Genomic DNA, 72089 nt, shown 5'->3' with positions numbered 1-72089 from the left:
GCGGCTTTTTTCTTTGTTTGTTTTAAACCATAATTGCTTTAACTAAGTATGTAATTGATGGAGTACTCTAATCTTTGCAAGCAGTCTGAGTCTGATCCAAAACTCACTGAATTCAGTAGGAGTCTTTCCACAGACTTCAACAGCATTCGGATCAAGACCTTTATTGGACTGGCTCAAAACTCAGGTATACCAGTTTCAGAGTAGCAGCCGTGTTAGTCTGTATTCACAAAAAGAAAAGGAGGACTTGTGGCACCTTAGAGACTAACCAATTTATCTGAGCATAAGCTTTCGTGAGCGACAGCTCACTTCATCGGATGCATCGGATGCTGTAGCTCACGAAATCTTATGCTCAAATAAATTGGTTAGTCTCTAAGGTGCCACAAGTACTCCTGTTCTTTTTGAGGTATACCAGTGTAAGCGTAGGTGCTGGAACTAGGAGTGCTGGAGGTGTTTCCACACCTTCTGGCTTGAAGAGGTTTCTGTTCTATACAGGGTTTACAGTTTGGTTCAATGGCTCTCAGCACCCCCACTATACAAATGGTTCCTGCACCCCTGAGCGTAAGTCTGGAATAACTCATGCATCTGAAGAAGTGGCTTTTTACCCGCAAAAGCTTATGCCCAAATAAATCTGCTAGTCTTTAAGGTGCCAACAGACTCCTTGTTGTTTTTCTGGAATAACTGGAGTTCAATTGGTGTAAAATCAACATGAAATCAAAACAAAAAAGTTTATATTTTCTGAGGAAAAGTATGTTTGCAATGCTTTATATTGTAAATCTCAGATGTATCATGCGTAGTGTTAGTTCACCTAGAAGAGCGTAATACTGCTAACAGCTGACGGAGATACTCATTTAGTTCAAATAGTCGTGTTGACCCATGACCTATCCTGGAAAGGTATGAGAGAGGCTTAAATCATATATGGCATGTGTAAAATTGTTTAAATAAATAAGAGTGATTCCAATATAGCTCTAATCCAAGTAGGGGAACAGGCAATAGGAGTATTAACATTAAGGTAGGCTTGGTAATAAAATGAGGCCTTATGGTTCGTTAGCATAAGCAGCATGAAGGCTTAGTATAAGTGAGTGACTTAAGGTTATAAGATTTAACAGTAAGAGCTTTGGCATAAATGAGTTAACCACAAGGAACAAAATAATAAAATCCTAACAAAATTCTAGGGGTTTTTTGGCAACATGTATCAGTTAGGCTAACCGCGTTGATGCATTGGAAATATTGATTATTCCATTGATGTAACTAGCTATGTCCACTATTGGAAGTCCAATTATAATTACTCAGCACATGAGAGCCAGGACAGTATTAAATATGGCCACAAATATGATAATCTATAAACAAAGGGTTATAAAAATTGATACATTGGTGTTTACCAGTGGGGGTATCAGACTGATGTAATAGGAACAGCCAAAACCATCACCACCACTTATGGTAACCGCCACTAACTGATTTTGTCTATATCTGTTTTCATCAGTTCGTGATGCTGTATGCCAACTGTCTGGATTGCTTTACACTTTTTCATTCATGGTTCATTATTATGTATTGCTGGATGGATATGGCACTTGATTAAGGTTTTTAAGTCTCTGTAACCAACCAATCCAAAACTCAATAAATCTTCTTTAGAAGCCATCTGAATGATGAACCTGTTATTAGTGACTACTGCAAGAGTAATCTTTGCGTAGCCTAGAGGAGGGATTGGCAACCTTCGGCACATGGCCCATCGGGGTAATCCACTGGCAGGCTGTGCGACATTTTGTTTACATTGACCATCCGCAGGCACGACCCTCTGCAGGATCCAGTGGCCGTGGTCGCTATTCCCGGCCAATGGGAGCTACGGGAAGTGGTGCGGGCTGCAGGGACGTGCTGGCCACCACTTCCCACAGCTCCCATTGGCCGGAAATGGCAAACCACAGCCAGTGGGAGTTGTGGGGGGCCGTGCCTGCGGCTGGTCAATGTAAACAAAATGTCTCGTGGCCCCCCAGTGGAGTATCCTGATGGGCCGCATGCCGAAGATTGCTGACCCCTAGGCTAGAGTTTACTTCACTGCCCTTCTCCAGTGCCCCCCAAAACCCAACTCTCATAACAAAAAAGCACATGTAGATCCAGAATTCAGTAACTGAGGATTTTCAGCAAGGATTGCACAGAATCAAACTCCCCACAATCAAGTCCAAAACGAACAAAAGGCATGAACTTAATTCTTAAGTATGAACTTTATAGAATCTTACGATAAAGCAACATAGTAAATAAATACATAATTTCATTTTTACAATGGAACATGGCTACTTTATAAGCTGCATAAATTGTCTTCAGTTATGCATAAACATAAACAATGGAAATAAATTATATCTAAACAGGTCAGTCCCCACAGAAACAGTGAAAAGAAACTCAGAAGCTTAGGTTAAGTTCATCTAAGTCTCAGTTACACCAAAAATCTACACAGTCTGCTGCATGAGAAACACTGCAACAATATCTTCTCTCCTATTGCTTATAGAAACCTCGAAATGGAATCCGTGCACATTCTTTCTCTGCTGAAATCACTCAGTTAGCTAGTTAACCAACCACTCAGTTTAAGTATACAGATAAAAAGCTCTGTTACAAGAAAAAACACAACACTAAGAATAGCAAAATTCTTTCCCCATCATCACATTCAAATAAGAGAAAAGTTGGTGAATTATACTAATTGAGACAAGTTAACTAAAACAGTTTGGCTAAAATCAAGCATTCCAAATATACAATTAAAATGGAAGAAATTAGTTTTTCCTCCCAATTTCCCCTTTCTATAATTAACACTACCAGGGCTTCCCTGTTGGAAAGTTAATATAACTAACCTATTCCAAAATGTGTCAGTTAGGGAAACGAGCCTGCTTTCTGCTCCTGTGGTTCAGCTTCTCCCAACCCACACAGGGCACATGGTCTTTTGTAAAGCAGCTGCCCTGACTGCCCTCATGGAGTCTGATCCCAGCCACAGGGAACCTATTGCGTATATCCAAAACTACCACACCCAATTCCAGAAACTTCTGAGTGTTGAGTGCTAATTGTGTATCTTCCTAGTAACAATGACCCAGACAACTCATTTCATTCTTAACCTCCCCTTCCCCCGCCCACAGTTCTCTTAAAGAGGTATCTCCCTCTTAGGCATGTGGATCATACAAGTTTGCACTCTAACTTTATTCAAGGCTAATGAACAGATCTATCCTATACAACTGAAGGTCCCAGGTCCAAACCCCACTGGGCAGGGGCTCTGGAGCACCATATAAAGTGTGTGGGGGGGAATCACAGATTTTCCCCTGTTGCCTGACCTTTCTCTTCTCCTGTAAGCTGCTCTTTTACCACCACCAACCTGACTGCCTGGCCAGTAAGCCCCTATTCCTACCACCTCCAAATCTGAGGGAGTCGCATTGTGACCTTTCTGTGGGGTCACAGAAAGACTCATATTTGGGCTGTCCAGAAAGTGTTTTGGCCATGGCCCAGATGGCCCCTTGGCTCTGCGGCCTATCCCTTGTTTCATAAGCTGAGCCCCTCCGCAGGGCAACTTGTTTCAATTAATATTTATTGTCAAAGTGAAGTTACTTGACTTTTTCCTCTCAAAAATGTGATCAAAATCAATATATTCCTGCAAAACATTAGGATTTTGATTAAACTGAATTTTTCTTCAAAAACCTTCCAATGATTTTTTGGGGCCATCTCTACCGAGAGCTTCCTCTAGGTTTTACTCTCTCAGCTGAAGATTGGTATACTTTCTCTCATCAAGGGAACAAAGATTTTTTTTCTGAAAATTTCAGCAAAAAGGGTGCAACTATCTTCAAGCACAGAAGGGAAAAAAATGAAGCTATTCCTGCTGAAAGATATTTGGGACCTTTCTTTTGAACTGGTTTGGTACCTCAGTGAAAAGTGATGGAAACTCAATGTGGTAGGTACAATTTTGTATTGAAGTACTACATAGATTGATATTCTGAAAAGTGATTGTATAAAAATGGTACCTTCCTATTCCATAGATTTATTTTTCCTATACTGAGTCATCTTTATTTCTTTTCATAACAGCAATAAGTTTCTATGGCTTTCTATTCCTTTTAGTTCTACAGAGACAGCACAGCCAAGGTTGCTTCTTGACTAGAAACATTCATAGTAGCAATTCACCACAATGTAGCTCCGTTAATTTATAGCAAGGCCGGCCTCTGGCATTCTAACCATCGTGCCACCTAACATGAGAGTATGGGTGTGTTGTCAGTGTGGGGCATTGTGGGATGGCTTCTGAAAGACAGTAACAGATGATGTTAGCAACACACAGTCTATGTTAACTACATCAATACTGTAGTAACTACATCAGTATTGACGCTTCGCCTCTTGTGGAGGTAGAGTTATTAAGTTGGCATAGCCAGGCAGTTACGTCGGTGGTCCAGACAAGGTCTGAGAAAGCATGAACGTGTTCTGTTCTTTTGTGTGCATCATCCATAGAATTGTTTTCTTTAGTTCTCATCAGATACATGCCAATGGCACTATAGTTTCTCAGGTCTCATGCAGGGCACATTTTGCCTGTAGGACCATGTTACTGCTGTTTTATGAGAGAAAGAAAGGGTCCAGATTTGGTTACAGAGCTGGCAGTAAGGAAAATATATATTTTCCTGTTACCTAAACACATTTGATTTAGGATCATTTCGTGACAATAAACATGGGGCCACACAATGCAAACTTCACAGAGGCTTTTTTTCCAGAGTAGATCTGCTCTTTGGGAATTTGGATTCCTGAGTTCTTTTGCCAGCTCTGCCAGAGGTGACATGTGTTGAGTGATGTCACAGAGGGCAGAATTTGATTCATGGCTTTGAGCTGAACTGCGCTCTAGAGGAGGTGGTAGATGGTAGGGAATGGGACCTTTTCTAATTCTGGATTCATGCAGAAGTGACTGAGAGATGAGGCTGTGTTCCAGAGTTCAACAGGGCTTGTCTAGATGAACATTTAGTTAGGGCATGTCTACACTACAAAATTAAGTTAACCTAACTTACATCGGCATACAGCCGCAGCAGTAATTACGTTGCTTGTGCATGTCTACACATGCTCCTTGTGTCAGTGATGTGTGTCCTCACCAGAAGCACATATGTGGATTGTGTTGTCAGTGTGGAGCATTGTGGGATGGCTTCTGAAAGACAGTAACAGATGATGTAAGCAACACAGTCTATGTTAACTACATCAATACTGTGTTAATTACATCAATATTGACCCTCCGCCTCTTGTGGAAGTAGAGTTATTAAGTTGGCATAGCCAGGCAGTTACGTTGGTCAGAGCAAAATTTTACTGTAAGCACTTACATAGGTAGGTTGATGTAAGATGCCTTGCATCGACCTAACTCTGTAGTGTAGACCAGGCTTCAGTGGAAAACCTGCCCAAGTTTATCATGGATTAACTGTCCCGGTATACCCTGATGGCGTGCATGAACATTACATTAGGTATTCTGATCTAGTTCTCTTTGAAACGTGATTAGCTCAAAGTGTTCTAATGAACTGTTGATGAGTGCCAGTGGTGTGCACACCAACAGTTAGTCCACAGCAGACTTATGCAGGCTAGATTCACACCCCAGCTTGCTGCAAACCAATTGTTCACATAAACAAGCCCAGAGTCTCTACCCCATAAGGCTCAATAGCTAAGGAGAAACAAGAACATTTGATGGTCTCGAGAATGCAAAATTACTGACAGTCTGAAGTGATATCAGATTCTGCCACGCTTTGCTCATGTTGGTTAGTGTACAAGTAATCATAATGATTCAGTGGGGCTACTCAGGGTAATCTCAATCCATTTAGTTTATCCAAAAAAAAGATGGGTGATTTGATCGTGGTGTATAATTACTGTCTCAGGAGGGGATGAGGAGATGAGCACCTATTAAAGGTCTCTAATCTAGCAGAGAAAGGCAAAACAAGAACCAATGGATGGAAGTTAAAGACAGACATTCAAATTAGAAATAAGGCACATTTTTATAACAATGGTGATTAATGTTTGGAACAAACCACTGAAGAAAGTGACAGATTCTCTCTCTTGATGTCTTACAATCAAGATTGCATGTCTTTCTGGAAGACATGGTCTAGCATAAAGGAAGTTACTGGGCTCAATACAGGGGTAACTGATTGAAATTCCAAGGCCTATGGTATACAAGAAGTCAAAGTAGATGATCTAATGGTCCTTTATGGCCTTAAAAAAAAATCTATGAATCTCTGGAATAAGGTACTACTTGTCACACGTTCATTGTAACTGTACCTTTATTTTCCCCTCTGTGGTCCCTTAACATTTCATACTTCCTTATGTCACCTATGTTGGACACAGACCCGTGTCTCTCCCACTTCTGAGCAGTGTTTTAAGGATGCACCATTCCTCCTGCCGTCCACTGTGATACCTTCAGCAAGCCAGTCTGCCAAAAGATGAGCCCCTCTACACTGCTGTCTCTGAAGATAATAACAGTGTTTTCACCAGTGACCACAAAGCTCTCTCTCAGCAGAGTATGTTTATTTTAAGGACAAAAAAGCATAAAGAGAAAATATTAAAACAAAAGCAATAAAATTCCTGCGTAGTCACTAAACATACCAGGACTCATCCATCAGTCTTATGAGTCCTAGTAAATCTAAATCTTTCCAACCTTACAGCAAGTGTTGGGGTCTCCCCAGGATGCAAGAGCCTGTTTGTTGAATCAAAAGGAAGACCCCCAAGTCTCCCCAAACTCAGACTTTATATCACAAGATCTGTCTCTCTCCTTTGTCTCTCATCTCTGACTGCCCTAAACCAGTATTTGCAAACCATGCTAGTATTTCTCTCAACTGTTTACAGTCTCCAGGACTGTAATAATCACCCTAGATGTTTTCAGTTCCTAGAGAAGCTGTGGTTACCCTGTCCCTATGGAACTGCATCCAATCTTGGCCGACAATAATCCATGAAAGTCAAACTTCATACAGTATGTTCTCCAAAGACATTGCAAGTGGCTGCAATACCTATCATGCTATTCACCTTGAGTAAGGGTTGAAGAATCAGTGCCTTTAATGGGATTTGGGAGGCTGAATTTTCACACATGCATCTTGCAGCAGTAAGGCCTGTTCCAATTCCAAGACATGGTAGAGCTGATTACATGCCTACCTACAACAGAGAGGGCTATCTACATGGATATGCAAATATGAATCATCCTGAGCTAAGATTAATACTTTAATTAAATATTTCAATTAAGTCAGCCTATTTGCTCATTAATTTAATTATGCAGCATATCACAGGAATGTGATTTTCAGGCCATATATACCATTTAACAGGAAAGCCTGCAATTTTGTTTGACTCAAGAAATGTGTTTGAATTGTTTTAAGAACATGGCATGAAATACCAGCGAGAAGGGGACTGGGAAGAGAGAGAAAAGTAATGGTGTAACACCAGGGATGATTCTGACCTATTATGACTGTCTTAATACTGCCAAAGATTAGGAGCTGACAGTTTTTGATTGTTCGATAAATGCTTCTAAGGGAAGTAGTTTGTGCTAATATCTCAAACTATTTGAGCTATTCAAATCTGGGCTCTATACCTAGCTATGCCACTGACCTGCTGTGTGACCCAGGGCAGGGGAAGGGATAGCTCAGTGGTTTGAGCATTGGCCTGCACCCAGAGTTGGGAGTTCAACCCTTGAGGAGTCCATTTAGGGATCTGGACCAAAAATTGGGGATTGGTCCTGCTTAGACCAGGGGGTTGTAGTAGATACCTTCCTGAGGTCCCTTCCAACCCTGATATTCTAAGGCACTTCACCACAATGATGTCTGTTTCCATCCCACCCTTTGTCTGTCTTGTCTATTTTTTTTGGTAAATTCTTCTGGGCAGGGACCGCTTTTTACTCTACGTTTGTACAGAATCTAAAACAATGGGGCATAATCTCATTTGGAGCCTTTAGGTACTACCAGAATACAAATAATAACACTCTAAGATATACGGTAGTTGAATAAACCATGCCATCTATGAAGAGTTAAAAGCAATCTGGAGAGTCTCAGGAAACCACCAAGCCTAACTTGAAGTAGTTGGCTTCCTCATAGCGGTTTGATTTATGGACAAGCCCTACAGAATTTAATAGTAAGTGATAACTTTTTCATAGATTAATTGGAAACCATCTGTGAGGCAGTGTGTCAGTGCAATGGTATCCCCGCTGGCCAGGCATGGAGCAGCCTCTGGGCTGTCTAGTGGGCTGAGCCTAGTGGGGCTGTCAGTCTATGTCTGATGCCCAGGCATCTGAAAACCCTTTCTTTATTCCCAAGTCCAGCAGGGAATTGGTAGGGGAATCCAAACCTGCCCACTCCACTGAGTTCCAGCTCAGGGCCCTCAAGCTAGATAAGCAGCATCATGGTTCTTTGACTCTGAGAGTGCCGTAAGATCCTTCCTACCTTCCCCTGGATCTCTGCAGGCTCTCCAACCTCTCGGTCAGTTTTTCATCTTCTGGACTGTTGTCATTGGGTGACTCTTCAATTGCTTACTGCCAGGAGCTCCTTCCTCCAGCCTGCTTACTCCTCTGGTAGCCACCCCACCTCTCAGCTTCCCAACCCTTTTATCCTCCCAACTGCTCCAAGACTGCCAATCAGCAGTGGCTGGCAGTGTCTGTATTAACCCTTTGGATGCTGGGCTAGCGTGGGTCACAAACACGCCATGACACCATCCCACAGAGTTTAATAGAGAATCAGATCTATGCTATAGAATTCTGTACGATGCTTAAAACATTTACAGAATAGAAATTATTCTCTACTGAATGCTATAGATTTTAGAATAATTGCTATGGAACTACATTGCTTTCTTCCCTATTAAATTCTACAGGACTTTTCCATAAGGACTCTGGGAAGAGGATCCTATATATTTTCAAGGCATTAATAGCTTTACAGTTTTTTAGTTAGTTTTCTTTAGGTACAGAGAATACCAGATACCCTTTGATATAAGGCTAATGTATTCAAGGTCCATAAGAGCTAAATCATACCATAAAAAGCTCACAGACTTACCTCATAAACACACCTTGATAGATCTAAGAGAATATTACTGTACTCTCCTGAAGTTTTTAAAGATATTCCTGGCTTGTATTTGACATGACGTTGCCATGATTAGACATGATTTATCCACCCAAGGAGAGACAGGGGTTAATTTGTGAAATGATAAATGAGCAATTAATGAATCTGTTCAGACACATTTGCAAAACTGGAAGAATCACATTAAATCAAGCACACGGTTTCAGGAGAGCAGTTCAAAATATTATAAGCATAGAAACCACATATAGACCAGTGTGTATATACAGTATATGTATCTAAAAGCAGATGGGTCTGCACTAGCAAGTGTCATTGCAACACCAGCGATGGGGCAGGGGGAAGAGCTAAATCCGCTGTTTGACAAGCAGTTCTATTAATGCTAAGATATTAGACATTTTTCATTAGTTTATATAACTTCCTTTTCTCTGATAGTGAGACCATTAGCTCTAATTGGCAAATTAACAAGATCACCCTGTCGACTATTCCTATGTGGTATACGCTGTCTCTCAACCTGCTATGTCATCCTATTAAATTATTGCTTTGTGCCTAAAGTATGTTGGTCCTAATTCAGTTTGAATGTTGGGAATGATCTGCTGAGGAAGCATGGTCAAAAGGAATGAGCACAGCTGGGAGTTTGGAGCTCTTGAGTTCTTATCTTGGCTCTACCTCTGATTCACTAACTCCTTGGGAGTCACTTCACTTCTGTGCCTCCATTTCTCTGGTAATATGGAGATAACAGATCCTTTGCTAGCTCACGTGGGCACCATGAGAATTTGTCACAGTGGTCATACAGCACTTTGAACAGGCAAGGTGCTACATAAGTATTGAGCATTATTACTATTTGAATTACTCATTTTTTTTCTTTTTTTCATAATTTAGTCTCTATTTATTTTCTATGTTGAAACCCTGGTCAAAAGGAACAAGCACAGCTGATGGAGACCCTGGGGTTTTTCACCTTCCTCTGCAGCATGGAGCACAGGTCTCTTGCAGGTTTAAACTAATATAAATGGTGGATTCTCTGTAACTTGAAGTCCTTAAACCATGATATGAGGACTTCAGTAACTCAGCAAGAGGTTTTGGGTCTATTACAGGAGTGCATTGGAGAGATTCTGTGGCCTGCAATGTACAGGAGGTCAGACTAGATGATCATGATGGTCCGTTCTGACCATAGAGTCTATGAATCCTGAAGACATTGTTAGAACCGTCATCATCGTCGCTAATTCATGTTTATCCTTCTGTGTTCTAATGATTCCATAAATCACTATATTGACTTCCACTGATGTCAATGGAAAGGCTTCCATTTACATACATGGGTGTTGGATCAGGCCCTTGGAGTGTCACTCTGGTTGTCCTTTGAATTATGTCTTGTAAAAGTAATTTCATCCATCTTGTTTTTCACAAGCCCTGAAACCCAACCCAAACTGGACCATTTTGAAGTCTGAAAAATGTTCAGTTACCATTTTTCTCAAGTTTCTCATCTCATACTGGTTCAGGGCAAAAGTAGCACAATACCATGGCCAACTTTTTCTTGCGGTACTTCCAGGCCACCTAGAACCAATAAGTTATGGCAATTTTGCAAAGTCTGCTACACTGTCTCCAGACCAAAGAAAAGTTTTGATAAGCTTCATACCAGCAAGAAAACGTACCAATTGAGCCCATATAGGCAAAGGCAGAGAGGATGGCTTACACTTTAATCCTGCACATTCTTATGCATGTGAAAAGTCTCATTGATTCAGTGGGACTACTCATCTGTATAAAGTTAATCACGTGTGCTTTTCTAGGATTTAAAGCACCAGTAGTCTAAGCCATGGGTATGAACTACCTAGATTCTCTGGTAAATATTCCATTAGGGTTGCTTCAGCACGTCATGCTTTTGAGGCAGTTAAACTGAGTTCTCTTCTGTTTATTGAGTGTGGGTGTGTCACTGACTTCTGGTGTGGTCCTTTGGGTGGTCACTGCTGCCCCTGACAGTTCCTCCTTAGTTTGTCCCTTGTCAGGACAGTTCTTTGACTCCAATCTTTGGCTGAGACTAAAAGTGTGCCTTAATCTCTGAGCTGTGCTCAGGGAGGCCTCCTGGAGCACACATGTTGCCCCTTTGCTGTCCCAGGCCTTTCTGTCTCCCCCTCATTTGCTGAACTCTCTCTTTTATAGTAGGCCTTGTTTCTCCCATTGGGTACAACTGTGAGTGCCTGCCTCCATGACTGGAGCTCTGGCAGCTGTGTGTGGGTGTGGTTGAGCTGTTTGTCTGCAGACAACAGAGGCTCCCCTGCCCCGCCTGCCTAATGTCAGCATGGGGTTTGTAGACCCACTACAAGGTCTTTCAGAAGCAATTAAAAATCCTAAATGCTTGATATAGAAGTTAAATATCCCAGGAGACTTCCAAAAGTCAGTCGGGGGGGTTGTCCCAATGGCCTTTGTTAAACTTTCCTCTCTTGCATTGTGGCTGCTATGTGCCAGTTGTTTATCTGGCTCATGCCATCCTCCACGGAGATGACACAATTTTGGTGACTGTATATGGAGAGGTAAAGAGCTAGGAGTTGACAGGTTTCATGAAGTATGAACTAAATGATAATCATTCTGGCATAAACCTAGCATTTCCTCTTCCATTCTTACTCTAACCTAAAAATGGCGCCGATAAATCTCTATGATAGTTATAATGGTCATAATATAATTTAATTCTTAATAAAATTATTTAAATGGCTTTTGGTCTCACCTTGTTAGCAAGTAATACGCTTTGACATCCTTACCTGGATTTGTAGTGATTCCTCCACAGAATTCACATCCTATGAATTTTTCACTTGCTTCATGTGACACTTACTATATCATCTCCTTAGGAATAAACACAAACAAACAACAACGAAAACAAGAGTAAAAATAATTTAAGGCTGTAGCTGCCTGACTGCCTAATTTAAAGGGCCAGTTTCCTGAAAAGCAAGTTGGGGGAAAAGTTCCTATAATGGCTACGTTGCACAGAGGAGTGGTAGTAGGTAGTTACAGAGGATGGAGTTGCTGTTGAAAGAGCTGTTTCTCTATGCTGCTTCTATATCACGTTTCGTATGTGTTTCTTGATGGATATAGTTCTCTGTCTTTGCATGTCTCTGCTTTTGTAAATATCTTCAGTGTCACTCTCATAGTTGGCATTAGCACTTTATTTGTTCTTTAGGTGCTGCAGTTTGCCAGTTTATTTTTTAAGAATTTATCTTTACAGCCTTCTTGTGAAGGGGAAAATCCCCCCTCCTTTCTGTACTTTGGTTACTTGAAGTAACTGTTTCTGCATTGACAAAGGTTGAGCCGATTGTCTACTATTGCACTGTGGGAGGTTCACTGCTTTTATAATCCTTAGTATCACTGGTTTGTGAGCCCCTTCAAGCTTTATTTTGCCAGGGCAATTTCTATGGGATTGGTCCTTTCTGAGCCTCGATATTCTTGTTATCAGACCAGGCACTTTGCCATTAGCACCCCTTTTCCCACTGTCTTTTTTCACTTTGAAGAGAGAGTGAAACTGTGCTCTTCAGAAACACTACAGATTGTGCTTGCCCTAATAGGCCATCAGATCCAATTCAGATTACATAAAACGAAGAAATTATTTATTGTTAAGTACTGTGCACAAAATAAAAACACAGAGAATGAAACAGGCTTGATCTTTGTAGGAAAGGAACAGTATTTAAGTTATTCAGAGTGTGACTGTATTATTGAGTACAGAATATGGTCTTTGCTGACTCACTACTCAGATTTATGGGCCACATTAACCATTGGTGCAACTCCATTAACTTCAATGGCATCACACATGGCTTCGGGAACCCAAGCCTGCAATCGCTGTGCTTGCATGCGATGAAGTCAATGGAGCTCCATGCAGATGCAGGGATTCACTGGTGCAGAGCTTATTGCATGAGTGGGGGCAAATGGACAGAAGCAGATACTACTCCATTGGAAGTCTACAGCTATTTATTTCACTGTTGAAGCCAACTCATCAGCTTGTAAGGTAGTCACACACCCTCATTCTAGGTCTGAATTTGGCACAAGGTATTAACTGATACATGCTCTTACTTGGTAGAGTAACTATTATTTATATTGCTTTCGATCCACTGGCTACAAGCAAGACCAGGGCTCTGTTACTGATTCTGGCACTGTTGAAGTCAATGGGAGTTTTACCAGTGAGAGCAGCACCAGGCTCCTGGGGCTTGATCTCACTCCCAACAAATGCTATACTATGTACGCATGCGTTTGATCACTGGTGAAACTCTTGAATTTTTGTACTCACACTCTCTTCCATGCTCTGTGTAAAATCTGCGAGAGAGAGAAAAAAGCATCCCATTGTATGTTTGCGTGGATTATTTTCCAGGTGAAGTGTTGATTTTGTATGCTGTCTAAATAAAATCTACTGAGAAGTGACCCAAAGTGTGGTAAGGAGACAGACTTAGTAACCTTTCGTTCTGTGGGAAATTTTGATTCTAATTCAAATGAATTTTTGTTTAAATGTCCGACTGTCCGGCAGAACAAAAATCCCTGCTCCTGACAAGCTCTAGTTAGAAGCAATTCCAAATGCCCTTTTACGATTGAGACAGGGAACATTAACTGTAGGCTCTGCGACATGAACTGCCTGTCATAACCAGAATAGCTATATGTGTGACAGTAAGACTGTGTTTGACTGCCAAGCAACAGGTAGCAGTTCATGTTACCGGCACAGATGTGGTCCAGCTTGTCCAGGATCCCGTCTCCATCAGTGGCCAACACCACATGCTTTGGAGCAAGGTCTGAGAACCCCACCCGTTGGCAATCATGGAACAATCTGCTCAGAGGGGAAGTACTTTACACCAGTCTGCTAGTAGTTGGATTATGCCTTGAAGTATGACAGGCTGTACACCTGCCAACATATATTTTTTCTTTTTAAAAGTCCTACTAATGGAACTTTGAATATTCCTGATAGAATCAAGGATGCCCAAACCCCACAGGATCAGGCCCTAGGATATTGAAAATACCATTATTTCCTAGGACGTATAATGAAGTACTAGCAAAAAGAAATAAATAATTGTCGAATTGCCAGTTTTGTGGCACTCATGGGCAGCTTGAATAGCTATTTTAATAATCCTTCTCTCTGCAGCAACGTGACGGCAGACATGGAATATAAAAGTAGCATTAATGGCACTGTCCTTTCCTTTTAATCTCAAGAAAGAAGGGGGGGAGGAAATCATTGTCAGCATTATGCCAGCGTATTTGATACAAATTAGGATTTAAGTATCTCATCCTGTGTTCCTGCTTAACAATGCAGTGCAGTGGTTTGATTCACAGGCCAGGTCGTTTCTTTTCTCCCAGAAAGAAATAGACAACAGTGAAATTTTAAACATGGCATAATTTTAATTGAAAAGGAGATATAAATGGATTAAATTTAATGCAGGTGAGTTTACTGAAAAGACCAAAAGGGAAAAAGCACATCAAATAACTTTCAAAAGAACCAAGCAATGTCTCACTGGATTTTATGTTTCCAGATGTTTAAGGCCCCTGCTGTCCACTAACTACCTTTGAAAAATATCGTTCCAAATTTCTGCCAATCCACCTGCCTGCTATTGCTAGTTTTGATGTCTCCCTTAAGAAATTTTAGATAAAGAAGAGGTACGGTTCATATTAAGGTTATGAGCATCAAATTACCTTTCCATGGTCAGACCCAGATTGCCTTTACAACTTGGTCTGCTGTTCGTAGGAAGTGCCATTGCCCAGCTGCCTGACTGAAGCATATGGGCAATAGCTATTCATAAAAATGAAGAGCATTTTTATTATTGATCAGTTTCTCGGAGGGTAGCGAAAATTGTGCCGCATTCTATCGGTTTCGGCTCTTTGCTATGTGATATAAAATGTCACTGCTGCTTCTTTGCTTCATTCCTTCTTCCTCCCAGTGCTCCAAGTTAAGTGAACTTTACATGATATCACTTTAATGTAATATATGGCACACAGCAAAACCAAGCTGGGCCTTGAGTTTCCTTTTCTTTAACCTAACAAAGAATCCACGTCACATTTGTATGTATAAAATGTATATCAAAGAGAAAGCAGAGATCAGGCAGATGCCCCAATTAAAAATATGACAGAAATCTACAGTAATGGTCCCATGAGTCTCAAAAACTGCAGAAATACTGTTGCAAGATGTAGCGGTTGGGCCGATGACTGTGGAATGGGGTTGTTTACCTGGGGGGGGGGGGTCTCAGACACACAGATGTTAAGGGGTTATGACCATCCTTCCCATATAACTAAAGGAGATGGAGGGGTTTGGCAGAGGAGGCTGTGGGAACCACTGCTGTAAACTATGATAATAATTTTTTATAAGTGTACCTAGGTGGCTGCTGTAATTAATAGAAGACTCCCATGAAACCCCATTGAATTTAGTGCATAGAGGGCCAAATCCTTTAAGCAGCTGAGTACCTCCTTGCAAGTACTGAGCAAATAAGGCTGCCAACAAAATGACAATTCACCCTTGCACAGCTATATCCAGCTCTGAAATATCAAAATATAGGCTGTTTTTTTTCCAGGAAAAAAAATTCATTCCAAAGTACTACATTACATCTCAAGTTGTTTAATGTATTTGTTAATGATCTGGAAAGAAGGGTGAGCAGCGAAACAATAAAATCTGCAGATGATACAAAGTAATGCAGGTTAGTCGAATCCAGAGAGGACTCTGAAAAACCTCAGAAGGACCTAACTAAGCTAGGTGAAGAGACACAATGGCAAATGAAGTTCAGTGTCGATGAATGCAGTGAAAAGCACATTGGAGGGGGAAACGATTAGATGGCTCCTACTTCTGACAAGGTACTAAATTAATGGTATTGATTAGGGGTCTGGAACACATGACTTATGAGGAGAGGCTGAGGGAACTGGGATTGTTTAGTCTGCAGAAGAGAAGAATGAGGGGGGATTTGATAGCTGCTTTCAACTACCTGAGAGGTGGTTCCAAAGAGGATGGTTCTAGACTATTCTCAGTGGTAGAAGAGGACAGGACAAGGAGTAATGGTCTCAAGTTGCAGTGGGGGAGGTTTAGGTTGGATATTAGGAAAAACTTTTTCACTAGGAGGGTGGTGAAACACTGGAATGCGTTACCTAGGGAGGTGGTAGAATCTCCTTCCTTAGAAGTTTTTAAGGTCAGGCTTGACAAAGCCCTGGCTGGGATGATTTAGCTGGGGATTGGTCCTGCTTTGAGCAGGGGGTTGGACTAGATGACCTCCAGAGGTCCCTTCCAACCCTGATATTCTCTGATTCTATGATTCAGGAAAGGGATGTGGGTGTCACTGCACACAGCTCATTGAAGACCTCTGCTCGTTCTGCACCTATGTTCAAAAAAGGAGAACAAGATATCAAATGAATAAGGAACAGGGTGGAGAATAATATGGGAGAAAAATTATGTCATTCTATATTTCAATCAGTACTGATCACACGTTTCAAAAAGATGATGAGGATGGTGAGGGAAATAGAAAAAACTCTCATATGAAGAAAGATTGAAAAGATTGTGACTATTTACCTTAGAAAAGAAATGAGTAAGAGGGGACATGATAAAAGTATTAATGTATATGAATGGTATAAAATAGCAGATCAGGAGCTTCTGTTCTCCCTGTCTTATAGCACAAGAACAATCAATGGAATTTAACAGTGGCAAATTCAGAACTGATAAAAAGGAAATACTTTTTTCACACAACATGTAATTAGACTGTGAAACAAATTGCCCCAGGACATCATGGAGGTCAAGAATTTAGCAAAATCCAAAGAAGGATTAGACAGATTCCAAGGCCAGAAGGGACCACTGTGAACATCTAGTTTGACCTCCTGCGCAGGCCATAGAATGTCCTTGAAATTTTTTGTGTAGATAACAAGAATATCCAGCATTAAACTAGCTCATGCTTAGAAAAGAACATAAGAAGGGAGACAAAACCTCATGGTGCAGATCTTAAACCAGTCTCTAACTACTAAAGATCAGGCTGAGACCTTCATGGGGGGGCAGATTATTCCACATCTGCCTACTTTGTGGGTTTCTTGCAGCTTCCTCTGAGGCATCCAGGCTGGCCAGGGCTGGAGAGAGGACACTGAACTAGAAGGGCCTTGGGTCTGACCCAGTATGGCAATTCCTATGTTCCAAAAGTAGTGAAATAACAATAAACTCCTGAAGTTAAATGTTTTATAATAATTCTTATATTCCATGAAGGTGACCAGATTTAATACTCCAGTAGTGAAATTCAAGTTTTTGGAGTACTTTATTCTAGTGTCAATACAATGTTTTTGTATTTCTTTTTTTTGTGCATTCTGAATTTCAAGACCCTAAATTCAGAGAAACTGCCTCATGACAGCTTGTCACCGCTGAGCATTTTGAAACATTTCCTGATTCACAAAACAGTGATATCACTTTGATTGAATTTCATTTTTTGTAATGATGAATTCACGCAAATATTTTGTGATGGAACATAATTACCTAGGTGATACATATGGTATGTCTGTATTAGCACTATGCTTTGCTAGTACATCCGCTTCTCCTCACTGAGCTGAGTCACAAAGGTATTCTTGTACTCTCGGAGCAGACTCATTCAACAAATTCTTATGTATTCCCTCATGAGAATTAATTTTTAAATGTTGGACAATTATAGACGTTAACAGATTATAAAGCAAACACGCAGCTCTTTTCTTCATTCACCTTTTGTTTTCTTTTATGTTTCTCATTTATTTTCCACAATGTTTTCATAAACCCAGACTTTATAATGATGATATATATAAGAGCAGAGAGAGAAGGAGATTGGCCACTGCATCTAGAATCTGTGAAACTGATGCTGCCTTACTTCATTCCATCTGGACATGCCAATTATTCATGGTATGGGTGGCATTACCTGCAATGCATGGGATCCATGCCAGGTAACGTCTTAGAGCAGTTCATGAACGGTGAGCATGTCATGTACTATGTTCCAGGAATATGGAACTGTATATGGAATGACATGTACATTGAAACCATCTTCATGAGATATGGCACATGTGAGCCAGGAACTTCTTGACACCAATGGGCGGAGGTCACAGGGATTCACAGGATTTACAAGGGATCCCTAGGGTCAGATATATGCATATTAGTTCACCAAAGAATGGCAGGATGGTCTCTACCAAGAGCCTTTAGCCCACTCATCATCATAATTATTGTGAAATATATGCAAGGATAATAATTAAGTTATTACTTATATTGAAAAATTTGTTCTTATGGTCTTGAAGGGAAGGCAGGTCACCAGGAGATGACATACCTCAGACAAGAACCTTTCAGGCAGGAGATTAAAAAAAAAAACATTTATTTCCCTATCTGGTCACATGCATATTGTGAATTGTCCACTTCATAAGGTAGGCCTTTTTGCACACTGAGCCAGATGCTGATTGAGAAATCTACAAGAAAGGAGTGTACAGGAAAAAAAACAGCCCTCAGGCGGCATCCTGCTTACCAATCAGGACAGTGGATTGTTCTGATGTATCTCAGGGTGCAAACAGACCCCTGGGATGTTTCACCAAGGAGGTAAGCTGGTAGAGGGACTTCTCTCATGAATGGAAGATCACAGCCATGCCTGGCTGTAAAATGTTGGAAGGACTTGGGGTTAGTGTTGCTCTACAAGACATGAAAGTATATAGTTAAGTAAGCTTCCATTCTAGAGTGAGGGTCACAATTTTATTTGATATGTAGCCATTTGTTTCCAATACTTCTACTTGCTATCACTTGTAAGTCTTTAGTTTGTTAAATAAACTTATATTTGTTTATACTATAAACATACCTAAGTGCTGTGTGTGGAGCGAAGCAGTGATCTGAGGTGGAACTGGTGAGCTGGGGTGTATTGCTTCTTGGGAAGCAGGAAATATGTGAATACTGTGAGTGTCCAGTGGAACAGGGGCTGGATACTCCATGGAGATGCTTGGAGGGTTCAGGAGTTGGAGAGCATCTATTGCTAACCTGTAGAGACAGTGTGGGGCCTGTGTTGGCTGAGATGGAAGTGCTTGTGCTGTCCGTGCCTGATGGAGTCAGGGAGCTGACCTACAGCAGGCACAGACAAGGCTCCATCACACTAAGGGAAGATGGTAGTGAAGTGCCTCACAACCCTGGGTACCCCAGGGGAGCGTCACACAATGGCCATAGTTGCATCATTGAGAGTAACCTGAAACCAGAGATGCTCAGGACTTGGGTTCTTAGTTTCCATATGCACAGCTCACTGCTGGAAGACATTGCAAACATAAATGACATCAATGAGGCACAAATACAAGAACGCCACAAAGAAGAAGTCAAGAATTGCTGCAGATGCAAGGGAAGCTATTAGTAAGAACCTAGAGCTGTTCATTGAACTCTTAGACCCCACTGAGCACCCCAATGCAAAAGTAAACATTAACTCGTGGTAGAGTGGAACCACCATCCATCAGTGTAGACAACACACTTACAATTGGAATTTTCCAAATGCGAGAATCTGAACGAAGTTGAGACACAGGGTTCTGTGACACAACACCAAAGATAGTAGAGACACTTGCAGTGGCAAAAAATGTATAGATTAGTTCAACAAAGGTATTTGACACTGACCTTATCTATTTAAGAGTGATGGGCCTATAAGCAATGTTCAAAAGAGGTTGACATCAAGAATGTTTTGTCACATGAGTTGGCTCCTGGACCAATGTCAATGTTCACTGACTCTGGTGACAGGAGGATTGTCAAGGCTATGGCCTGGTCTTCAATACGGGGAGATTGATGCTGCTGCAATCGATGCAGTAGGGGTCGATTTAGCGGGTCTAGTGAAGACCTGCTAAATTGATGGCAGAGCGCTCTCCTGTCGACCCCGGTACTCCACCTCTCTGAGAAGAGTAAGGGAAGTGACTGGAGAGTGTCTTCCATCAATGCTGTGCAGTGAAGACACCAGGGTAAGTCTACCTAAGCTACATCAACTCCAGCTACGTCATTCATGTAGCTGGAGTAGCAAACATAGGTCCACTTACCCTGGTAGTAAAGACAATCCCTAAGTCTAACCTAAAAGAGTCAGCTTCTGACAGCAGTATCAACTAGACATACTTCACAAGAAGTCATGTGCATAGGCATTGATGTGTCCACAGTTTTTTGTGTAGTTCACTGACTAGCAAGTGATATCATCAAGGAAGTTGTGACCAGATTCAGAGTCTACACTGAACACAAGCTAGCAGCAGGTGATGTATACATGTATTGGACAGGTACAAAGACTCCACGCAAAGAGTGTTGCAAGCTCTCGCAGAGCTATACCAAAGCTTATCTCCTTACTACCAACAACTGAAGCCTTTATAGAAAAATGTAAAACCAGCACATCTTCAGGCATGTGTGTAGAAAAAGTGCTTTGGATCTAGAGGCACCACCACTTGATCCACGGCAGTATGAATGGATAGGCAATGGCAGTTCCAAGTCTCTGTTTCCCAAAACTGTACCAGACAATAAGAAAACCCCCCACCCCACAAAAGAGAAAACCTTTTGTAGTGGTAAACACCCATTTTTTCATGCTTTGTGTGTATAAAAAGATCTTCTATACTTTCCACAGTATGCATCTGATGAAGTGAGCTGTAGCTCACGAAAGCTTATGCTCAAATAAATTGGTTAGTCTCTAAGGTGCCACAAGTACTCCTTTTCTTTTTGCGAATACAGATTAACATGGCTGTTACTCTGAAACCTGTACCAGACAATTCACTCTTGCTTTTCCAGATATTTTGAAGTTAATCAAGTGATGTACGTTGTAAATCTAAGTGATGTGGCTGTAACTGTGCCAAACTGTCACCTACCATATTCTGTCCATGCCCAGGAGGTGTGGTGTGTTGCAATGACCTGACAAAATCAGCTTTAGTGTTTGCAGCTGAAAATGATGATGGCAGGTTAATGACCTGCATTATTTATATTAGGACACTCAGATGTAGTTTGAATGAGAAAGAACACTAGTAATAATTTCTAATGGTTCCAAAATGAAGTATTTGGTTAACATTATTATGGTAATGTTGTTGATTATTTATATGTAATTTGTTGAATATTTTTCACATTAAAAAGAGTGCCATGGTTTCAAATGAAAACTGAGGTCCATGCTATACCCCCAGCCTCCCTCCTCAGATACCCTTATTATTCCAATACATATTGTTATTGATTGATATAGCAAATATTAAAGACATGCTATACCCCCAGCCTCCCTCCTCAGGTACCCTTATTATTCCAATACATATTGTTATTGATTGATATAGCAAATATTAAAGACATGCATTTCATGTGTTAGAACTTTTCTCTGTTGATTTTATATGCCCCAAATCATGCACACTCTGAGTGATAATGGAGGCAGGGTGAGAGGAAATGTCGATATTTCAAAATGCTAAACAGGAATAGCGTGCCATAGGGGAGATTCTTAAAATATATGGTCTTGACCTACAGAATTCACCAAAAAAAGTTTGTACGGAATGTTGCAGGGTGTGCTGAAACAGGAGCTGATTCAGCACCCTGTCACTCTAATACCCATTAGTGTATATTAAATGGGACCTACCTGGAAGACAGGCATTTGACACAAAGGGTTTCAATTTACTGAATAGAGCTACAGCTGAAGAGCTAATTGAAGGGGAAGCAAACCCAGCAGGGACAGGGTGTTGAATGAGCTTCTGACTCAGTACAGCCTGTTACATGGACCCTCAAGTAAGGTTGACCAGAGTGGCTGCTGGACTATAAAGCCATAGGCCCAGATTTCCCAGTAGACTGTGGTTTCTTTTTGCAGTACAGAGCATCAGTGACTCTAACTCACTTTTGGTCTTCTGATATTACCAACCTCTTTCCTGTGGTCCCTGTTCCTTCTCCAGTGTTCTGCCTTTCTAATATCACATTTTCCCTCTTTCTGTATGCTATTTGTAAATGAAATATTAATGTCAGAGGATTTCTCCATTTTGTGAAGGTTTTATTGTTCATCATTCAAATTAATAAGCTGTGAAAGAGAGGCTGGGGAGACAGGAGAGAGAAAGAAAGTTTGAGGAAGAGGCTTTAAAGAAAATGGTAGCAATTTATTATTTTACTTTAGGTATTAGGGGCCTGATTTGCCTCTCACACCAGTTACACCTGATTTATACCTGGGCACAGGGTGAATTTTATAGTTTATTTTAACCATTGAAGGAAATCTTATGCACTCTGTGATCCTTGTTTACACATGCTCATAGTGTGAGGCAGACACGTAGACACCAAGAGATTTTATAGAAGCATATTCTCCCCTGAACCATACCTTCCACGATGAACGGTGTAGTATTCTAAAGGAAGCAGGGAGCCTCAGGTTCCAATGAAATTTTATTTAAAAAATGCATAAACAACATGATGGATGAAACTGTCTCTCTCTCTCCAGGGGTATGTCTACACTAAAAGCTTGCTGATGCAAGTTATACTGGCATAAAGCCACCACAGTTAGTATATCGCTTATGTGCATATATACTTGGGTCCTTGTGCCGGCCCTGCGTATTCTCACCCAGAATGCTTGTTTTGATGCACAATGTGGTGCACCATGGCTAGGTATCCCAGTGTGCAACTTGCCACCATCCAGCACGCTGTGTTTTGGGAAGCTCTGGCAATATTTGGTGGGGCAGCAACAAGTCATGCTGGGGTGACTGGGACTGTGGGACTCAAGTTCCCATTGTGCAACTTTCTCCACCCTATTATGCCATCTCTAGCCTATAATTTCTGCACCTATTTTGAAAAACCCGCATGGGACTTGTCACTGTCTTCCATCTCTGATAGAAGCATGAATCCTGCACAGTTCTGCACTGTTGTCATGCGTGTTGCAAGCACAGGACACCCAAGCTTCTGGTGTTTGTAGAGCTGCAAGAAGAGCACGAGGAACATGACAACTTCCTGGAGAGATGATTGCTATGGGACATGGTGGGAACCAATTCAAGATTGTTGGTGCCATTCACAGAGCAGCTGCAAATGGTGGAGTGCCACTTGTTGGCCTGTGAAACGAGCACTGCCTGGTGGGATCACATCATAATTCAGTCTTGGGACGATGAGCAGTGGCTGCAGAACTTTTGGATGCACAAGGCCGCACACCTGAATCTGTGTGCCAAGCTCACCCCAGCCCTCCAGCACAGGGATACCAAAATGACAGCTGCACTGAGACTGGAGAAGTGAGTGTTGATCGCACTGTGGAACCATGCAATGCTGGATTGCTACTGGTCAGTGGGAAATCATGTTGAAGTTGGAAAATCCACTGCAGGGGTGGTCATCATGCAAGTGTGCAGGCCCATTAATTGTGTTCTGTGATGCAGGACTGTGACTCTCAGAAATGTGCAGGACATAGTGGATGGATTTGCAGCAATGGGGTTCCTGAAATACAATGGAGCGATAGACTGCACACACATCCTTATTTTGATACCAGACCACCTTGCCACAGAGTGCATCAACAGAGAGGGCTATTTTCTATGGTTATGCAAGCATTAGTGGGACACCTGGGATGCTGCACCGACATCAATGTTGGCTGGTCAGAAAGGGTGCATGGCGCATGCATCTTTAAGAACACAGGACTGTTCAGAAAGCTACAGCCAGGTATTTTCTTTCCCAACAGATGGATTACCATTGGCAATGTTGAAATGCCAGCAGCAATGCTGGCGAACCCAGGCTACCACTCACTCCTCTGGCTCAGAAAGCCATATATTGACCAACTCAACAGCACCAAGGAAAAATTCAACTACCGACTCAGCTGGGGTAGCATGACAGTTGAATGTGATTCTGGTAGAGTGAAGGGCTGCTGGCATCATTCATACACGAAATTGGATCTCAGTGAGAAAAATATCCAAATGGCTATAGCTGCCTGCTGTGTCATCCATATTATTTGTGAAACAAAGGGGGTTAAGAGAAAAGGAGGACTTGTGGCACCTTGGAGACTAACAAATTTATTTGAGCATAAGCTTTCGTAAGGAAAGGGGGTTAAGTTGCCAGTGGGGAGGAGGTGCTGTTTGCTGAGTTTGAACAGCCAGACACAAAAGCTATCAGAAGATCTCAATGCGGAGCCATATGGCTCAGGGAGGCTTTGAAAGAGTACTTTGACAGCAAGCGACAGTACTGTGTTGTGGCATATTGTGCTTTACCTGGCCCTGCAGTTTGGGGGCCTGTTAGGAACTGTGTGGTGCTTGGTGCACATATATGACTATAACACTGTCAATGCACCTGTTAATTTTGTGGTACTTGCTGCACATTTACGTTTATTACAATATGTTTGTCACTAATCCTGTCACGGTGTACAGTAATAAGGGAGTGCTTTCACGACCATTAGGCATTCTGCAGCATATGTTGGGAACAAATAAAGATGGATTATTTTCCAAAGAATAGAGTTTTATTGAGTAACAAAAACACTTCTAAAAAATGCTGTGTAAGTTAAAAGCAAATACATAAAACCCTTAATAAATGTATGGAAGAGAGCTTAAAGAAGGGAATGGAACATTCATGTCCCTTTCGGCTACACAAATATCAATGATGGCCTTTACATGTCAGTCTGTGTGATGCTCTAGTTGTCCTTACTGTCCCCCAGCATGGATTGGTAGGGGTAGAGATGCCACAAATAATATTGAGGGGGGTGTAGGGAGGTGGAGTTCTCCATGGACTGAAAAGGGATGTGAGCCCATATCTGTTACACCTGTAGGTCCACAAGAGGCTGTAGCACCTGTGTTTGCTGTTAGAGAAGCTCCATTATCTCCTGGTGAATCTCCCTCTCTTTTTCCTGCTGGGGCTCCTTGGTCTTTCTCCTGACTACTCTTTCCTTGTCCATACACTCCGAAATATTCATCCTCCAGTGCCCCTATTCACAGTCTGATGCAGCACTGGCTTGCAGGATCTCATTGAACATGTCGTCCGGAGTCCTCTTCTTTCTCCTCCTTATCTGGCTTAAGCTTTCCAGAGGTGTGGAGGGAGAACCCCTCAAGTCTGCATCAGCAGCACCTATCAATAAAACACACAGAGGTACCCTTGTCAGTATAGTTACAATGGAAAGCAAAAGTTCACATCCAGAACTCCCTCCCTTGCTCTCCTAAAGTTTTGAACATGACACACTTATTGCCACTTCTACTTCAGAGGGCTTGTGTACGACACCATTCACAGCACCAGCCTTGGTGAGTATGGCCCCCCGGGGTGAGGGAAATGAGGAGGGAATTGCTCGGTTGCATGAAACTATGAGTATAGGGCAATGACACTGCATGCTGGTAGCATTTCCTACAGGCAGTGGTGATTCCAGCTGATATCTCACTCCTGAGGGTAACAGGCACAGAGATCACAGCTGCTGCTGGCATCCTGAAGCCATCCGGGCCCATATGCTGCTACCCTGTGTATTGCAGTGGTGCCTGCCAAAGTTATTACCAGCTGGCATCGGTAAGTGTCCTACTGTGGAGGAAGAAATAAGGCTGCCCGCCCTAGAAACATTTGGAAGAGGTTTGCAGAGTACCCCCATGAACATTTCATGGAGATCTCTCAGGAGGATTCAAGGGACATCCCTGTGTACATTGACAAACTTCTTCGAGTGCCCCCCCGCCACCTAACCTTATGAAATGAAAAGCAGATAAAAATTCTACCTCTTTTTGTTGTATCATTTCCTCTTTTAGAACAACTACATTAATGAAAGGTCAGCAGCTGTTTCCTGCTAAGTTGGGGGTGCCATCACTGAAATGGGAAATACATTTACAGCGACTCAAGGCTCCTTCCCCTGCATCGGGCTCCCCCAGGCTTGACTGCCAGAACTGACCGGACTGTGGTGGAGTCTCAAATAGGTCTTTTCTGGGCACATAGCTGGACACCCCCCCTCCCCCGCAGTCGTATGCCCCCCCATCATTCTCTGCTTTTTGCTCCACCTCTCATCCATACTGTTCACCCTAGAGGTCTATACCTTGGGTGCCTTGGTGGTATCAACAGTGAAATAATGAAATAGTGTTTCCTGATATCCAACCTAGACCTCCCTCACTGCAACTTGAGAACATTGCTTCTTGTTCTGTCATCTGCCACCGCTGAGAACAGCCTAGCTCCACCCTCTTTGGAACCCCCCTTCAGGTAGTTGAAGGCTGCTATCAAATCCCCCCTCACTCTTCTCTTCTGCAGACTAAATAACCCCAGCTCCCTTAGCCTCTCCTCATAAGTCATGTGCCCCAGCCCCCTAATCATTTTTGTTGCCCTCCGCTGGAGTCTCTCCAATTTGTCCAGGTCCCTTCTGTAGTGGAGGAACCAGTGGTGTGAAGGGTGTTGGTGATGTCTCCACCATGTATGCCATGCAGCTCTTTGTAAATGTGGCAGGTCTGCGGCTCAGCAACAGAATGACTCTTCGCCTCCCTGGCCTTCTGGTATGTCTGCCACAGCTCCTTAACTTTCTCATGGCGCTGCTGCTGACCCCTGTTGTATTTCTCCTGCATCCCACTGTGCAATCTGTTTGTTGATGTCGACGTTTCTGCAGCTGGTCCGCAGCTGTACTTCCACAGCCTCTTCTCACCACAGGCCCAGGAGCTCCGGTATCTCCTGTCTACTCCAGGCCAGAGAGCTTTCAGGAATATTTGGATCCTGGTTCTTGTGAAACCAGTCCACTCTGCAATGGACTGAATTTCTGGGGGGAGCCTACTTTATTAGATAGGAAAGGAAATGTAACCACTGGGAAGCATAGATCCACATTCATATTTTATGATTTTGTTTTGTGTTGTAACCAGTTGTTTCCATCCCTCCCTCTCACGCCTAGTTAAATCTATATTCTTTCTTAAATAAGCTTATGTTTGTTTGGTTGTAAGTGCTCACAAGCATTGTGTGGTTTACAGGAGTGTGAGTTTAAGGCAAAACTGTCAAATTGGGATATGCTGCACCTTTTGGGTGCCGACAACCTGGAATTTCTCTGAGCAGCCAGTGTCTGGGGCTGAATATTGCAGGGAAATGGTTCAAAGGAATTCAGGGAATGGAGTGTGCCTGTTGTTAACCTGAAAGATGAATTTAGGGCTGGCAGAGCCCAGAGTAGAGTGCTTGATTGGCTGTCAGGCTGGCGGTGTCACAGAGCTGACACCCAGCCCCCACAAGATGGACTCTCCCCTGCTGGAGGAAGGGGCTAACAAGGTGACAGAGAGTCCGAGGTGCCCCAAGAACCATCATGATACTTTCTGATGTTAATTTTTTCATATAAACGATTTTAGACTTATGAGGAAAGGACTAAGGCCAGAGTGTGAAAGGTATTCAGGTGTCTGAATGGATGGGAGTGAGGCGAGGAGCTGAGCCTAGATATTCTCAACCTGGCTAAGCACCACCAAGAGGTGAAAACAGTCTGTAAATATTTGAAAAGGAATTGAATGTGGTACAGGGTAGATTTCTTTACGTGTAACGGGATGAATTAAGAAAGAGGCAAATTTAGTGATTAGCAGGAAAAATCTGACAGTAAAATATATTCAGCTGTGGACTAGATTTCCAAGGGAAGTGGAGGAACCCGCATCACCAGGGACACTTTCAACTAGACTAGACATAGCACAGGAAAATATATTGTGGGGAACCATCCTGCACTTTGAAGAGTAATGGGCAGGATGATTCAATTGGTCTTTTTCACCTCGTAACTTCTACGATCCTTTGAGAAATGTTTTCCCCTAGATGCCATCCTAAATCAGTACCAGAATACTGTTATAGGATATACCAGTGCAGGTTTTTCTATCTTGTATGTATGAGTGCATACCTTTCTCTTATGATAACAGACTACTGCAGCATTGAGGGATTTTGTACGCTTCATTGGCAGACCTGAGAATACACGGGGCGGGAACTGAAAAGAGAGAAAACATATTGGAAGACAGAGGCTGCCGCTCATTACTTAGCAACACAGCTTGCCTGGGTGATGGGCCAGGATTGATGCAATTATCAGGAGCAGTGGTGCTGAGATTCACAGTCATGAAGAGGGATATTTGCATTAAGTAAGAGGAAAAATGCCTACAGCAGTAGGAAAAGACAGAGCCTGCCAGGGAGTTCATGGTTTTAGGAAATGGTGGAACTCAATGTTTATAACTCACTAGTCAAGCACAAGAGAGTGGACTGGAGGGTTTCTTCTGAGCAGATGGGAGGGTGCGGGCAGGGGTCATTTTGTTGATACACACAGGAGTAATAATGCAGGTGTGTGGTTAATGATAGAAAATAGCGGTCTGGGGATACAGTCACTAAATGTACAGCTGAACTGGGTGCATGAATACAAATGGGAAACCCAGACGAAGTGTTTTGTTCGTGAAGTGACAGTGTGAATACTAAGGTCTCTAGACTGAACTACAACTTTCTGTGGGGGGGGGTCTTTGTTATAACGGTCATCTGTTTACACTTGGGGCCCAAATTCTGCTCTGAGTGCACTAATATGCTAACAGAGGGCCTGCTCCAAAGCCTGCTGCAGTCAATGGAAAGACTTGCAATGGCTTCAGTGGGCTTTTGATCATAGACTCATAGAGACCTCAGAAAGTCATCTAGTCCAACCCTCTGCTCAAAGCAGGACCAACACCAACTAAATCATCCCAGCCAGGGCTTTGTCAAGCCAGGCCTTAAAAACCTCTAATGATGGAGATTCCACCACCTCCCTACGTAACTCATTCCAGTGATTCATCACCCTTCTAGTGAAATAGTGTTTCCTGATACCCAACCTAGACCTCCCTCACTGCAACTTGAGAACATTGCTTCTTGTTCTGTCATCTGCCACCACTGAGAACAGCCTAGCTCCAAACTCTTTGGAACCCCGCTTCAGGTAGTTGAAGGCTGCTATCAAATCCCCCCTCACTCTTCTCTTCTGCAGAGTAAATAACCCCAGTTCCCTTAGTCTCTCCTCATAAGTCATGTGCCCCAGCCCCCTAATCATTTTTGTTGCCCTCCGCTGGAGTCTCTCTAATTTGTCCAGGTCCCTTCTGTAGTGGGGGAACCAAAACTGGACACAGTACTCCAGGTGTGGCCTCACTAGTGCTGAATAGAGGGGAATAATCACTTCCCTCGATCTGCTGGTAATGCTCCTACTAATACAGCCCAATATGCTATTGGCCTTCTTGGCAACAAGGGCACACTGCTGACTCATATCCAGCTTCTCATCCACTGTAATCCCCAGGTCCTTTTCTGAAGAACTGCTGCTTAGCCAGTCAGTCCCCAGCCTGTAGCGGTGCCTGGGATTCTTCCTTCTGAAGTGCAGGATTCTGCACTTGAACCTCATCAGATTTCTTTTGGCCAATCCTCCAATTTGTGTAAGTCACTCTGGACCCTATCCCTACCCGCCAGCATATTTACCTCTCTTAGGTAGGCTCTTAGAGCAGGCTCTTAGAGCAGAATTTGGTCCACAAAGTTGTCCATATAAAATTCAAGAGTAGATCCTATGTAACAGAACTCCTCAAAAATAGGGTCAAGCTCATTTAATAATGGAGAGAACAGAGATATCTAGCAGTCCCATTGTAATCTTCTACAGGGCACATCCTGGTACAATTCAGTATCATCCTTCTTCCAGACCTAATACACTTCACCACTGTGGATTAAGCAATCTAACAGTAAGAGCTTGTCTACATGGGAACACTCAGGGAAATCCAAATTAACTAAAGGCATGCATTTAAAGTGGATTAGTTAAGTCTCATTAAACCTCTGTGGACATTGTTAGTTATTCGGAAGTAAAGTGCCTTAATTTGATTTTCTTTAATTCACTTCCAAAATTTTAATTCTGAATAATAGCATTCACATTGATATTTAATTCAGTTGAACTAATCCACTTTAAATTCACTTTAGTTAATTCACATGAACTTCTCTGGGGACATGTCTATACCACAGAGACTATAGCATCATAACTATGCTGGCATAATCCCATAGGATAGGCAAAGTTCACAGTGATGGAAGGTTTTTTTCCCATCATTGTAGGAACTGCATCTCCCTGAATGACAGTAGCTAGGTCGACAGAAGCTTTCTTTACTCCCCTGAGCACCATAGCAACATTGGCCAGTTTTAATTGTATGCCAGCCTGAGTGTTCCCATTTATATAAGCCTTAAGACAGTGGCATTTTCCTCTGCTCAGCTTTTGCTGACCTGAATCTTTGGATTTTTAATGAGCAAAATTGACGTCCCCAGACTAACACCGTGTTCCATATCTGCTGGCTATCTTAGAGCCTACTGGTTTATTTTTATTTCCCATTGAGTTCTCTTCTGTTATTACACTGAAAGCATGTGTGTGAATTACCATCCTATGCACCTTGCTGGAGAACACTCTAAAGGAACTTATGCATTGGCTCAGAGTTCCACTGAATACCCTCTTTTTATGTTGCTAGATAACTTATTGAGAAGAAACCCTTGAGTAAGACTTTTATAGCCCTCTTTTGGAGACCTGCCACTAATCAGCTCTAGCATTATAGTCTTTTGCCAGCAATCTCCCCGCTTCTTGTATTTGTCTTTCTAATTTGATCCTTACCAAAGAATAGAACACAAACAATGGAAAATCTTGAGAAATTGGGAAAAGGTTTAATTATCATTATTCACAGTGTAATTTCACAGCAATTGTATTAACTATGCTTAATTTTTTTAATGCTGCTAATCCATTGTAATAAAATGTTGATACTACATATGTGTGTGTGTAGAGGGGTGTTATGTTGTTGTTGTTTGTTTGATTTGTTGATGGAAAATGTGCTCCTGCAAATAATTGTTTAATTACTTCAGGGGTTTGTGTAGAGCCAAGCTGATGTGCCTCTCCATCTGTTTTTGTTAATTTATTGAATCAGTGCCATTGGACAGAACAATAAATAAAGAAATAAATAAAAATAGTCGTACACACTCAAGAAGTGGCTAAAGAAACATAATCAGCTCAGAACCTGAAAGTTCCCTGGAAGCTACAGCCTCCAATGGATCATAGTGAGGAAGGGTAGTTGTGTTGGTAAAGCACTACCTACACTAATCTATTTAGGGACTCTCAGGAAATTTAATCTGAATTATCTAAAGGAGTGCATTTAAAGTGGATTAGTTAAACTGCATTAAACCCCTGTGTGGACACTCTCATTCAGAATTAAAGTGGCCTGAAGTAAATCGAATTAAGCCATTTTGGTTCTGAACAAGAGTGTCCACACAGGGGTTTAATGCAATTTAACTAATCCACTTTAAATGCACACTGATCGTTAATTAGGACTAACTTTCCTGAGTCTTTGTGTACAAGCCCAAAGATTCAGGAGATACTGCAGGCTTCCTGTGTGACTTTGGGCAAGTCACGTAATTTCTCGATGCCTCAGTTCCTCATCTGTAATAATGCTGCTTCTCTCTTTTCCTTCATCTGTTTAGATTCATTCTTAGAGGCGAGGACTTTTACTTACTATATGTATAGGTACAACACCTAGCCCCAACTAGTTGGGGACCGATCTTGATTAGGATCTGCCTCTAGGTGCTTCTGTAATATAAATAATGGAGACCCTTTGCAATGTATGCAACACTTACATGTCACTGCTAGGGCCACTAGTTTAACCTCACATAATTATAAGTAGGTTCTGAAGGGTCTTTGCTACTTATGTAAAAGCTTCTCCTGGCTTCAGAAGATCCTCACTGTCTATCATGTTCTGTCTGTAAAAATTGTGATTACTGCACAAAGTATTTCCCAGCAGATTGGAGCTATGTTCTGTGGCACTTTGAGATATAATTAAAAGCAAATTGTTTACTTCAATTAAATATATAGACAAATAATGCAATCGGTACTTCAGCCCCTGTGTTTAGTTTGATGAGGAATTCTATTTATTTTAGGCTCTCCCCACATTTGTCAGGTTTCAAATGGCCACACATTTTTCTATCAATCAATATCTAACTGCATGAGAAATGGTGTCATGTTTGAAGCTGGAGGTTTTGGTAGTTGGGGAGGGTATAACTTTTGGCACCTGAGGAGTAATGGAAAACAGTTTGGGATTATGGGGTAAGCATATTAGCTGCATGTTTCTACTACAGTGAAATTGTTAACAGTGGTGATATTGATAAGGCCATCTTTAGATAGCAGAGTTAACATCCTATTTAGATGAATAGGGCTGTTTATCCATAAATCTCAAGGACCTTTACATGGGAAGTAAATATAATTATCTCCATTTTACAGATGGTGAAACTGAAACATGAAGAGGTTCAATGACTTCCTGTGGTCATTGGTCATCCAGAAATCCAGTGGCAGGGCTGAGGATAAAACCCAACTGCAGTGCTGGTCTGGTAATATAGCCACTATACTAACTACAATGTCTCCCATGAAGAACTGAGGGAAATGGTATGTTTAGTGTCCATACATGTCTTACTCTGTTTATTACCAGTGCATGCAATATTAGAAATGTTGCTTAATAGTTTGCTCAATTGGCCCTTGTGGAATACTACCATGGTTAATGATCCCAATCAAGATATTTAATAACGTGCCAATGACAGAGGTAGAGCAGCAAGCCAAAATCTACCTGCATTTCAAAACCATCTACTGCACATAAAAGGCTAGTTAACTGCATATAATGTTAGCGACTATAGGATTGATGGCAAATTCTCAATTGTATTAAAAATTGGCTTAGTAACTGAGGCCAGAAAGTTAAGCAAATGTATGCACGAGGGAGGCAGCAAACGGAGTGCCATAGGGACTTGTGCAAAGCCAAATCTTAATCACACTATATATTGATGAGATGACCTAGAGAGGAATATACATAAAGAAGGATGTGCAAATGTGAAGGTGACACAAGACTGGGAGGGCTCATCAGTACTAAAGAGGAAAGAATCTGGATTCAAAAGGGACCTTGAAAATGGGAATGTGGGTTGTGAAGTGGATAGAGCAACCTTGCGTGGTGGAAAAATAAATAGAAACTACTGAGAACTGGTGGCTCCAAAAATGATAAAATAAAATTATGGTTTTTAAAGACTAGATTGCAAGCTCTAAAATACCCATCTCAACAAAAACCAAAAAAAAACTGGATGATGGTGCATCATAGCTTAAAAACTGTTGTCATAAATATCTGGCAGCAGAGAGGAAAACAAACAGGACATTGAGATATATGGGGAGATGGAACATGAATTTGATGAGGTTGAGTGGGCTGAATGCTGGACCAGGAGGCAGAAACTTGAATTCTATTCTGGGCTGTGATGTTTATTCCCTTAGTATCCTTTGGCTACCTTCCTCAGTTTCCCCAGCTATGAAATGATAGTATTTTTCTCAAGCGGGTGTCTTGTGGGGCTTAATTAGTATTTGTAAGGAGCCTGAAAAGGAAAAATCCTAAATGCTGCTGTTAGCAAGTAGAGATTGAATTACAGAGCACTCTTAGTTTACCCTTTTGTCCTGTCTTTTTGTAACTGGCCTCCTCTGGGTCATCAGTGAGGTTTGAATAAGACACCTTTGGTGATAAAAGAATGTGCCTTTATTAATTGAACTAAAGAGCTAATTAGAGCTAAGTCCCCTAACTGGCAGCTATATAATTATTATTACTGATATTCTAGTAGCACGTAAAGGCCCCAATGTGCTAGGTGCTGTACATACACATAATAAAATACGGTCTTTGTTCCAATGATTAGACAACACGGAAAAGAAGTATTATTATCCTCTTTTAGAGCTGGAGAACTGAAGCACAGAGAGATTGACTTGGGCAAGGTTATATGGGAAGCCTGTGGCAAAGCTGTGTTTTAACTACAACCATCCTCCTGGAGTTTTAATAGGTTAATTAGGCTCTACATGGACAAATCATGAGAGGGAAACTATGCCCCATACTGCCCAAGTTTGAGTTACAGTTTCCCCTTTCCTCACACTATTGTTTCATCTGTGAATCAGCTGGAGGGAAGAATTTAATCAGAAAAATGTGAAAGATAATTGGGAAAGAAAACTTTACTAGCTGTTCAAAAAGCCACAATCAAGGAAGAAAAATAGTACAGGTTAAGGGAAGGTAAGGGACAAAAGGAGAAATCCATGAGCAGCAGAAGTAAGAAGAATAAAAAGGAGTTTTAAAAATATATTAGGAACAAAAAAGTATCCTAACAATTTATATTGGTCTGTTATTAGATGTAAATGGCAGAATGATCATTAATAAGGCAGAGAAGACAGAAGAATTCAATAAATATTTCTGTTCTCTATTTGGGGGAAAAAAAACAGACAATGTAATCATATCATATAATAACATTATTTCCACTAGTATCTCAAGAGATGTTAAACAGCAGCTATTAAAGTGAAACATTTATAAATCATCAGGTTCAGATAACTTATATCCAAGAGTGCAAAACAAGCTGGCTGAGGAGCTCTCTGGACAATTAATGTTGATTTTCAATTAATCTGGGAACACCAGGGAAATTCCAGAAGGCAGGAAGAAACTAATGTTGCATGAATATTAAAAATGTGTTAACGGGATGACCTGGGTAATTATAGGCCTGTCAGCCTGTCATCGATCCTAGGCAAGAGAATGGAGTCACTGATACAGGAATTGAAAGGACGGTAATAAAATTAATGCCAATCACTATAGGTTTATGGAAAATAGATCATGTCAAACTAACTTGATATCATTTTTGCTGAGATTATATGTTTGGTTAATAAAGGCAGCCATGTTGATGTAATATGCTAGACTTCTGTAAGGCTTTAGACTTGTTATTGGGTGTGCCTCTCCTGGAGTTCTTGACCTGGCACTATTTAACATTTTTATCAATGACCTGGAAGAAAATATTAAATCATCACTGATAAAGTTTGCAGATGTCACAACAACTGAGGGAGCGATAAATAATGAGGAGGACACGTCATTAATATAGAGCACTGTGAATGGCTTGGTAAACTGGGTGCAAGCAAACAATATGCATGTTATAATGGCTAAACGTGTACATCTAGGAACAAACAATGTAGGCCACACTTACAAGATGGGGGACTTTATTTTGGGAAGCAGTGGATCTGAAAAAGATTTGTGGTGTTGTGATGGCTAATCAGCTGAACATGAGCTCCTAGTGTAACACTTTGACCAAAAGGGCTAATGTGATCTTTGGATGCATAAAACAGGAGACTCTTGAGTAGAAGTAGAGAGATTGTTTTGCCTCTATATGTGGAACTGTGTCCAGTTCTGGCATCCACAATTCAAGAAGTATATTGAAAAACTGGAGAGGTTTAGAGAAGAGCCGCAAGAATGATTACGGATTAGAATCACAGACTCAAAGACCTCAATATATTTAATTTACCAAAGAGAAGGTTAAGGGGTGACTTGATTACAGTCTATAAGTATCTACATGAGGAACAAATATTTAATAATTGGCTCTTCAATCTAGCAGAGAAAGGTATAACATGATCCAAAGGTTGGAAGATGAAGCTAGACAAATTCAGACTGGAAATAAGACAAGTTTTAATAGTGAATGTAATTAACTATTGGAACACCTTATCAAGGGTTGTTTCTCCATTCGTAACAAATTTTTAAATCAAGATTCTGGCCTTGGAATATATTAATATACTTCAGATACACTTGGCAGACATTTTCAACAGAGAAGTTCGACAACCCCCCTTATTCACCTCATGTAGTTCTCAGACACAACAGCACACACACAAATATATCAGAGAGAGAAAGAACGCTTTTCAATGAAACTGTTCTAAGAATTTTAAGATGGAGAAAAAATGTATTTTTCCCTAGACTTGTTCATGGAAATTGCTAAACTGTTTTAGCAGAAATGTTTAAAACAAACAAACAAACAAACATTGTCCCACAGCAGGTCTAAGCACTGAGACCTGATTATCAGTGATTTCAGCTCTAGTGGTCACTTAACAAACCAAAAGACTCCCTATGGAGTCTAATCAGCTCTATTTCTAAACAGGAGAGAGGGGCGGGTCAAATAGTACCCATGACTCTTATGCAGAGTCCACACCACCAAGCAAAACACCTGTGCCCCACCCTCTCTCTCTATCTGCACTAGGATATGGCACCCAAACCTCCTACTTAGGGAGTGCAGTTCAATTGCGGGTGACCAGTGCTTAATTTGTAATGAAAGAGGTGCTGGGGCTCAAGCAAGTTTGTTACTTTCATAACTGATGTGGCAAGCCCAGAGGTCCCAGGCTATGAACTGCCAAGCCTAGAGGTGCCAGGGCTCAGCCCTGGCAAGCCCTAGCCCAAATTAAGCACTAAGGAAACCCCCTCATTCAGGCAGGCTCATACAATAAGGACAAGAACATGTGATGACCCCTCATTCAATACTAAAGTGATTTGTAACCCAGCACCAGCCAAAATTGATCACTTGGTCAGCACAGCTCTGTCTGCTGTAAATACAGGCTGGTCCTGAAGCCTTTCCACCCACCCCTGGCTTATCACTAGCTGTCAGGGGAGAGCTCAGTCAGACCTTGCTTACAAATAATATTTGAAATTATTAGGTAGGCCAATATAGCCAAAACAAATGCACCAACATGGTCATAAATAACAGCTGTATGAGGAAGCTAGTCTTTGTTCATATTTTTCAACCCCCTTATGATTTCTCAGGTACACGTATTTCCTCATATACTGTATATGCTTTCAAAGTGTGTATTAATGTTTCAATTTCAATTCAAATTTCCAACCAATCACTAAATTGGCAACACTGCATATAACTGTCGGGGGAGAGCGGTGTTGGGGAAATTCAGGGAGGGTGTAGGGAAATCCCTGCCTGGGAAGCTTGGAAAATCATGAACCTTCTATCTCCCCATAAATCTCAAGAAAAAATAGCTTAGGTGGGTTTCTTTGTTATTTTTGTTTTAAATAAAGAGAGAAATCAAACTGCATATGAAAAAGATTGAGGTCAAGTGTTCATTACCCAGATCTGTTCATGTAATTAGAAACAAATTACTCATTACCAAGGCAACTCATATATGACAGACACCTTACACAGCTAAAGTTAAAATGAGGGTGGTTTATGGTTATTACTATTATTTTATTTTATTATTATTTTTAAATGACAAAAGTTCAAACAAAGAGGTCTCTTTAAACATCATAAAATGCATTCCACTGCAAACACAAGTTACAGGACATTAATTATTCAGCTTCCTGTACTTCATTATTTTGACTGCTTTAAGCCAGCTTTATTTAGGCATTACTAATAGAGGGTGGCTGATACTGAATATGGTAAATCATGGCTATTTCAGTGAATTCAGCAAACTTAATTAATTCACATGTTATCTAAAGCTGGGAAACTTACTCATATTTATAATTGTTTTTGTGTTTAATCTTGCCCCCATAGCCCCTGTTCTACAACATCCTGTACATAGCCATGCAGTGGAAAAAAATTACCAAGTCATTTGTTTGGTATTAATGAAGTAATTCCTTTATCTTGACAACAACAACACCCCTCTCCCCTCCCCCCCCACGAAAACTAGCAAACAATCGAGAATAAAGTTGGACTATTTGAAGTCTAAATACTGTATTTTATTCTTAGAGGTAAGAATCTGCCTCAAACATCAAATTCTGCCCAGGTTCCTAACAATCTTGGTGGGACTATTTACATCAATAGGACAAAAAGGATTTGATCCCAAATCTCTGGATTTATTATATGTTTTCACATGCTGGCCTGAGAGAATTGCCAAGGCTCTGATCCTGCAAAGGCTCATGCTTATTAATAACATCATTGGTATCAACAGCAGTAGCGCACTTACCTCCGGAGGGTAACATGTGGGCTAACGGTCAGAATGCCAAATGCTGTGCTGACTAACACCCTGTGTAATTCTGTTGGAATCAGTAGCCCCGTGTGGTGTGTAAGACAACCCACGATCAGATTTCCTGGGGGAAAAAACTGACAGACCAGCAGCTGTGGATGAAAGGTTCACAGAGAGAGAACTGGGGTATTATATATACTGGGGTCTATGTCACTGCAGTACTGTGCCGATTGTGTCTACATTCTAATGTTTTAAATAATTATGTTGATGAAAAGAAACCGGCTGTTCTTGAACATGTTTTTCTAGTTTGCGTTTCCCTGCAAAGCAAACGCAATAGGTTTCATCAGATGCACAGATCTGACTTCGCCTTATAATCAAACATTTAGGGAGAAAAATGTTTTCATCTTTAAATAATAGGTCATAGGGATTGGTACAATCATTTCATGGCGAAAACAAATCTAACACGCTGTATAGAGCAAGCTTCGGGTGAACAGTCCAGAAGGTGAACAGTCCAGAAGGAGCCCTGTTGGATGGATTTTCACTGCATCAGCTGGAAATGTGTTAAAAACTGCATAATTAAAATCCTCCATCTTGTGAATATCACAATCACAGTCGGAGCACTTCTGGATGAAAGCCTCATCGTGACATGTCCCCTAGCTTTACTGTCCTGAGTTAAGCATGACCAAATACTTCATACAAAAACTACTAGCTCATATCTCCTTCTCCTTTGCTGTTAGCCCTAGCTTATCATGAGTTGTGCTTATTATTCATTGGTCTGTCTAGCATTGAAATCCACGTATTCTTGCAACATGGCCAGTTGTTTATCCTTTTAGCTTTTTCCAGATGTTACCAGTAAAACCCTTGCAATTTCAGTTACAGCTATTTAAACATCAGTAATAGCTTCAAAACATTGTAGTTATGTAATTGTCTATGCAAAGGTAATTTCCAAAATCATGGAGAAGTGGTGACAAAACAAAGTGAAAGTCCAAAGATATTTCAACTTATAGTGCTGAATGTCTTTCATCTGCAGATCTCAAATCATTTATATTGGTTCTTGTAAGCCTCATATCATGCTGGTGCAGTGCTGGAGGTAAGTTTTATTATACCCACTTTATACGTGGCTTAGCCAAGGTACAAATGTTGAGTGACTTTCCCAAAGTCGGTACTAGAGCAAGAATACAACCCATGAACCGTTACTTCCAATCCATTGGACTATACCACCTACAGAATGTGACCTCTCCAATGAAGTATTTCTTCACACAATGCACAGTCATTGGAACTCATTGCCAGGGGATGTTGTGAAGGCCAAAAGTATAACTGGGTTCAAAAAAGAATTAGCTAAGTGCATGGAGGATAGGTCCATCAACAGCTATTAGTCAAGATGGTCAGGGATGAAACCGCATGCTCTGGGTAACCCTACCCTCTGATTGCCAGAAGCTGGGACTGGACAACAGGGGATGGATCACTCAATAATTGCTCTGATCTGTTCATTCCTTCTGAAGCTCTGGCACTGGCCACGGTCAGAAGACAGGTTACTGGACTAGATGGACCATTGGTCTGACTCAGTATGGCCATTCTTTTGTTCCTATGTAATATATCACACTGTGTTAATGTACTCAGATGAGTATGTTAATGCGAACTAGGTACAATTCAGGAAGTTTTTGGAAAATGTAGGGGACAATTTTCCGGTGCAAGTGCTGGAGGAACCAACTAGGGGCAGAGCTCTTCTTGACCTGCTGCTCACAAACTGGGAAGAATTAGTAGGGGAAGCAAAAGTGGATGGGAACCTGGGAGGCAGTGACCATGAGATGGTCAAGTTCAGGATCCTGACACAAGGAAGAAAGGAAAGCAGCAGAATACGGACCCTGGACTTCAGAAAAGCAGACTTTGACTCCCTCAGGGAACTGATGGGCAAGATCCCCTGGGAGAATAACATGAGGGGGAAAGGAGTCCAGGAGAGCTGGCTGTATTTTAAAGAATCCTTATTGAGGTTACAGGGACCAACCATCCCGATGTGTAGAAGGAATAGTAAATACAGCAGGCGACCAGCTTGGCTTAACAGTGAAATCCTTGCTGATCTTAAATACAAAAAAGAAGCTTACAAGAAGTGGAAGATTGGACAAATGACCAGGGATGAGTATAAAAATATTCCTCAGGCATGCAGGAGTGAAATCAGGAAGGCCAAATCACACCTGGAGTTGCAGCTAGCAAGAGATGTTAAGAGTAACAAGAAGGGTTTCTTCAGGTATGTTAGCAACAAGAAGAAAGTCAAGGAAAGTGTGGGCCCCTTACTGAATGAGGGAGGCAACCTAGTGACAGAGGATGTGGAAAAAGCTAATGCACTCAATGCTTTTTTTGCCTCTGTCTTCACGAACAAGGTCAGCTCCCAGACTACTGCACTGGGCAGCACAGTATGGGGAGGAGATGACCAGCCCTCTGTGGAGAAAGAAGTGGTTCGGGACTATTTAGAAAAGCTGGATGTGCACAAGTCCATGGGGCCAGATGCGTTGCATCTGAGAGTGCTAAAGGAGTTGGCGGATGTAATTGCAGAGCCATTGGGCATTATCTTTGAAAACTCATGGCAATTGGGGGAAGTCACGGACGACTGGAAAAAGGCTAATGTAGTGCCCATCTTTAAAAAAGGGAAGAAGGAGGATCCGGGGAACTACAGGCCAGTCAGCCTCACCTCAGTCCCTGGAAAAATCATGGAGCAGGTCCTCAAAGAATCCATTCTGAAGCACTTAGAAGAGAGGAAAGTGATCAGGAACAGCCAGCATGGATTCACCAAGGGCAAGTCATGTCTGACTAATCTAATTGCCTTCTATGATGAGATAACTGGCTCTGTGGATGAAGGGAAAGCAGTGGACATGTTGTTCCTTGACTTTAGCAAAGCTTTTGACACTGTCTCCCACAGTATTCTTGCCAGCAAGTTAAAGAAGTATGGGCTGGATGAATGGTCTATAAGGTGGATAGAAAGCTGGCTAGATTGTCAGGCTCAGCGGGTAGTGATCAATGGCTCCATGTCTAGTTGGCAGCCGGTATCAAGTGGAGTGCCTCAAGGGTCGGTCCTGGGGCCGGTTTTGTTCAATATCTTCATAAATGATCTGGAGGATGGTGTGGATTGCACCCTCAGCAAGTTTGCAGATGACACTAAACTGGGAGGAGAGGTACGTACGCTGGAGGGTAGGGATAGGATACAGAAGGACCTAGACAAATTGGAGGATTGGGCCAAAAGAAATCCGATGAGGTTCAACAAGGACAAGTGCAGAGTCCTGCACTTAGGACGGAAGAATCCAATGCACCGCTAGAGACTAGGGACCGAAGGGCTCGGCAGCAGTTCTGCAGAAAAGGACTTAGGAGTTACAGTGGACGAGAAGCTAGATATGAGTCAACAGTGTGCCCTTGTTGCCAAGAAGGCCAACAGCATTTTGGGATGTATAAGTAGGGGCATTGCCAGCAGATCGAGGGACGTGATTGTTCCCCTCTATTCGACACTGGTGAGGCCTCATCTGGAGTACTGTGTCCAGTTTTGGGCCCCACACTGCAAGAAGGGTGTGGAAAAATTGGAAATTGCCAGCGGAGGGCAACAAAAATGATTAGGGGACTGGAACACATGAGTTATGAGGAGAGGCTGAGGGAACTGGGGATGTTTAGTCTATGGAAGAGAAGAATGAGGGGGGATTTGATAGCTGCTTTCAGCTACCTGAAAGGGGGTTCCAAAGAGGATGGATCTAGACTGTTCTCAGTGGTAGCAGGTGACAGAACAAGGAGTAATGGTCTCAAGTTGCAGTGGGGGAGATTTAGGTTGGATATTAGGAAAAACTTTTTCACTAGGAGTGTGGTGAAACACTGGAATGTGGTACCTATGTAGGTGGTGGAATCTCCTTCCTTAGAAATTTTTAAGGTCAGGCTTGACAAAGCCCTGGCTGGGATGATTTAATTGGGGATTGGTCCTGCTTTGAGCAGGGGGTTGGACTAGATGACCTCCTGAGGTCCCTTCCAACCCTGATATTCTATGATTCTATTTCTTTTAATTCGCACCAGGAAGATCTGTCTGGGGCAGTCAGAGCACAAGACTTTAACGTGCTCTACACTTCACAGCCCTATAGTCTGGGCTGCGACATGGTGTAGACAAGCCCTATCCCACAGAGTGTGTAGATTTTCCAAGGTCATTAACCAAGTCTAAATTAAAGGACAAAGTTATCATAACCCATTTCCTTACTGCTGTTTGATCTAGTGCACTTCCATCCCAGAAAGTGCATCCTGGAAAACTGTACAGAGCTGGAGCATGCTGTCATAACACTGGACAACAACATGGGTGAAATCCTCGTCCTGTTGAAGTCAATGGGACTTTTGCTATTGACTTCAACAGGGGCAGGTTTTCACTGCATGAGTCTACTGTTCCTTCCTTTTTCTTCTTCACTCAACTATTAAAAGACAAAAGGCCAGCAGCTGTTGCAGAGTTAATAAGAACTGACGAACTCGTAATAGGTGATTCCACCTGTCCCTGTCTTACTTAATCACAACCCAAACAATCTTCCACCCATCTGCAGTGTGGATAAGGCTGGAGGGAATGTGAAAGTGATTCTGAGCCTGGAGGTTGTAGGAGAAAGGAACGCTGGGTTTGGCTCAGCATTCAGCCCGTTATGGAGGAGGATTATAATAATTATTGCCAGTGAACACCCAGGACTGGTCACTGAGGAGCAGAGGTGAGGTGTAAGGACAGGCAAGGCTCAAACACATTCAGAACAGGGGCAAAGGCAGGAGTAAGGCAGGAGCCAGGAGCAGAGCAAGAATCAGGAACAGCGTTGGGTGCGAGAGGCAGGTACAAGCAGGGTCCAACACAGCCACAACAGGAAACCACCTCGTTGCTCAGACAAACTTCCTGTGCCTCCTCCTGGCTTCACTAGAGTATTGGACCAATCGGTGGGTGAGCCTCCAGTTAGAGCTCCTGTGGGTGAGGCCTTGGCTGCAGCTATAGTGCTAGCAGCTTCCCACCCCATATGGCTTCAATAGCTACTGGGTGGAGTTCAGGATATGGCAGCTGTCTAGTGACTCCCCAGCTTGGGAGCAAAACCTGGGACATCAAGCAGGGACAGGTGCTGCATGAATCCATCCCATAATACTCTGGGTAACCTTGTTACCCTATGATGGAAATAACAGCAATTCCCCGTCTCACAGGGGTGTGGTGAGGAGAAAGTAACTGGGAGGCTCCCATCATCTCATTTTACTGAGGTAAGCAGAGTCTGAATGAACTCTTCCTTGACATCTAGTGGTGAGCTGTGAGCTGATCTTGTTTGCATGGGCACACACACCCCCCCCCCGCCTAGGTGCTAAGCATGATGGGATTGCATGCTCAAATGGTCACGTTCGGCTGGTGTGGGATCCCCAGTCTCCTTGTTATTGGGGCAGGAGTGATAAAGGGTTGTTATCCTTGTTGTGTGAATCAAGGACAGCAGAACTGTACTTGGCATTTCCCAATTGAGGACCTCACCCTCAACTAACAGCACTTGCTAGGAAGGGGACATGGGTTCCAAAGCCCAGTGAGTTAGAATCATAGAATATCAGGGTTGGAAGGGATATCAGGAGGTCATCTGGTCCAACCCCCTGCTCAAAGCAGGACCAATCCCCAACTAAATCATCCCAGCCAGGGCTTCATCAAGCCTGACCTTTCAGAACCTCCTAGTGAAAAAGTTTTTCCTAATATCCAACCTAAACCTCCCCCACTGCAACTTGAGACCATTACTCCTTGTTCTGTCACCTGCTACCACTGAGAACAGTCTAGATCCATCCTCTTTAGAACCCCCTTTCAGGTAGTTGAAAGCAGCTATCAAATCCCCCTTCATTCTTCTCTTCCGCAGACTAAACAATCCCAGTTCCCTCAGCCTCTCCTCATAACTCATGTGTTCCAGTCCCCTAATCATTTTTATTGCCCTCCGCTGGATGTTTTCCAATTTTTCCACATCCTTCTTGTAGTGTGGGGCCCAAAACTGGACACAGTACTCCAGATGAGGCCTCACCAATGTCGAATAGAGGGGAACGATCATGTCCCTTGGTCTGCTGGCAATGCCCCTACATATACATCCCAAAATGCCATTGGCCTTTTTGGCAACAAGGGCACACTGGCGACTCATATCCAGCTTCTCATCCACTGTAACCCCTAAGTCCTTTTCTGCAGAACTGCTGCCTAGCCATTCGGTCCCTAGTCTGTAGCGGTGCATGGGATTCTTCCATCCTAAGTGCAGGACTCTGCACTTGTCCTTGTTGAACCTCATCAGATTTCTTTTGGCCCAATCCTCTAATTGTCTAGGGCCCTCTGTATCCTATCCCTACCCTCCAGCGTATCTACCTCTCCTCCCAGTTTAGCGTCATCTGCAAACTTGCTGAGGGTGCAATCCACACCATCCTCCAGATCATTTGTGAAGATATTGAAGAAAACCGGCCCCAGGACCGACCCTTGAGGCACTCCACTTGATACCGGCTGCCAACTAGACATGGAGCCATTGATCACTACCCGTTGAGCCCCACAATCTAGCCAGCTTTCTATCCACCTTATAGTCCATTCATCTAGCCCATACTTCTTTAACTTGCTGGCAAGAATACTGTGGGAGACCGTGTCAAAAGCTTTGCTAAAGTCAAGGAACAACACGTCCACCGCTTTCCCCTCATCCACAGAGCCAGTTATCTCGTCATAGCCAGAGTTGGGACAAGGCAAGGCAAGGATTTGTACTTGGTGGTGTGGGCCTTGCCTAAGGGTCCTCTGGCACCACTTGACCCTTCCTCTTGCCACTGTGTAATAACAGAGCTAATTTAGACACAATTTAGTGTCTTGTTACATGCTGCAGAGCTGAAATCACTGATACCTAGATCTAAGTATTAGTCCTGCTTTGGGACAGTGTATCTTGTGCAAGAACACTACCCAGTGTGCACCAGAAGTGAGGCACCCTCACTAACAGCTGAAATTGCTGAGAGCTGTGTGAAGTGGGGGGTCCTGAAGATAGTGTGGGAAGTGGGTGGCTGGTAGAGAGGTGTGGCCAGCAGGGTGACTGGTGGAGAGTGCCAGAGCAGAGCCCTGCAGAGATGGATGGTGACTGAGTGCCTGAGCAGTGGAGCAAGTAAGGTGCCTCCTTACCCCTCCATCCAGGGTGGGAGGTGAACTCTGTGCCTGCACTGTCCAAGGACAGCAACTGTGAGTGAGGTGTAGAGAAGGGACGGGCACATTAAAAGGACTTTTGGGTGGCTGGACTTAAGAGTCTGAGGGGAAAAGGACACTGCCCAACTTACTTGGTGGTGGGTCTTTTGCTCATGGTTTATGTTTATAAACTCTGTTTGCAGTGTTTCCCCAAATTAATGCCACATTATTTCCCTCCTTTTATTAAAAGTTTTTTGCTACACTCAGACTCTGTGCTTGAGAAAGGGGAAGTATTGCCTCTTAGAGGCGCCCAGGGGTGGTGTGTAATTGTCCCAGGTCACTGGGTGGGGGCTAGAGCCAGTTTTGTGTTGTATTGTTGGAAAGGAACCCCTAGATATTGAACCCGACCTTGTTGCTGTGAACTCTGACTGGCAGAAGGGTTACACTATAGTAAATCTAGGTCATCATCATCAAATAGAGCTATTTCCTTTAGGCAAAGTTGGCAAATATTTAAGGATGAGCATGTTAGATAAATAGGGTTTTACATGTGGTCAAGTAGGGTCCTTACTCCCCGGGATCACTGTGCTAAACAGCCACTAACTGGAGAATTTTGTAAGTTGCTGAGCATTACCTGAAACGTACCAACCTCACTTGTCACCCACAATGTTGAGATTACTTGTGTAGCACTCATAAAGGAATGTCAGGGTTAGATTTACCTGGGGCCTGTCCCTTTAAGGACTGAAGGTCAATTTGTGGGGCAAAGGGACTAGCTCTGTTGCAGCAGCAGACTTGTGTGTGCTCTAAAAGGACTGAGCAGCATGGGGGCTTCTGCAAGTTGTATTTGTTTCTTTGTTTGTTTTATACTAAGTTTAATAAAATTCCAGTTTTAAAACTATCACTGGTCTGGAAGTGTAACATTCAGAGGCTTTCAGGATCAGGTCCTTTGAGATTCATCACATATACCCCATGGCTGAATTCACCTCTGGCACATGCAGGATATGATCTGTCTATACTATATTCTTCTATAGCTCCCTGTTACTGTGACATCTGAGTGCCTCCCAATCTACAATCTATTCCTCCTCATCCCACCGTCTGAGGTAGGGAAGTGCTATTAGCCCCATTTTCTAGACGGGGAACAGAGGCCCAGAAAGATTGAGCTGCCCCATACTCACATAAAAATTCTTAGTGCAGCAGGAAATTGAACCTAGTCTTCTGAGTTCCAGGCTACCACCTAACCACTGGACCAGCCTTCCTCTCTAATTGATCCTGATGGAAATCAGTGGAGTTGCACCTGGTGATGCCAGTGGTGAATTTGATTATTCATGTATTCATAGAGTCTAATCTTGACCAGCAAAAATAATTTTCAACCAGCATACCACCTGTGGTGGGGGAATCCCTTTGGTTTCCCACCAGGACAAGATTTGGGGTTGCGTCTCTTCCCTGGTACTTGCAGAGTCCTCCCCCTGCTTCTGGTATATAAGAGTGTCTCCAAACCAACAAAGAAAAAAGGTTCTGTCCCTCTCCCTCACTGGGGACAGGGGGAATCAAAGTTTAAAAAAATGGTTTTCAGTCTCTTAGGCAGGCTTTAGTGTCCTTGACCAGGGTTAGGGTCCATCTTAGCCCTCTTCTTTTGGTAACCCTGCTCTGTATCTGGTCCCTACAGTCTCAGGGCAGGGTCCAGGACTGTCTTCTTCTTCGCTGATATGTTCCTATATAGCCAGTCTTGTCCTAGTTGCCATCCCTTCCTGTGAAAGTTTTCTCTTTTTAAACTTCCTCCTCCCAGGCAGTGCAAGCCTTGCAGGTGTCTCTGGTTACTGCTGGCTGAGCCCAAAGAGGTTACTGATCCCTGCTCTACGCCATGCACTCCTCTGACACTGAATTGCACAGAATCTTTTAAGAGTCAAAATCTATATTCTGGAAGCCATGGAAAGATGGGTGGTTTTATGGCCTTTGTGCTGTTCACTTCTGGATAGTCGATTATTACTTGGTTAGATGCCGCCACTATTTGGAAAATGTTTACTTGTTTTTCATTTGTTAGTTTATTTAAATATACAACATTTTGACAAAAAACAAAAGAAAAATCATTGTGTTAAAATTTTCAGTTGAAAATTTCAACTTTTAATCTGAAAACTGAAGATTTTCAGGTTTGGTTTTCTGAGAAAGTGAAAATGTTTAAAGGAAAGCAGACGCTTCCTGTGAAAAGTTTCAATATTCCACAGAAAAACAGTTGTGATGGAAAATCTCCAGCTAGCCCTAGTTGCCACTCTTACTTATGTTGAGTAGTATCTTTCTCCTCAAGCACAGGGCATAGATTCCAAACCTCAGTGAATACTCTCTCACCACAGATCGAAACAGCCGGATTGATCTTTCTTCCATAAAGAAAATACTTACTCTTTCTTGAAACCTCTTATCAATGTACTCGGCATACAAAAAAGAAACCAAGTGAAACAAATCTCTCAACTCTTATCATTGATTTAATTGGGAATAGAGTTAGGCCAATGTCAAAAGCTTTCGAAAAATCTCACCTTTCATATTCATTTTGTTTTGAACCAATAGGAATGAGATTGAATAAGATTTAAAAATCAAATAAGAAACTTCACTTTCCTCCAAACCTTTGCTCATTTCCTGAGTTCGTACTCCGTATTACATGTTACAAACAAGCTCATACCATCATTTGTCTACAGATCTTTGCTTTCCCTAAAGGTAAAAAAGTACGGGAAAATGCATAAAATATATCACCTGGGACTAAATATTTCCCAAAGTTTCCAAAACAGTACTATTTTGAGGATGTAGTTGCATTATCAATTATATTTAGATGCTTTCTGCCAATTTTGGTCAACATTAGACTATGTTTCTTTGAGTTATGGCTCTTTTTATGATTTTATGATTTTTTCAGATTTTGTTCCTGATAACATTTAAATGTTATGAGATATAGCTGATAACCAGATATGTTCCCTAACATGGTAGCAATGAATTTTTTTCTAGTTGATGGATTACCTTAGCTCATTAACAAGACCCCTTTTAAAACCTGGCAGGTAGGCTATGGCTAAAAATTGAGTTTATTTTCAGCTGTTATCAGAGCTCTCTCCAGTGGATTTATGCAACAGACAACAGGAGGCTTGCATATCTCTACGCCAGGGATTGGCAACCTTTGGCACGCAGCCCATCAGGGAAATCCGCTGGCAAGCCGGGACAGTTTGTTTACCTACAGCGTCCGCAGGTTCGGCTGATCACAGTTCCCACTGGCCACAGTTCTCCGTTCCAAGCCAACTAGGGCTGCGGGAAGCGGCGTGGGCTGAGGGATGTGCTAATTGAATCAACTCTCTTAATTCTTTCCAGAGTTTATTTCTTTAAGGGATTGGATTGTAAATGAACAGAATTAACTCCAAGAAAAAGTTAGACTTCAAAGGCAATTTGCATACCCTTGTGTATTTTTATGAAAAATAGTCTTTTTGCGATCATAAGCTGCAACATTTTGGTTAAAAAAAAAAACTAGCTGCAAGCACAAAATGTGATCATTTTGGGGAAAGGGGGCTGTCAACAACCCCCTCCAAACTTTTGAAGAAAAATTTCTACAACAATGAACACTTTTCCATTTGCATCAAAATTGTTCAGGGGAACAAAAACCATTTCCTGACCAGCTATAATAACAGGCAGTAAACATGTGGATCATTCACAGAGGGAATCACAAATGCACTTGGCCCAGTGTGTTACATTGTGCAAGTCCTACAGGACAAGACACTGCACACAAGAAAGGCTCACCAACCCAAGAGGAATGATGTGGCGTGGCTATAAAAAGAGCCCTGTGTATTTCACATTTACAAAATACCAGAAAACAAAATGAAAAAGAACCCACAAAACAACATAAAATGAAAAACTCACCCTGCAGTGGCAACTCCTGCTGCTCCTGCCCTATGGGCCTGGCTAGGCTTGGCTCCCTGCTCCAAGCATTGTGGCCTGGTATACAGAATGGCGGCACTTATCAGGTTTGTTTCCACTCACCTCCATCATGATGGCAGTTGGGAGGGCAGGTCAAGCAACAAATATCACTCCAGTGCTATTGCCTTTGCTAGAGAAGCTTGATTCTGGTAATTCAGGCAGCAGGCCTTGTTGGATCCAGAGATTTGAGCGATTCCGGGTGGCTTCTGGTATAACAGAGAAAGCACAAGAATCCCAGGTAAATGCCCTAATATTTGCCATGGGTGGTGCTGCTGATAAAATCCTTTGTGCCCTACCGCTCCTTGATGAGGAAAAGAAAGACCACACCAAAGTGAAAGAGGCTTTTGATACGCATTTCATAGCAGACAGAATATCATATATGAAAAGTCCTCAGTTTACCTCTGAAACACAGGGCTTGCACAGGACTTTGATTCTGAACATCCGACTAGTAGTCCACATTACCCCCAGAGCAATGGGGAGGTGAGGAGAACAGTGCAGACTTTATAAAGACCTCTGTAAAAATTAATTGACCCATATAGAGTGCTCGGTCAACCTTGCTTGTGTCTGGACTCTCTCCAGCAGAATTTTTGATGGGAAGATGACTTAGGAAACCTTTACTTGTGGCTCCAATACTGCTTAATGCTAAGTTGCCCTACCTGAAGGAATTTCAAAAATGGATTGCTGAAATAAAAATTCAGCCTCAACAAAATAGCATTGTTTGGCATGGAACAAAAGCACTCCCTGAACTGAGACCAAGGAACAAAGTTTGGCTCACAAACTCCTAGACGTTTGGAACTGTTTGGAACCAGGCATAAACTCAAGATCCTACCACGTGGAGACTCCAGAAGGACTTCTTGGGAGGAACTGGACTCATCTTCCTTATTTCCCAACACAACAAAGAGAGGATCCGGGACCTGCAGGAACTCTGTCAGGAAGTGAGCCCCTTCCCAGGGAACTCCACACACAAACTCAACAGAAATGAGAGCACGGTCTGGAAGATTGATCAGACTCCCTCAAAGAATTGACCCTTGGAATACTGCTCAGGACTATTTAAATGGAATCGATATGGGGGTCATAGTAGTAAACATAGTTTTAAGGAATTTGAAGTTTATTTTGAATGATGTAAATGTACATTGGTTTACAATTTAAGGTTTAATTTTTTATTATGAAGAAAGGGAGATGTGAAGTGGTTATGGAGACCCCCACAGTTAACAGATAGGACCAGGCTTTGTTGCAGCAGGGAGCTTAATAAACATGGGAACTTCCTGGTCAGGGAGTTCTCTAATTCCTGCTTAAGGCAGGGCTTTTTGTGTTTTCGTCCTCACACTACAGATAGGGGAGGTGGGTGGGAATGAATCACTCTTTTAGATTACTCATAAAAAGCAAGGTCCTGATCACTTGTGGTCATTACAATCCTATGGCACTTTCTAGATCACTTTCTAGATCACTTTCTGATCACTTGTGGTCATTACAATCCTATGGCGCTTTCTAGATCAGTAGTGGTGGTAACGAGATCTGGACAAATAGTTCACAACTAATAATGTATTTCAGCACTATAACCTCTTTTTATGATCACAGCATGGCTGAGAGGAGATTGCAGTTTTCTTGTATTAACTTGTCACTCAGCACATTACTTTTGCTTTCACTCTGTGGTGTGGTTGGGGTGAGCAGCTTCTGACACCCTAATGCTCACACTTACACCGTACTTCCTCAGATTGTTCTGTTGTGTGTTGTGAGTGCCACGTATGAAGTGAGAGAAGGCATCAGAATCCAACCCTTGGTGTCCTTCTCATTATTTTGGTCTAGAAGATTACAGAGCGCATGATGTGGTGTTATAAAAGGAGAGAGATTTCCTACGAGCGTTCCAGATGGTATTGGTTTTAATTTAATACACTGTTGAAGATTAATTGAAAAGGGGATTTATTTTAAACTTCCACTGAGTAACGTCATCATAAGCTACGTGAGCCTCCCTGATTAAGTCTAGTGACAAGCTATGTGCTGAAACCTGTCTTCCCTCTTAGAGGCACATTACACAGGCTAATGAGGCCAATAAGAGGAACACCACAATGGTCTGTCACCAATTCATATTCTGACTAGTGGCAGAGAGTTCACTGCCATTGTTTCTCTGGGATAACTGCTAGAGCTTAATGTTAGGATATAGATATTCAGGCCTGTCTGTAAAGGCCTAAACTTTAATTTAGGTGTATTCTTATCGCTTGGCTAGTTATAGAGGTATAAAAGAAAGAATCAAAATCACTGTCTGCCGGTGTAAGGGCCTTCTCTTACTGTGACAGACTGAGGCCCTGTTCTTAGGCTAAGGCCTTTGGCTAAGCAGCAGAGGCAGCCATAAGCTGGGAAGCGACCGGTCACATCCTCACATTCCAAACTAGTCACATTGAAATAAGGTGCTATTAGGCGGTTAGGAATACAATCCTGTCCTGATAATGCCTATCACCTCCAGAGAAAGGGAAGTGCCTAGAAAATGTAAAAGGAAACTTAGTTTGATAGCATCCTGTCTGGCAAGAACTCATTTATCAATAGCTGGGATGTGAAATCCTCATTTCTGTGTTTGTTCTATCACTGTAGTACCCATTTCCCTATTGTTTGTCTGTATAATCTCTGTCTGGTTCTGTGATTGTTTCTGTCTACTATATAATTAATGTTGCTGGGTGTAAGCTAATTAAGGTGGTGGGATATAATTGGTTAAATAATCATGTTACAATATGTTAGGATTGGTTAGTTAAATTTCAGGAAAATGATTAGTTAAGGTATAGCTGAGCAAAACTCAAGTTTTACTATATAGTCTGCAGTCAATCAGGAAGTAAGGGGGGGAATGGGAACAGGGAACGGGGGTGGGGAAATTGGAATCATGTTTTCCTATGGGGGGGGGAATGGGAACAGGGACACAGGTAAGGCTCTGTGGTGTAAGAGCTGGGGCGGGGGGGGGACATTAAGGAAGGAAACTGGAATCATGCTTACTGGAAGTTTACCCCAATAAACATTGAATTGTTTGTACCTTTGGACTTCAGGTATTGTTGCTCTCTGTTCATGCGAGAAGGACCAGGGAAGTAAGTGGGTGAAGGAATAAGCCCCCTAATACGTAACTATGGACTGCAGTTGCTGTTCTTTGTGATAATGGAAGAGTGAACAAGTATCAGAGCATATATAATATTGTATGTATCTGGTGTTTATCACCATTTTGTTTAGTTTCTACCTATGCATGTTAATCTCATTTTCTCAAGCTTATAGGCATGTTTTGTTTTCCAAGTGTATAGTTGCTAAACATTTAGTGATTCATACTGCTGGAATATAACTGTCATGAGGTTTTTCCACCCTTGATTGTACTTTATTATTAATTGGTTTGCACTTTTAACTGGGTTGAATTCTCTGTCTTATGTTATGCAGGAGGTCAGACTAAATGGTCCTAATGACCCTCTTGGGTGGGGAGTCGGCAGATACCGGACACAGTGTTGGTATATAATACTTTAAATGCTTTTTATTGATTACAAAAAAACCCTTATTAACTTTAGATTTACACCCCAAACATACTGTACCAGAGTCCAAAGGTCAGAATGGTTCCGATGGCCATTCAAGATTGTTAGAGAGCTTACTCCTTCACTCTCCCATTTCCCTGGTCCTTCCTGCATGAACAGAGAGCAACAATACCCGAAGTTCGAAGGTGCAAACAATTCGATGTTAATTGGGGTGAACTTCCAGCAAGCTTAAATGCAAATTCCTTTTTCCTTATTTTCGAATCCCAACTTACTTCCTGTTTGCCCCAAATTTATATAGTAATATTCTTAGCTATACCTTAACCAATCATTCTATTGAAATGTACCTAACCAATCCTAACATATTGTAACATGATTAGCTAACCAATTATATCCCACTGCCTTAATTAGTTTACACCCAGCAAAATTAATTATACAGCAGACAGAAACAGTCACAGAACCAGACAGAGACCATGCACATAAACAATAGCAAAGGGGAAACTATAATGGCAAAACAACACAGAAGTGAGGATTTCACAACTACATCTATAAAGACATAAGGGTTTCGCAGCTGTGTCTATTGATAAGTGAGTTCTTACCAGACAGAAACCTATCAAACTAAATTTCCTTTTACATCTTCTAGGCTCTTCCCTTTCCCTGGAGGTGATAGATCGGATCACCTTTACAACAGCCCCAGATTGCCTTATTTCAATGTGAGTAGTTTGGAATGTGAGGATGTGACCGTTCGCTTCCCAGCTTATGGCTGCCTCTGCTGCTTAGCCAAAGGCTTTAGCCTAAGAACAAGGCCTCAGACTGTCACAGTGAGAGAAGGCCCTTACACAGATTCTTTCTTTTATACCTCTACAAATAGCTAAATGATAAACATATACCTAAATTCTTAAAGTATAGGCCTTTACAGACAGGAATGAATATTTATATCCTAACAGAGATTAAATTAGATCATAAGATCATAAGATGCAGGGAGCTGGCGAAAACCACATCTATATCCACATGTGACTCTGGATCAATAAATGACTCAGATTTGCAGAAGTCCATTTAGTTGCGTCAGCCGTTCTTTGCCTTTGTTTCTAGGCCTTCTACCCACACAATTCCAAAGAGACAATCTTGGGTGGGCCACCATGATCCAAGGCATGCCATTTCCTCCAATTCTTATACATTTTTATATCAGTTCATCTGGTTGTTTCTTTTTCTGCTGATTTTCCATATTTTTCTGAGAACATAACAAGATTGTTTTTGCACAAATAGTTCTAATAGTCCTTGACCTTAAGTTCTTGCTATGGTTGCCAACTTGCAGTGTATGTATTCGTGTCAATCACGCGTCATTCATACCAGGCCTCAATGACCTATGACATATTACATGGATATATGAATCACAATATATCTCTCTCCCAACAATGGCATTATGCATGTTTTGAAGTATTGTCTCCATCAAGGAAAGTTTCCAGGGTTTTCAGAACTAGATGTTTCATGTCAGGATCTTAAGTCCATTGTTAGGTGCCCAAAAAAGAGGTCTGTTTTTCAGAAAAGCTGAGCTCCCTGCAGCTCCCCTTGATTTGGCTGTACAGTGCTTCTGGAATTCAGATAACTGACTGTCTCAGGGTTTCTTGCACCTTCATCTCAAGCATCTGGTAGTGGTCATTGTCAGGGACACGATTTTAGGACAGGGTGGGCCACTGATCTGTTCCAGTTTGGCAGTTCCTCTGTTCCTGTGTAGATAGAATGCAGTGAGCTGCAGTATATATAGGATGATGGAGTTAAGACCTTTACAAAAAGTACTGTAGGATTTTATTTACCTCAGGTAACCAGGACCTTAATATATTTCCTATCAAAAAGATAGATACCTTGCTTGCACATTGTCCTGCAATGACTCTGGGGAGGGCGGGTTACCTGGAGTGTCCCTTAGAGAGAGGGATTTCTGGAGCTGTATCCTTGCACTAGCAAGGAAAGAGGAGAAGTGTTTATTAAAATTGCTTTCCTTTTGATAGTTAATATGGAACATACATTTAAGAAAGATTCTCCAGCGCTCAATCAAGTACACTCTGGTGGACTGCAAAAGCTCCTTGACCTTGACCATAGCACCCTGTCACTCAACGTTGCCTGCTGGCCATCAAATAAGCAACGAATGAGTCAGGCAGTAGTCAGTGCATGTGCCATGGGAAGAAATAGTTCTAGAGCAGGTAAAACAAAGGGAAGGAGCATATTTACTATTCCACAAAATGTGATCATTTGCCCATGGTCTTCTCATCAATGACAAATGAAAGCAGTCCTATGGTACAGCTGTGGTATATTATTCTGAAGGGCTGTTATATATTTTTCTGATAAAACCATTACAGGTTATTTGCTAGTTTGGGGGGGAGCTTCCAATATAACATCTGTAGCGGAGCTGTTTCGGTCTGTAGACTCTCTAGATTATCCACGCATGATCAGAGAACTGAGTTTATCTCATAGTGAGAAATGCTGTAACTATCTAAGGTGCTCTGAATTGTCTTGTTACTGTCCAGTGAAATTAGGTTAGATCTGGACTGAGTTGTCTGTGTCTCTGTCTCAGTGGGATGATTGCTATATCTTCTCTGTGTATATTTTTCCTTGTTGAGGTTCTGAACTGGAAATAAACAACTCCCCCTTGCTCCATGTGTGACACCAGGACAGTTTGGAGGCACTCAAGCTAACAGGCCTCTGGTTTAAAAGGGAGGCATGCTGTGATGGGGACCCTGGAGTTGGGTACTCAATTGCCCACTTGCGCTCTGCACCAGAAAAGCAGTTAAGCATATGCTTAATTTATACACATTAATATTTTATTTCAAGTAATATTCTAGCCTTGTCAGTAATGTGAAACCATATCTTTCCAAATATTCCTTTTACACATCTGCCAAAGTGGTTAGAAATCAGTACCCTAGATCCCATTTATACTTTGGGTTAGAGGGAATCATTCAAATAATGATTTTCAGATGCCAATACAGAAGACTTTCTGAAAACTTTGCCATCCTTTTTGCCTATTCCTCCTAATTCTCTGATCTGCATTCACTGTACATTAGTCCCATGAAACATGTTGTTTTCCAATGAGTAAATTCTTCAGATCTTTCAGTAACCCTAGGGGATGCCGTTCCTTTCATTATTTTCATGATCCATTTGATTAAGTTCTTGACTGGCTTTATTTTCAGCAGGTTTTTTTTTTCTTTTCATTCCCTCCATTTGCCTCAGAAAATATTTTGATGGAATTACATTAGGAAATAAAATATTTTTTATTCAAAACACTGCCCACATTTTGTTCTGCTTTTCTATTAATTTCCAGCCTTACCGCAGTTTGAAATACTGCAAATGTGTAAATATTGATATTCTTAACACTCGTAGATGGTTCCACACCATAGAGGAAATAACATTTTTGATAGTGAAGGATGGTTAATGCTAGAGGTGGTAATAATGGCACTTCACATTTCTATAGCATTATTCATCCACAGATCTGAAAGTGTTTTGTATAGGTGTGTGAGCATTTGTAAAACAAGGCATAGAAAGCAAAAGTGATTTGGCAAAAATCATACCGGGAGTGACTAGCAGTTGAATATAATATCCGGGTTTCCTGATTTTCAGGTTTGTGCTTAATCCATTGCAGCTGCCTCCTCTAATGCACTTCTGTTCTGTATAATGTAGCTAAATATCTTGGGGCAGATCCGGAGCCTGGTGAAAATTGTCATAGTTCCACTGAGGTCAGTGTCCATTTGGATCAGTGTCTCAGTCTGGTGTATATGGCCCTATCGTTCTGTCATGTCACTTGTGTAATACACCTCTTTGTTTGGAAAATAAAGGCAAGTACTTTCTATTTCTAGTTCTGGGGCCAAAATCATCCCTGGTCAGACTTTTGATCTGAGGGAGTTTAGATCCTGATCCAGTTCCAAACTTTGTGCCTCTCCCCTATATCTATCATAGACTGAACAAAAAAACGTGGGTCTACACAACCCGTTGTCTTGGGGGAACTTCAGATCGAGTTATCTTAGACATATGTCCCAGTGACCGGGCAACAAAATGGCAGATGAAATTCAATGTTGAAAAATACAAAGTAATGCACATTGTAAAACATAATTCCAACTATACATATAAAATGATGGGGTCTAAATTAGCTGTTGCCACTCAAGAAAGAGATCTTGGAGTCATTGAGGATAGTTCTCTGAAAACATCCACTCAGTGTGCAGTGGCAGTCAAAAAAACTAACAGAATGTTGGAAACCATTAGGAAAGGGATAGATATTAAGACAGAAAATATCATATTCCATATATATAAATCCATGGTATACCCACATCTGCGTGCAGATCTGGTCACCCCATCTCAAAAAAGATGTATTGGAACTGCAAAATGTACAGAATATGGCAACAAAAATGATTAGGGGTATGGAACAGCTTCTATAGTAGGAGAGATTAATAAGACTGTGACTTTTCAGCTAGGAAAAGAGATGATTAAAGGGGGATATGATAGAGGTCTATAAAATCATGACTGGTGTGGAGAAAGTAAAAAAGGAAGTGTTATTTACTCCTTCTCCTAACACAAGAACTAGGAGTCACCAAATAAAAATTAATAGGCAGCAGATTTAAAACACACAAAAGGAAGTATTTTTTCACACCACGCATAGTCAACTTATGGAACTCCTTGCCAGAGGATATTGTGAAGGCCAAGACTATATTAGGGTTCAAAAAAGAACTAGATAAATTCATGCAGGATAGGTCCATCAATGGCTATATTGGCCAGGCTGAGCAGGGATGGTGTCCCTAGTCTCTGTTTGCCTGAAGCTGGGAATGGGCAACAGAGGATGGATAACTTGATGACTACCTGCTCTGTTCATGCTCCCTGAAGAACCTGACATTGGCCACTGTTGGACAACAGGATACTAGGCTAGATGGACCTTTGGTCTGACCCAGTATGGCCATTCTTATGTTCCTATGTTCTTATGTTCAGGATGGCTTCTGCAATGGATGATACAGAGGACAAATAGAAGGCTCACAAATGGTTTTAAGTGATGCTACCCAGTTACTATACATTACTGCCTACATCCCCTTTCAAATCCCATTTGAAGATTCATGAGTGCCTTCTCCACTCTACCACTGGAATGGGTTGAGTGGTGGTGAAAAGGTGGGAAAAGAGTGGGATAGAAAGAGCTAGCATCTTTCCCTAGGTCTTCTAGTGCATCTTGTCTTCTTTCTCTGTCTGTCTTTTATATTGTAAATCTCCTGGGCCAAGAGTTATCTAGGTGTTATGTACATGGCTGGACACATTGCTGGCAATTTAATGAATAATCGCTAAGGCACAATGCCTCCTAGGTCTAATTGTGGCAAGGGGCAACCAAGTAATAATAATCCTTACATAGATTTTTTCATGAATAGATCCCAAGTCTCTTATTAAAGATGGGTGGGCAAACTGAGGCACACCGAAGATAAATGACTTGCCCAGACCCAAACACAGACTTAGAAATAGCAGCAAGTCTTCCTGAATCTCAGTCAAATGCTCTTTCCTATCCCTCACTTACGGAGCATTGGCTACAAATCATAACAGAGCCATATGCTTTTCCTCAGTGGAACTCCCATTGAGGTCAGTCAGAGCATAGGCAGAGTAAAACTGAGTAAGGACCCCAAGATTTGGCCCTAACTGTTCAGTATGACAATTCGATTGTATGCAATTGTGGCACTTGCTTCTGCTAATAGAAGGTGGGGGGGTACAAATAGAGTGACCAGATAGCTAGTGTGAAAAATCAGGACAATTTTTTTTTTGGGGGGGGGAGGGCGGAGAGGGGAGATGGTTTCATATTTAATACAAAGCCCCTAATATCGGGGTGGTCCCAATAGTATCAGGATGTCTGGTCACCCTAGGCTCAAATGGTATTTGAATGGTACTAATGCTAGCTTGTTTGTGATCCGTGGCTAAATATAATCAATATTATGATTCAGTGATGCTGCTTCCATGCAGCAGACACTTCTGAAAATAGGAAATCTGATTTTAAAATAGCAGGTACAATATCCTACACTTTTATAGCTGGGGATGGTGTGTTGGGGAGTGGGTGGGATGAATTGCTGACACACTGGCTTACCTGCTATTGCATCTGTGTAACTTGTAAATGAATATCCGTTGTAATTAAGGCTACATTCATATGAATATGAGCTATTACACCATCAAACAAATGATTCTTGACCATTCTCTTTGAAAACAGCAACTGACTAATTCTCATAGCAGACATAGTAGTCATAATTTATAACAGCTAATGCATAATTATCTGTGAGCTGTGCCTTTTTTAAATCTTGGCTTTTGGTACAGTGAACCTTTTAAAAATAGTTCACTCTATGAGTTTCCACCTGACATGTTCCAATTTAAATTCAATTATTTGGGGTGAATGAGTTGCAAATTATTATGGGTTACAGCTGGACATACCCTGTAATCAAAGTAATATGAATCTTACAAGCATAGAGGCCGTTGCAACTGGACATCCATGTACAGATTAAGCTATTCTTATTGCCAGTTATTTAACACTTTGGGAGGTGGGGAGAGAACATATGAATTGGCATATTGTAACAGACTCAAGGTCCACCTAGCTGAGCATCCTGTCTCCAACTGTGATCAGCACCAGAGCTTCAGAGGAAGGTGTAAGAACCAGACAGTAGGCAGATGTGGGATAACTTGTTCCCAGTGAAGTTCTCCTCATAATCCCTGATAGCTGGAGGTTGGCTTTTACTGTTATTACAGATGTTCTTGGTCTCCATATAAAGAGTAGAGTACTACTATTGTCAATTATAGTGTCTTCGTCCATTAGTCTAGTGGAATTGTCTTGTGCGTAAGACAATGTGTAAGGCCGACAGACCTCAGTCACCGGCCAGCAGGAATGAACCAGGAACCTCTGGAGCTTAGTACATGAGCCTCTACCACATGAGCTAAAAGCCAACCAACTGTTAGATAAGGCTGTAGAACAGACTCATTTCATCTCTCTCTTTAAGTGGTCTTGGTGCCACTAGATGAGACAGAACACCACACCCAGAAGATGTGTGGGTTACAAATGCACCGGGACTCTGGAGTAAAGGTGGTTAGAAATTTTTTGACAACATATTTTTTCTACAGAAAATACGGATTCACTGAAACCGAAAACTTTCTTTGCAAAAGGCCTGGCTTTGACTAAACTTTCTCAGGTTCAGTATGGAATGTCTGGTGAGGCCGAGAACCAGCTCAAGAGTAGCCAATAGCTTGGTGGTTAGGGCACACCCAGATGCTGTGGTAGAGTGAGGTTCAAATCCCTCTGTATTCCAGACAAACACCCTAATCACCAGGCTGTAGAGTCAGCCTTTCTCTCAGCACTATTTAATATGGAAGTTATACAAAGTGGACCATCTCCAACAGAAGAGATTGAGAGAGCCCTATTTCAGAGGAGCCAATGGTTACAGCACTTGGGGGAGGTGGGGAAGACCCAGGTTTAAGCGCCTGCTCTGAATCGGACAGATCCCAGACTTGAACCTGATTTTCCAGCTGGCTTCTGGGGTGGTCTTTCTCCACCTTTCCACAAAAATTTGTGACAGGTGTCCGTTTTGTCTTGGTTCAGAGGGGGAACATTGTTGAAATCTCAATTATTTGCGGGATAGGAAAGCCATTTCCCATCGAGCTGTACTCAAGACATCTGTGTTCAATGCCTAGCACTCTTTACTATTCTGAGCCTCCCTCCCTGTTTGTGGTCTTTACTCCCTCTCTTATGTCTTGTCATGTGTTTAAACTGTAAGCTGTGTGCGGGAAGAACTATCATTTTATTGTGCATGTATGCTGCCAAGTACAGTGGGGCCCCGATCCCTTACTCGGGCTGTATGTGGAACAACAATACAAATAATAATTAATATTGATATTCTGTTCAATTCAGTTCCCAAGAACTGTATCAAGCAATTCCTCAGCTTTGCATCTGTCAAATGTGCAGTATTCTCTGCAGTCCCGTGCAAGGGGTTTATAAGTACTCTGCATCATAACCATATTTCATGTTTCTTTCAGGAGATGCAGCCTTCAAGACTCTGCAAAGCGATCTTATTTGGCAGAAACGCTATGCATGAAATTAAGCAAAGTGGCAGAGCATTCTGGTTCATGAAAGGGCATTTTGTTTGTGGACTATGACTCCTATAGAAACTGAAACTTCAGCAAATATGTTTTAATTCATTTATATTCTCTTCTGTTTCCAGGAGCATCCTGCAGATATAGAGATCAATATTTTATAACTCCAGACTTACCCCAAATGCAAAAGCATTACTGGAATGCTGTGCTTTGAAGCAACAAAACAAACCGAAAAACCCCCAACAGATAAAACAATGCTACCATAAAACTTTTAAAGGTCCAGATCCACAGGTGGTGTAAATCAGCCCTTTATATTTTAAAATGTAGGCTTTTTGTTTTTGCTTTTTTAACTACATTCTATCTGCAACATGCAGCAAGCTGAAAAGGTATCAGACAAACTAAGTAAGTGATAAAATGGAATAAAATGAAATTTCTAATTACAAGGTATGCAAACTGATTGCTTTTCCATAAGAAAGCGTACAGATTAACATTTCCAAAGGGAATGTCTTTAAAAGGATTAGAAATTCATACATACTGGTGGATTAACTTCCGTGAATAGAAAATGTCAGCTGCGTTCCTGGTCTGTAATACCATGTACACTGCACAACTCATCCTCTCTCTTAGTACAGAAAGAAACATGAAAGCATCAGTTGTAATGACAGCTTAAAAAGCAAACACAGCTTGGAGTGTAATGAATTTAAGGCACTGGAAAGGGGCTCACCCAAGCATGCTGTGTTTGTGTGTGTGTGTAAAGGAGAGATGAGAGATTAGGCTCCATAGGCAAAATCCTGAAGCTTTTGCTCAGGCAAAACTCCCACTGAAGTGAAACCTAAGGACTTACGTTGTGGTTTTACAATCTGCCCCCCAAAAAGGGCTAGTGAATCTGGAGGCTGCCCCTGGAGTCAGGGCCATCCCTAGAGGAGTGTGGGGCCCGGGACATAGGTACTGAGTTTCTAATCTACCAGGGGGTGCTCCCCCCTGGCTCTGCCATGCCCCATCCCCACTCCATCCTTTCCCCCAAGGCCCCACCCTGCTTCTTCCCACACCCGCCATGCCCCCACCACACCTCTTCTCACCCCTGCCCTGCCTCTTCTCTGCCAGTTCCGCCCCGTCCCCCTGAGTGTGCTGCGCCCTCTCTCCTCTCCCCTCCTCCCCAGGACCTCCTGACACCGCGAAACATCTGATCTGCGGCAGGCGGTAGGCACTGAGGGGGAGGGGCCCACTGGCAGGCAGGAGGCGGAGGTTCTGGTAGAGGGGCTCCTCCTTAAGCCCCCCGCCCGCCTACCCGCCTGCTGCTTGCCTTCCCGTGCACCTCCTCACCCAAAGCGTGAGACCCCCCCAAAGCTCGTGTCCTGGGGTTGTAACCCCTATTCGCTGTATCCAAGTGATGGCTCTGCCTGGAGTTCACCAGGGAAGGAATTCTACCTCAGAGAACCCCGTTACTCCAGTGGGCTGTTAATTTGCTCCTCGTCCACACTGACTCAATAGGGAGAGAGCAGGTGTGCAACACCCACTTTCCTGAGTGTGCCCAGATCCAAAGTCCAGGGAAGGCCTTCAGAGGCCTCACAGAGTTTGTGTGAGGAATAGGGGGGCTGTCAACTCTCCTCTATGACCCTGTGCAGCTGTGTGTAGTGTAAAAGATTGTAAAAGTCACATGACTATTGAAGTGAACTTATTGGGTGCATTCTTTTCCCCCCTCCTCTGACTGTTTCAAGTACAGGTCTCGCGGAGATGAATAGTGGCCCGGGGAACAATGAGGCTGGTGAATGATGTATGAAACTAAAATTCCCAGTGCACAAAAAGTACTAACTATGCTGTGTTATGGTAATTGCAGTGTATCACGGTGCTATAACATATTTAATTCAGCCACACAGCCAACCGGTTATGTAAGACAGTCGACAAAGAGATAAGTGCGGTGTTGATGCCACTTATGGTAAATTAGCAATTGCAGCACTATATTGGCATGTCTGCTTCTCTGGGGATATGGAGATTCAGTTCTGGGTTTGTTTGAAGGTTTTTTAGATGTCACATGACTAGTGCCTCCAACAGGTCACATACCTGAATCATTAGAAGCCCTCAGATATCTCTGTGCCAGGGGCTATTTAAGTGCATCATTCAAACAATAATCAGTGGACCAGCTCCTTCAAGTGCCTTCTCAGTCCTTAGTCAGGAAAAGTCCCATTGACTCCATGAAAGTATGGACTTAGAAAAGACTTCAGGATTTGGCTGATTAAGACTACTTTGCTTCTGGCCCTCTCAAGACTCTTTACACAAGACAGGCAGTTACTTCTCCCATTTTAGAGATGGAGAAATGGAGGCACAGAGAAGATAGGGACCAACTATGCTCTCACTTCCACCTCATCTGTGTCAGAGAGCTTTCAAGATAACTGAAGTTGTCCTAGTGGAATGGAAGTTGTCCCCTTTCAGGTGTGTAATTTTCTGGGAACAATGGGCTTCCCCCCTTTTTAAAAGATGGTTATCCCACACCTGGCATTCAGCCAAGAAATCTGTATTTGACTGGGGTAGGAATTTTTTTAAATAAATTTTGTGTGACTATAAATTTGTCCAATTATTATTAATTTGTTTACTTAGTGCTGACAAAGTGCTCAGTACTATGCAAAAAATGAAGACAATTGATTTAGTTGGGGTTGGTCCTGCTTTGAGCAGGAGGTTGGACTAGATGACCTCCTGAGGTCCCTTCCAACCCTGATATTCTATGATTCTATGATTCCATCAGTGAAGCTAATCCTGATTTACCCAGAAGTAACTGAGAGTGGAATTTGGCTCCAAGTGGCCTGACCAATGATGCACAGCAAGTTAGTGACAGACCTGGGAAGGTGAGGATGGAAAAGAGACTGGGGAGAATGTAGACGTCTCTCTTCACGCGGCCCAGCAAACCAGTGGAAGTGGTGATTAAGGGAAATGAGGACAATTGCAAAAGCACAGTGGGATTAAAGGGCTTGCTCTTGTCTGACTGCACTAATAGGTGCTGGTTGCTCCTAGTCTGAGACTGGACTACCAAAAGAGGACAGCAGTGCAGTCTACAGTAGCTCATTCTTAGCTGCCTAATGTTCTCAATTCCCATGGCCATCATGCAACAGGGAGGGGGGAGAGGGAAGATGTCTCCATGGTTCTTGAGCAGAGGTGAGATAGTGAGTAAAGGGGAAAAAATGAGTGCATTGATGGTGTGGGAAAGATGAGACTGAAGGGAAGCGAATCCATTCCAGGAATGACACCAAAATCTTAACGTCTGAGATCCACAGGGAGTTTTTCATGGCAAGAAACAGCCCTAAATATGCTCTTGTGTGTAAAACAAATGGTTGCTATTTCAAAAGATAATCAGTAATTGGTATTACTGTGCAGTGTTTTGCCAAAAACGCGCAGCCCACTTTGAGTGATGTGATAGACAAGATATATTGGTAAAATTTATCCTATAAGAGTACCTAAACTAAATTAAGATCCAGATGATCACTAGTGAAGAGAAACTTGTAAATATAGCTTGTAAAAGCCCAACCATCCCCATCAAAATGTGGGTGGAATGGCTGATTTCTGAACCTTTGCAGAGAAATAGATCTATCACATGGAAGGCGCGGATAGCACTCTATCTCTTGCCCTCTGTCGGCACTAGCAAGGAGCTGATAATTGCTACCCACAATATTTCCTAAAGTGATTTTAACTTTGGCAGCATGACTCATCAGCTCAAAGAATTGTTGCCTTTGGAGGCATTTGATCAAAAATGTGCTGATAACCCGAAATGGTAATCCCAATGGCCATTTATCATCAGGTACCAAGAAAGCTCCATGATGAATGGACAATGCTAAACTAGAAAGGGAAAATGAAAGACTAAAGATAACATATTACAACTCAGAAAACTAACATTCCAGCATGCTCACTAGCCTTTACTGAGCATGTTGGCTTTTAGGAATTACCAGTTATATTTTGCTGTTACATGGAATCCTATAGAAGATAAACAGCTAGTTAGAAAACCAATCTGGACACATTTTAAGCATTTATAATTCCAACTAACTATTGTTTCTATTAATGCCACATGTTAATATAATCTAGTGCTTTCTACTGGGGAATAGATCTTTGAGGTAAGAGCCTTATTACAGATTAGATGAGTTACACCTAAGAACACAATTGCCTTTGATCTTACAGCAGCTTGAATCACAAAAGTATTTTGTATTTTTTTCTTGTGAAATCCAAAGGCACATGAGTATTAAAATGTGATATGAAAGCTTCAGCCCTGCCCAAAATCATTGTTTTCACCATGTCTGACAATGCTATTCACATAAATCAAGTAAGAAATGTGCTATGATTATGTTAAAACTGAAAACCACAGCTCTAACAGCTATTATAACAAATGACTCCATGATGGAAAATATTTTATGGGTGCTTGCAGGACAGGGACGTATATGCAGTCAGCTACTAATGGGGAAAATTAAAACTGCATCCAGTGGTGAATATTGCACAGAACTAGCTCTGTAAACAGCCAGCTATAACAGTGCATTTGCTGGCTGTGCATGGTCTAACATGGTCTTTGATTTGATTTCCCACTAAATCTTTTCTAGTTCATAAGTCAGTTTGCTCAAGTTTTTATTTACAGACTGGAATATTTTCAGCAGTAATTGGAAAAGTACAAGGGCTTACTTGTCCACCAGTGTTCAGTCTTCTGTTTCTTTTTAGCAGCAAAGGCTATAGGATATTAAGTTGTCACAGAAAGTACAGTACATGCTCCAATAAAAATGAAGATTGATTTAGAGATTTGTTAAGAGTGCAGTATGTACCGTTATACCATATACAGTGAGTATTGCTGCATCTCTGCAGATACCGTGCCATTTGCAAAGATATTCCATGCAACATCTCAGTGCAGTACTGGGACCATGATATCTTGAATGCTGGGATATAGCTATATAAAATCAATGGGACTTAAAAAACATGCTTAAGTACTTTGTTTGTGGATTGGGAAGCATGGAGGAAGCCAGTTGGCTTCAATTCCTGTTGGAAAGAAAACCTTCAGATGATTGTCTGGATGGTGTACCATAGCAATAGCACATGTAGGTTCTGAAGTGAGTCTCATCAAACCCCTGTACCCTCCCATATATTCACAGATGTGACCATTGTGATCATCTAGTACAACCTCTTGTATAACAAGGCCATAGAATTTCCCCCAAATAATTTCTGATTGAACTAGAGCTTATCTTTAAAAGAAAACCAAACTTGATTTAAAAATCACAAGTGATGGAGAATCTACCACAAGCCTTGCAGAGTGGTTAAGTGACTTGTCCAAGGGTGGAGCTAGGAATTGAACCTCATCTCACAGAAATGTAGGGCTGGAAGGGAGCTTAAAAAATCATTAACTTCAGGCCCCTGAATTGTGGCAGTACCAAGTAGATCTAGACCATCCCTGACAGGTGTTTGTCCATCCTGGTCTTAAAAAACCTCTAGTGAGGGAGATTCCACTACCTCTCTTGAAAGCCTATTCCAGGGTTTAAAAACCTTATAGTTAAAACATTCTTCCTAATATCTAACCTAAATCTCTCATGCTGCAGATTAAGCCCTTTACATCTTATATTGCATTCAGTGGATAGGGAGAACAATTAACCATAGTCCTCTTTATAACAGCCCTTATCATATCAGGTCACTCTTCAGTCTTCTTTACTCAACACCAAACATGCCCAATGTTTTTAACCTTTCCTCATAGATCAGGTTTATCAGTTTTGTTACGTAGCATTTTCCACTAAGCCACATGAAATGAATACGGTGCTGGTGAGCAAGGGGAGGAGAGACTGGGTGTGTACAGATGATCTTTGACACCTCAAGCTGTTACTGAGGATCTCCGCCCCAAAAAAACCCCATAGCCATTTCTGAAATTTCTATAACATGCACCAACCAATTAAAAGTAAAACAGCAAACAAGAAAGCAATCTAATTAAAGCAACCAAGAGAGGCAAAAAAGGAATATAGCCTCAGTGAGAAGAGTTCAAAGACTGCAAATGTAAAAAAAAAAAAAAGGTACAAACTATACAGCTAAACACACCTATTAAGAATTTAATTAAAGTTGATGGAGCATGGTGTGATGGTGCACCCCATAAGGCTTTATGGAAATATGCTTATGAATATATATGACATAACTGGAATATGTTTTATGCTGCATATGCCATGTAACATATCTTTGTAAAGATTATAATCTACTGAATCTATTAATCCTATTTGTATGCATGTATCATTTTTGTATTTGAAGTTAAGAATGTTGGCTGTGTACTTGCTTGATTTTTAAGTAGCTTTAGTAAAGCATTTGGTCAGCTTCTTTAGAAAGGAATTTGCAAGTTAACTGCCCAATCAAGAAGCACTTAACGCACAATGGATCTTGGAAGGCTCCAATCCACATAAGAAGTCTACATGAGGACGTTCAAGGTAGCATGTGGACAATGGCTGCTGTCTGCAAAAACTGAGTCATGCATGGACGTGTGACTTGCCCATGTGACTCCAAAATTCCATCTTGGAGCTGGACTTTGCATAGGATAGAGGAGGGGGTCTCCACCCACAAAAGAAAGTCTATTTAATCCCTGGGAGACCCCCTCCATTTGGGCTTCAGCTGGCTCAAGAGATAGCCTCTCCACCCCCCAAGGATACCTGAAAGAAACTGGAACAAAGGACAGTAACTACAGGGGCTGTGGGTGATTGCTGGACCCAGACTAGAAGGAAACTAGTCTGTAAAAGGAAGCTTACTGGAATCCCTCTGAGGGTGAGGTTTTTATCTGTATTCAGTTTTCTTACTGTATTAGACATAGACTTGCGTGTTCTATTTTATTTTGCTTATTAATTCACTTTGTTCTGTCTGTTACTACTTGAACCACTTAAATCCTACTTTCTGTATTTAATAAAATCACTTTTTACTTATTAATTAACCCAGAGTATGTATTAATAGCTGGGGTGGCAAACAGCTGTGCATATCTCTCTGTCAGTGTTATAGAGGGCAAACAATTGATGAGCTTACTATGTATAAGCTTTATACAGGGTAAAACTGATTTATTTGGGGTTTGGACCCCATTGGGAGTTGAGCATCTGAGTGTTAAAATAGGAACACTTCTAAAGCTGCTTTCTGTTTAAGCCTACAGCTGTTAGGGGATGTGGTTCAGACCTGGGTCTGGATTTGCAGCAGGCTAGAGGGTCTGGCTTAAAGCAGGCATGGCACTGCAGTCCCGAGCTGAGTTGTGACCTGGAGTTCTTTCAACCCAAAGCTCTTGGTAACTTTTACTCTGTGTGAGGTGGTGTCAGGAAATAAATCAGGGGAGACACGGCCGTCCGACCGATAGATGGCTGGCACAAACAGGACAACAGAAGAGTGCTTTCACTTAAAGCTAAACTTTAAATAGTCTCAAGCACTTATACACACGTCCACAACAGGTTAGTAAAACACCCCCAACCCCTGATAATTACCAAAGCTGAGAGTGGCTCTCGAGTGATACAGCAGCAGGCTTCCGGTGGCCAAATCTTCCATCTGCTGGTGGGGACTGCAAGATGTATCCAGAGGGAGAGTCCAAAAAGAGTCCAACTACCTCAAACTTTTCCCCCTTATTTATACATTAGTAATAGAATGACATGTCCCTTAAAGAAAACTTGTTAAGTAAGCAGTTTCAATAGTCAAGCAAGAGGTTCCTTCTGATTATTGATTAACAGGTGTGGGTTTTTCCAGAGTTTGCAGCCTTGAGGCCCCCAATAGACATTCCTGGGGCACATCCTGCTCTTCTAAAATGCATGTATCAGCCACTTTAACACAATTCTTATCAGGAAGGACGCGGGGACAAGCTGCCCTCTCTGTGGCATCCAACCCCCCTACCCCACCTTGGTTAAACTGGGACTGCTGAATGGCCAATTTACAGCCTGCTGACTTGGCTGCTTTTAGCAATAAGCCATAGAGGTTTAAGGCACTTTACTGGTTTGCCAAAGTCTCCCCATACAGAGTGGGCAGGGAAAGCAGGGGCAGAAGAAGTCTTGACACATCAGTTGGCAGCCCCAAGAGGTTACCAAAAGCAACTACACCATCTGCTCAAGAAACTCCCTGAAAAAGCACAAGAACAAATCTGCACAAACACACTCCTAGAACCCCGACCAGGGGTTTTCTATCTGCTACCAAAGATTCATAAACCTGGCATCATCTCAGGCATTGGCACCCTGACAGCAGGATTGTCTAGCTATGTAGACTCCATCCTCAGGCCCTATGCTACCAGCACTCCTAGCTATCTTCGAGACACCACTGACTTCCTGAGGAAACTACAATCCATTGGTGATCTTCTAGAAAACACCAACCTGGCCACTATGGATGTAGAAGCCCTCTACACCAACATTCCACACAAAGATGGACTACAAGCCGTCATGAACAATATCCCCAATAATGTCATGGCAAACGTGCTGGCTGAACTTTGTGACTTTGTCCTCACCCATAACTATTTCACATTTGGGGACAATGTATACCTTCAAGTCAGCAGCACTGCTATGGGTACCCGCATGGCCCCACAGTATGCCAACATTTTTATGGCTGACTTGGAACAATGCTCCCTCAGCTCTCGTCCCCTAATGCCCCTATTCTACTTGCGCTACATTGATGACATCTTCATCATCTGAACCCCTGGAGAAGAAGCCCTTGAGGAATTCCACCATGATTTCAACAATTTCTGTCCCACCATCAACCTCAGCCTGGACCAGTCCACACAAGAGATCCACTTCCTGGACACTACAGTGCTAATAAGCGATGGTCACATAAACACCACCCTATATCGGAAGCCTACTAAGCACTATAGTTGTTTACATGCCACCAGCTTTCATCCAGACCACAACACATGATCCATTTTCTACAGCCAAGCTCTAAGATACAACCACATTTGCTCCAACCACTCAGACAGAGACAAACACCTACAAGATCTCTATCAAGCGTTCTTACAACTGCAATACCCACCTGCTGAAGTGAAGAAACAGATTGACAGAGCCAGAAGAGTACCCAGAAGTCACCTACTACAGGACAGGCCCAACAAAGAAAGTAACAGAACTCCAGTAGCCGTCACCTTCAGCCCCCAACTAAAACCTCTCCAGCGCATCATCAAGGATCTACAACCTATCCTGAAGGATGATCCCTCACTCTCACAGATCTTGGGAGACAGGCCAGTCCTTGCTTACAGACATCCCCTCAACCTGAAGCAAATACTCACCAGCAACCACACACCACACAACAAAAACACTAACCCAAGAACCTATCCTTGCAACAAAGCCCATTGCCAACTCTGCCCACATATCTTTTCAGGGGACACCATCATAGGACCTATTCACATTAGTCACACTATTAGAGGTTTGTTCACCTGCACATCTACCAATGTGATATATGCCACCATGTGCCAGCAATGCCCCTCTGCCATGTACATTGGCCAAACTGGACAGTCTCTATATAAAAGAATAAATGGACACAAATCAGACGTCAAGAATTATAACATTCAAAAACCAGTTGGAGAACACTTCAGTCTCCCTGATCACTCGATTACAGTGATCACTCGATCACTCGATTAAAAGTCGCAATACTACAACAAAAAAACTTCAAAAACAGACTCCAATGAGAAACTGCTGAATTGTAATTAATTTGCAAACTGGACACCATTAAATTAGGCTTGAATAAAGACGGGGAGTGAATGGGTCATTCCACAAAGTAAAACTATTTCCCCATGCTAATTTTTCCCCTACTGTTACTCACACCTTCTTGTCAACTGTTGGAAATGGGCCACCCTGATTATCACTACAAAAGGTTTTTTTTTCTCCTGCTGATAATAGCTCACCTTAACTGACCACTCTCATTATAGTGGGTATGGCAACACCCATTTTTTCATGTTCTCTGTGTATCTTCCTACTGTATTTTCCACTGCATGCATCTGATGAAGTGGGTTTTAGCCCACGAAAGCTTATGCTCAAATAAACTTTTTAGTCTCTAAGGTGCCACAAGTACTTCTTGATCTTTTTGCTGGTACAGACTAACATGGCTATCACTCTGAAAGGGGGTTTCTGTGATCCAACCCGTCACACATGGACTGTAAAAGTTAAGGAAAATTAGGACTGCAAGAAATATTAAACTTAAAATAAGCACTTGAGATTGATGCAGAAGAATAGCTAGATGAGCCCTGTATTCAGTGACTGTAACATAACTGGGTGAAGTCCTGCATCCATAGAAGGGCCAAACCCCAGAACTTCTATAGGTGTGCAAGATTGAAGTGGGCTGTACAGAAAGACTCCATAGGTCTAGGCAGGAGATTCTTTCACTCTGGGTAAGTCCACACTAGAAGTTTCATTTGTGTTTTAATATGTATTAATTAAAACAACAGTAAATTCCAGCGTGAACATGTAACCAGTAGCATGGCACTCTGTCACCCTCTAGTGGTGGTTGAGACACAGATAGAGGTTTCTACAGCCTTTGCTAATAGATCTGAGTCTTTTAGCTCAGGCAGGACAAGCTCGTGCATTTAGATTCAGAGATGCCAGGGTCACTCCCCACTGCCACTGACCCACCCTGGGGCACGGCATTACGAGTGATGTCCCACAGTACCATACTAAGTGGGTTAAAACAGGACATGAACATTTCTTCTAGCTGTGTCTAACACTATCAGAGGGCTAAATGCTGCTGGGAAGAAAAGCTTGTGTCCCAGAAGAGCTGTTTGTGCAGCGCTCTACTTCAGAATTTACAACCATGTGAGTGAACGTGTTTTAGAATATGACTGGAAAATCAAGTGAAGACATACCCCTGCATGGAGCAGGACGATTGGCAGACCAGGACTGGTAGATTTTGACTGGTGTCCTCCTACTACGCCTAGGGAGGCATAGACATAACCTATTCCTATTGTAAAAATAATACCTGCTGTAAAATCACTGGACGCTAATGATTTCTATATATTGTTTGTATTCTACTGAGCACATTGTTGTTCATTACTAGACTCTTATCTGTTTCAGTTTTTTAATTAGTGTAGCTTGATTCCATTCAATGCTTCTCCATAGCAATAGAAAAGTACAGGTATCAGATTATAAGGAAATGAATGATAGGCAGATTGATAGTTGGTGTAAATTGATGTAATGCTATTGATTTCAATGGGGCTATGCTGATTTACACCAGATGAAGGTCTAGCTTGATATTTTATATATATATATATCAAGCTATATATATATATATATATATATATATATATATATATAGTGACGTGGCAAGGCCAGATGGCTATAGTAAAGTAGTGAGGAACAGGTATGTTAACCCCAGGCTACACAAATCCCTGGTACCATGGTAACCAAATGGCAGTTGCTCCAGATTAATCAAGACATCTGGGGCCAATTAAGATCCTTCTAGAAAGCAGTGGAGATAGCTAGGTTGATTGGGACACCTGAAGCCAATCAAGGGCTGGCTGGAACTAGTTAAAAGCCTCCCAGTTAGTCAGTGAGGCATGCATGTCAGGAGCTGTAGAAGGAAGCTGTGCTGTTGGAGGAGCTAAGCAGTACAAATCCATATCAGGCGCAAGGAAGGAGGTCCTGAGGTAACGGTGAAGGAGATATTGAGTGGGGGCTGCTGTGGGGAAATGGCCCAGGGAATTGTACACATCCTATTTCCAAAAAGTCAGCTACCATAGCTGCTACTATTAGGGTCTCTGGGCTGGAGCCTGGAGTAGAGGGCAGGCCTGGGCTCCCCATCCCTTCCCTGATTAATCACTGAGACTGGGAAATAACAGAGACTCTACGAGGGAGGATAGCTTCTCCTCACCTCCCTTGCTGGCTTATGATGAAAATGGCTCAGTAAGCTGTGACCCTTGCCTCTCTAGCGAGAAGGGCTACGTGGAGGGTCACAGTGAACTCTGAGGGTAGTGAAATCTGCCAGG

General features: G+C 42.1%; 1 long non-coding RNA gene across 1 annotated transcript; it reads right to left on the bottom strand.

Annotated features, from left to right (window-relative positions):
• Positions 1–24526: 24526 nt before the first annotated feature.
• On the bottom strand, positions 24527–48648 carry LOC141986008 (uncharacterized). The gene is made up of 3 exons (XR_012639100.1): positions 48570–48648; positions 37556–37707; positions 24527–24945 (listed from the first exon to the last, which is right to left on the bottom strand). It is a non-coding gene; the product is annotated as an uncharacterized LOC141986008 (long non-coding RNA).
• Positions 48649–72089: the final 23441 nt, after the last annotated feature.

Source organism: Natator depressus, chromosome 4, assembly GCF_965152275.1.
Source record: "Natator depressus isolate rNatDep1 chromosome 4, rNatDep2.hap1, whole genome shotgun sequence".
Classification (NCBI taxonomy): Eukaryota; Metazoa; Chordata; order Testudines; family Cheloniidae; genus Natator; species Natator depressus.
Note: the sequence above shows the minus strand (reverse complement) of the source record. Positions and strands in the feature narration are given on the sequence as shown.